Here is a 72,089-nt window from a genome sequence, read left to right as displayed (position 1 = left end):
ATTTAAACACTCACTCTGAAACAATAAATAGTATGTTATTAGTCAAATTAACTGGAACAAATACATAAGCATTCAACTTTACTAAAATTTTAGATCCTTGCTATATTGTTTATTGCTGCATTGTAAAACTTTTTGACTGCTTATACAGTATATAAATATAAATATATATATAAATATATATATATATATATATATATATATATATATATATATATATATATATATATATATATATATATATATATATATATATATATATATATATATATATATATATATATATATATATATTATATACACACACATATATATACAGTAATACCCCGATTTACGATTTGATTTATGATTTACGCGGTCACTTGAACCTGCGGAGTAGCGCGTAAAACGAGAAACGTGTAAATGGAATAACAGAACATATGGGATTAATTGAAATAGAGACTGGGCCGACTTCCAAACTCCACTTTTTTCAACACAATACCTACATTGTAGTAAAAATAACATCTTAATTTTATGGTGGTATGCACATACAATTAATATTTAAGAGAAATACAGTCGCCAGGTTAATGTCCATTCAAATAATGGACTTAACTCCCGCCCCCCCTCTCTTCCCACGCTCGCTGGCTCCTCCTTCTCTGAGAAATGTTTGGGTGAAAATACTAGATTTTAAGGTATATAGTAATAAATAATACCTCAGGCTAAAGTTAGGGTAATATAATTGACATTGCTGGACTCCTTGCAAGACCAGGAATATTTTGAATATAAATGTCATATATTTTGCACAAAAGATAAAATTTTGGCTCTGTAATCAACATTCTTACTTTAGATCTAAAATTTGTACGTCTAATGCAAATTCCACGATGTTTATATTGAAAATAATCACAATCTTACAAGAATTCCAGCAATGTAAATTATATTCTGGCCGGGTAATTTGTATGACTTTTATGAGCTAAAACAAATATCTTCAGTAAATAAACTAATTATACTTGACCCAGACACTATCCATCAATCAAAATACCCCACCTCCGCTCCCCCCCTCTTCCCATGCTCGCTGGGTCCCTCCCTCCCCCACACCTTCCTTTCCTACCAGAGAAATGTTTGGGTGAAATCATTAGGCTTCCATTTTTAGTAATAAATAATACCTCAGACTAAAGTTAGGATAATATAATTGACATTGCTGGATTCCTTGCAAGACCAGGAATATTTTGAATATAAATGTCATATATTTTGCACAAAAGATAAAATTTTGGCTCTGTAATCAAAATTCTTACATTGGATCTAAAATTTGTATGTCTAATGCAAATTCCATGATGTTTATATCCAAAATAATCACAATCCTACAAGAATTCCAGCAATGCAAATTATATTCTGGCAATTTGTATGAATTTTATGAGCTTAAACAAATATCTTCAGTAAATAAACAAATTGTATGAGTATATTCACCGCGTAAATCGGGCATCCCGGTTCTGGCAAGGTACTGCGTAAATGACCAAACGTAAACGAGAACTGAGAACCGCGTAAACCGAGGTATTACTGTGTATATTACATATATATATATATATATATATATATATATATATATATATATATATATATATATATATATATATATATATATATATATATATATATATATATATATATATATATATATATATATATATATATATATATATATATATATATATATATATATATATATATATATATATATATATATATATATATATATATACTGCCCTAGCAAATGAATTCCATGAACTGGTAATACGTACACAAGCTATTTCATCATTAGGTCTCGTAATGATAGAAGAAACAAATAAACAGTTATAGTGGTAAAAGATCACTCAGAAGCTATATAAATAAAAGATGTCATCATTTGTCACATAATGTTACTAGCACTGACTTCAAAATTTTAGAAGCTGGAATGCGGCTGCTATAGAGGTCAACTTGAATTGCTGAATAACTGATGATTTATCAAATAATCTCAAAGATCATAAGGTATATGCCTTAAAATTCCAGTATATACCATTTCTGATGGCTGCATCTGTTTGTGTAGTGTGGTTCTGACCACAGCTTAGTCTGTGTCATTGGGAACTCATCTAGCTCTCTCTCACACTCTTCTGATCTACGCAGCGCTCAAACTTGTCCGATGCGAGATGTGTCTTTTATTGTCAACTTACGTCTTGTCTCCAGGCCGGCAGTTCCATGGCTTCGCCTAGGCCTAATTTATTTGAAATCACAGTTTTCTTCTGCTGCCGCACGCAAGGTGGCCACGGGTAGACCAGCAGTCATCACCACCAATCGCTCTCCATCTCTCCCTTGCTCTTTCTGTCATATGGAGAACACATATTGTTTAGTTGTAATCTTTCGTCCACTATTACATCATTGCCTCATAAAATATATACAGTACAGTAATCTGACTGAGATGATGGTGTGACTCAGAGAGAAGGAGTGAGTAGAACAGTCATCATGGTGTGCGGAGGCTTCTGGTGTGCCCGTGACTTTCGCCTCAACTCTTGCCTGCCTCCTCTACTATATTGCTCCCACATCTTCACTCGGGCTGCTGCATTCTCTGTATTATTACTAGATTGTTATAACTTTTACTTTTGGGGATCTCTCTTGTTGTATTCCAGATATTTTCTTTTTGTATAAATATAATAATTAAACAATAATCACGCTTGAAACGATTTAATGTAATAAAATATGTAGATAAATATGAAGGATGAACATAGCTTGTTGATATTATTGAATTTTTCTGACCATGTACAAATGAGTCTACCATTGGGTTCATCTTCCATCAGGAGGGTTGGAGAATTACTGTTGATCTCCTACCCTTGATGGTCAGGACGCGAAGGTGGGTTGCTAGGAGACCACTACTCTGCTCGTCGCCTCTCCAGTAACGGCCGCATCACCGTTTTCTTTCAGCGGGCGAGAGGGGAGACGGCAGGGGAGCCGACGAGTCCTGTCTCGACTGTGCTCTCTGTACTCACCCTCGCCACCGCCTCTCCTCTATACACGAAACCCGCGAGAATGACTTAGCACGTAATGCGAGGATGGCAGTCTAAATTTTATATTTTCACTGTAACTTACTCAGGGTGTGTAAAAAATTCAATTACATGTATTTGCGTCTTTCTATTAGCCTTGGTGCTATTTTTGTTCTTTTAACTTTATACAGTATATTATTCATTCACCTGCGCTCATTTCAAATTTTTTATGTTTTCTTCTTCATTTTGATAATGTAAAAGCCCTCTGGCTTTTCATGTCAATACAGTTGGTTTTGCTGTCCAAGTAGCTGGGGTGGGTCAGTCGGTAGTGCATGAAAGCCTCCAGAAGTTGCCAGCCGTCCAACCATATGTGCTAAGGCTCATCCTCGTTGTGTGGACTCTGTCCTAGGTTTGGTGCGTAGAGGCTCTCATTTGACACTCATCACACAGTAGTGAGTCACTTTAGAGAGCTTAACCTAGCATGATAGAGAAAAGGATACACACAAGAAAACAGGTCTCTGTACCTGGGGTAACCAGCTGATCCAGCCATGGTGACGCCAGCACCTCTGTCCTCACCAGCTGTAAAATAAACCCTACTAAATTTACCGGACAGGATTTAATGATTATATTATCAGATCATATTACTGTCTTTCAATCTACAACAAACTTTTTTCAAAATTAAATAAACGGAACTCACAATCTGGACTTTAACCACGGGCGTACCCAGATGAGAGCATTGGAAGGTTCGACTGGACAAGAGGTTGGAGCTGTGGCCTGGAATGAACCCCACGAGGAAAACCGGGACCTGCTCACCAGATTATGTGGACTAGCACAGCTGTCTAGCACTCAGAGGGTACTAGATTTTTAGTGAAGTAATGGAGGATGGTCACTTGTGATGCTGAAATCATATACAGTACAGTAAAAAAAAATGGGGAACAAGAAAGACCCCTCGAACCCCTGGCTACGCCTAGAGTGATCCATTGGCTGCAATTCTGTTTTCTTACTTTTGGTGCATGGGACTTTCATGATCATTGTTTTTGCGAGGTAACTCTTAGAATCTCAGTATGCATTATTTTGCAGTGAAATATTGATTTCATTTGCTCAAGGAAATGTAAAGTAGACACCTGTACTATGTACCTAAATTTCTTTTGACCTCGTCCTCCGGTAAATTTATAATCCTTGACCACAATTGATAGTTAGGTCTGCTGTCAGATATGCCAATCAGGTTTGTCATGTGATGTTAACGTTTTTTTTTATCCTACCTTGCAGAGTGCAAAGCTAACCTAGCACTCTAGCCACATTTGCAGGAGCGAGTCAACCAGGAGGCGGAGAGGAGTTGAGCAGTGAGTGTCAGCAGCTGGGTAAGTGGCTCCCTCTTGTGCTGAAGTCTTACAGGCCCTCACCCACCCCAGCTCCCATAACGCTATACCCACCTCACTTTCAGTCACTGTCACACATGCACAACAACCTAGTCTGTTTGTTTGTTTCAGAGATAGTGCCGGTCCCCGGCCAGTGTGGGTGAGTAACTATTGATCGGTCATGTTGGCTAACCCCTGTAATAGCGGCGCCAGCCATGCAGGGCGTATCACTGGGTTGCCGTTACTGGGTGCGGGGTTCGCCCTTCGTTCACACAGCGGAGCCGCGGGGGCGTGTGTCCTTTGGGCATCACTTCCCGTGCGCTCTGACACAACCCAACATCTTGGTGCTGTATTAACACTTCCTCCTTCCACAGGGCGGCTACGCTGCCTATCACCTTCCGCTGCATGAATGACAAGTGTGGCGTCGACCCACGAATCTCCCGCTTTGTGCTTCCCATTGGTGCCACTGTCAATATGGATGGGACGGCCTTGTTTGTATCCGTTGGTACAGTCTTCATTGCTCAGATGAATGAACTGCCCATAAGTGTGGGAGAATATGCTACCATCATGTAAGTTGAGTCTCTTTGTTTTAGACTATATCTTCTATAGATTTACAGCTGCTTGTTCCCTTGCTGAGGCATTTAAAATATGTAAAGATGATAAAACTCAGACCTGGGCACAGTGAGGAAATTTTCCCAAATAATAAAAACAAAGCATTCATCTTTTTAAAAGATGTATTCAGTACTGTTTTTTGTGTTTAATCCATCAAAGTTTTGTAAACATAGTATTAGTGACCATAAAACATTAATGATGATGATGATAAAGATAAATATGATAGATGATAAATACGTGCTTGACTTCTCTGTGTACAGAGTATTAGTATGTGTTGTAGAGTATCCAATGTGTACTATTTTATGCTCAGAGTGACTGCCACGGCTGCCAGTGTTGCTAGTGCCAGTGTACCCAGTGCCGCCCTTGTCCTCATCCTCATTGTGCTCACCTCCGTCAACCTACCAGCAGAGGATGTCTCTCTGCTTTTCGCCATTGACTGGTTGGTGTAAGTATTGCCACCTCTGTAACACTAATGCAGAAATTCTTAAGTACCCAAATTTTTTAACAATAGAAATGTAACTGATTCCATGAGCTGATTAGTAAATACTGTATCGTCAAAATGACAAGGAAGTCAAGCTTTCTGAGTAGCTGGTAAGCCAAGTTTTGGGGGAATGAGATGGGAACTTGCTCACAGGTAAAGTACTGGGTACAAGTGTCCCCAAACTTTTCATGGCAACAATAAAGTTTCCTACAAATTTTAGTAAGGAAATTATCAAATACCTGTATTGTAAAGTACCTTGTTTGTATAAGCCAGTGATAAACATTACTACTCCATCCATTTTCTCTTGTACTGGGTAATTCTTAATACATGTATCTTTTAATGTTAATTTCGACTACTGTATATTATTCCATTTTAAATCTTATCTTGTTCATTTCTCATGCAGTTATTTATTATGTCATAGCAGCATAGAGCACTTTGATTAGTGGTGATATCTACTGCATTCACCGACAATGGTGGAGCCCTTTATTTTAACCTTCAGTCAACTGCCAGAGATAGACTGTTTCCTATGTGGTATGCCCATAAAATATTGTTAATGATGATGATAAGGGAAGTATACTACAGTAATTGGCCAAAAATGTATCTTCCATATTATCTGCTGTTGAACAATGGTATAGTACTACCGTCTTATGATCCTACAGTAGATACGACTACAAAGCAAATTTATTCAGTAGATCTGATTATTCTATCTTTAAGAAAGAACCTTAACTTCTTCATTAGTATACTGTCCATTGAGCATAAGAAGTGTGATTACTATATTTTTATTTGGCAGAGACCGTTTCCGCACTACTAATAACATGCTGGGCGACTGTTACACTGCTGCTATAGTGGAGCATTGGAGCCAGGGAGAGCTTCAGGCTATGGATGCTGAGGCCAATGCAGAGAATTACTCCAACGATGTAGAAAAGGCAGCTGACCTCACCCCTCTGGTAACCCGCCAGCATGACGCTGACCCAGACTCCCTCCTGCATGAACCTCCAACTCTCTTAAAGGGCGCGGTGAGCTACTAACACTACTAATTGTCCTACAGTTTTATTTTAGCACTCCTCTAGTTGGACTTCAAGCATGGTATTTTCGTTTTGGTATAAGTTTTTCAATAGCTATCATAGTGCTGTCACTAATAATAATCCTAACACTTCTCGTACTGTTCACACATATTAGTGTAGTGGTGCAAATTCTTTCTCTTTATATTCTACATAAGCTGCCATCATTTGTAATGGGCCGAGTTTCTTACTTCATATTTTACCCTCCAGATATTCTTTTCTGGTATTATTCTTCAATTCTTTATTTATAAATATACTTTATACTCTTGCTTATATTCTTATATATGCAAGTCTCTTCTCAGTTATGTATGTTTTTTATATTAAACTTTCATGGTGTATTTATTTAATAATTTCTATGCTGTGGCTTTAGTTCCACAATGTACATACATGTCTTATCTTTCTTTTCTTGTACTTTCCAAGTCTTTCATTTCTTTCATATATACTGTATTATGTTTACTCAATTTCACTGTTCTTACCTTTCTGAAGTATACTCCGTTCTACATCTATTCTTATACATGGATTAGTCTGGGAACCATGTTATTCTTAGTACACTTATTATACATGCAAGTAGGCTGTCACCACCAGACTTTTGGGTTAGAATATAACATATCTCATGGAAAGCTTATGGGTAGTGTGGTAGATGTATAGGCACGTGTGTAAGTATTATTTTCTGGGAACTAATGTTTAGAAGGAGTAGAGAGGTGATACTCGTAGATTACTAATTCAATATTTATTAATACAGTGAGTGAATAAGATGTTACTTAAATTCACCCAGACAAAACTGGACTCTCAGGTCTTACTGTACTATTGACAAAACAGATCCGCAATTACTTATCAATTCATCAAACACTTCAAGTACGTATTATATCATAAAACACCTCCAAGTACTTATTACTTCATTAGACAATTGTTGTATTATTCCTCTGACAAATGAGATTCAGTAATTATTATACACGATAAGATAACACTGGACCCTCAGGTCTTACTTTATAAGTAACAATTTACATCTTCAATTCTAGGTTACAACATTTAACAATCATTATATTATTCCATTGTTACTGCAAGTGGATAATATGACATGCTTGACACTATCCCGAATTAAAATAGTCTTTATAACAATATGTTATTTCGGAATGACTAACGTGACACTTTAACGAGTATTCATTGGTTTGGTGGACTCAACTCCGAGAATAACAATAACCCTAGTACCACCAACATTCATGGATTCAATACTTAACCTGGGATGACTATATTTCTGCTAGTCATCCCCAAGCATGGATATTAATACGGCTACATACATATAACCAAGAACAGTAGATGGGCCATGATCACAGGACGGAGTCAGTGGGCCAAAGTTGTTTACAGGCTCGCTTGCTAGCTCAGAGCGCCTGGCCCGGGAAGGGTTGACTCGTGGCGGTGGGCCGTGGCTGGCAAACTCGACACACACTTACTTGACAAGTTTTACTAACAATAAGGACAGTTGAAGCTTTCAACACCACTCACAATGGATCTTGAATGTTCCAACTGTAAACAGACATATCTAGGTTGCCTCACCAATTGCAACCACAGTTGCAATTTCAAATTCTGTCATTACTAAGGAATAATGAAGTCTCAGGTACATTCAAGATTGAGGGAAAACGGCAGACTCAGGTGTCCTGAAGCGCTGAGAAAACGGACTCTTCAGATGGGGACTTCAATAAGAAAGCATAGCTACATAATTTGTGGGCTATTGAGCGTAATATGAATCGTCAGATTTTACGTTAACTGACGTGTATGACCATGGTCATGATATTAGACATGAAGTTTTCTCAAATTTTCTCAAACTACTATAGTTCCAGACAATAATCTACAGCATTTATATATGGTAGTTATATACTGTAGTGACAGGAATACTTTGGAAGTGGAAAGCGGTGCAAATTAGAAATGAGATAAATTATATGTTCAAAAGCAAATAGGTGGCTGAGAATAAGAAATAAATAAGGAGGAATTGTTAGAGAGAGAAGATTAGGATTTGCACTAGTGGTGTTGACATTTGAGAATTGTAATGGGAAGTGCGAGATTGTTTAAAAGAGTATAATTCAGAAGGGATGGAAGGGTGCAGAGGAAAAGACCAATAGAGATGAGTCTAACAGAAGCACTAGCAGGCTCATCATAACAAACGAGGAGGGCATGGTGGCCAAACTGGAACATCTAGCCCCAGTTGGCACCAGCCACCATATAATGTTGTCCTTCAGATTTAACTGTTACTCAGTTCAAGACAAAACCAGGCCAAGGTGCAAATATTGCAAGGAAAATTACGACGGAATGAGGGAGGAGATGAGGGATATCCACTGGCCTGACTCACTGAATATCATAGCCAGTAAAGTGACTCATTTGATCGAAAAATACTGTATATACCCAAGACCAAACCCAGTGCCTTTAGGAATACAAGGAGACCGCTACACATGAGCCATGCGGCGGTCGACAAAGTTAAGAAGAAAACCCAGAAATTCAAGACGTGGGTTAGGTCAAACTATGAGCAGGACAGGAGGATGTATGCAAGAGCCAGGAACCAAGCAAAGTCAGAGTGTAAAAGGGCTGAGAAGGAGTTCCAGAGGCTGGTTGCAAGCGAGGTCAAGTCAAACCCAAAGGCGTTTTACCGCTATGCAAATTCGAAATTAAAAATGCAAGTAGGAGAATTGGACCTGAGGCTTGACTATGGTAGTTACACAGATTCTGACTAGGACAAAGCTGAGGCACTGAACAGCTTTTTTTCCTTGGTGTTCACAAGAGAGGATGCGAACAATCTTCCTGTGTTTGAGGACAGCCGGTACGACACAGCACTGACCAGTGCCGGATTTAGACCTGTGGAGGCCCATGGGCAGCCTCTTTGTGGAGGCCCGCCTCATTATAACTACCCAAGGGGTGGCGAGTGAAGCGAGCCAAAACATCTGGGAGTTCCAGGGGGCGCTGTAAGCCCCCCGGGAAAATTATGAAATTTGAACTTTTCTTTGGAGAATTTTGAGGCCATATGCAGTTATATTGAGGAAATTAGAACATTGAGAAATTTTTAATTAACTGTATATTTATTGATAGTGTACAAATTCCCGACACACACACACACACACAAAAGTGACACATGACTGGAGTCATTCATGTGGTTTCAAGTCGACCAGCCCTGATATAGCTACTACCGCACATGTCAAAAATAAACATGAATTTTAAAGAATGAAAATAAAAATAATCCAAATGAATAAACAAATAAATAAAATATTGTAATATGTGGAGGCCCCCAGATTGTGGAGGCCCCTGGGCAGCTGCCCACTTTGCCCACTCCTGAATCCGGCCCTGGCAATGACCCACATTGTGTTCACAGAAGAGGGTATGAGAAATAAACTGTCAAAGCTAAAGGTTCATAAGAATTCCAGACCTGACATGGTGCATCCCAGAATGCTAAGAGAGTTGTGCAATGAGCTTGCTGAGCCCCTGAAGATCCTGTTCAGTAAATGCATGGATGAGCAAAAGGTCCTTAGTGATTGGAAAATGGCTTATGTGAGTCCTATCTTCAAGAAGGGCGATCGTCATTCCACGAATAACTATAGACCAGTGAGCTTAACCAGCATAGTATGTAAAGTACTTGAGAGCATTATAAGAGATGCCGTGATGGAACATCTACTACGAAACAACCTTGCAAATAATTGTTAACACGGTTTTATGCCAGGACGCTCCTGCTTAGCACAATTACTCAAGGTACTGGATATTTGGACCCAAGTTCTGGAACAGGGTGGTAATATCAACAATATTTACCTAGATTTAGCCAAGGCTTTCGACAGTGTACCACATAAAAGGCTGAAAATTAAACTGGAAGGGTACGGAATTCAAGAAATGTCCTAATGTGGATCGGAGACTTTCTCCATGACCGCAAGCAGTGTGTGACGATTAATGGCACGAAATCGTCATGTGTACCCGTCACAAGCGGGGTACCACAGGGCAGTGTATTGGGCCCACTGTTGTTTGTTTGCTTCATAAATGACATGCCTGAAGCTGTACATTCCTCCATACAAATGTTTGCGGATGACACCAAGTTATTTGGGGAAATTAAGAACCAAGCAGACTCTGAAGAGCTGCAAAAGGATCTCTGTGAGCTTCAAGAAAATGGTCGAAGAAATGGCTGCAATGATTCCATCTCACAAAGTATAAGAGGCTGCACCTGGAACATACCAACGGTAAGTAGGCGTATCATATGTCCCAACGGGACGAATAAACTGCATTAATTGAGACTGAATGTGAAAAGGACCTGGGTGTACGTTGACAATGAGCTGAAGTTCTCGGGCCATTGCGAGAAGAAGGTAAACCAGGCAACTAAATTATTAGGTCTTATAAGAAGGTCGTTCAGATATCTAGATGGTCCGTCCCTCGTAACAATTTCAAGAGTGAAGTGCTTCTGCGTCTGGAGTACTGTCACCCCATCTGGTCCCCAAGATATGCTTAGGACCTGTCAGTTGATGAAAATATCCAAAGGAATGCCACCAGACTGGTGCCATTACTGTTGCACCTCAGCTACTCTGAGAGATTAGAGCGCCTGAAATTGCCTAGCTTATACTACAGACGGGCAAGGGGAGATCTAATTGAGGTGTACAAGCATCTCAAAGGGCACTACTCAGTCAAGTGCCCTTACCTGGAGCTGGCAGACGCTCGCCCCACAAGGGGTCACAGCTCAAGGTTGAAGAAGCTGCAAGCCCAGAAAACTGTGAGGGGTAACATTTTCGGAGTGAGAGTTGTGAACTCTTGGAACAATCTGCTAGAGAGTGTTGTGACGGCTTTTGTGATGCAACAGGTGTAAACCCAATTTGGGGTCTTGTTGTGGAGGGGAGGGGGACACCAGAGTAGAGCACATATTTAGAGCAGTAAGAATGATGGAAAAATGTGTATTGTACATGTATTTGCTGTTGTTGATAATCACTCTTCATTAGTGAAATGAAGTAAAATGATTACAGTATATAAAAATACTGTACAAATAAACAAACCTTAGGTAACTGACATAACCCAACCAAACCAAACCTGTTCTATACTAAACATAACCTTATTTAACCTGAATATTAGTCCTGTATACACATTGATTATACTGTAATATAAAAAGAATACTGTATATACTTTTTTGTGCAGTTCTTTATAGTTTAGCCATGTAGCATTAATGAAAAAAAAAATCTGAAAATATAAATTGTTTTAAATCCATATGTAAATTCTCTCTTCTCTTTGTAATTTTGTTTTCAAAACTTGAACTAAGTAAAGATTTATGACATTATGGGTTGGTAACCTCTAAAAAAGAGTTAGCTTAGACCAAGGCACTGGTATGGTGAGTGGAGGACTCAGAGCACACTTACAGCAGATAAATACTCCACCAACTGTATCTACAACAGAATTGACTCCACATCTCTTGGTTTAATAAACCAGAATGCTACCACCGAGCCAAGGTGCCCTAGCTTCATTTTCAAGACATAATTTCCTTGTTCTTTCTAACCTCCCTCATGGACATTTATATATTTTTTCTCTCTCAGTCAGTTTAAAGCATCTACTTATCCTTGTTTTCTTTACCGGTATGTGACAATTTGAGCACATTCAATTTTGCTTTCCAGGATTCCTCTATGGCCAATGGCAAAATGCTCGGCAGTGGTGAGATTCATGTTGAGGTAGAAGAGGCCCCCAAGGACACAAACACCACTAAGATGTAGAAATTACCTCATTTTCCCATGTTCAGCATTAATCTTCATCATCTGTGCAACAAACAATTCTCAAGCAAGAGAATCTAAGGAACTCAAGAGGAAAAAAACTTTTGAACATTTGAAGTTCTGGTATGAATCATTGTTGAATAAATTCATGAAATGGTGGAAGAGCAGGATTATTGTTACAAATTAAGAGTCGGTTTTTACTGTATAATGTTTGGATTGATCACAGTGAGGCATTATGACCGGGTTATATCCAGAACTGTACTTACTATTAATAGGTGCTATTTTTTGGCACATATCAGAGGGTACCCTGAATTGTTGCTTAATGTTGGTAAATTCATAGCCATAACAGTGAGATATTAATTTACCAAGAAGTGAGTGCAATATAAGAGGGATGCTCAAAAAGTTCAAGGCCTCAAGTCTCTAGGTCATAATTCTCCAAACCTGAAGTCTTTTTGTTAAGAGTCTTTAGGCCCTGAAATATTGTGACTACCTTTTGTATATGCTTGACTGACAAATCCCCTTTCATACCCTTAAACATTTGTCTGTAATCAGATATATTAGTGAGATGATAGGCTTAAGGATTCAGGTTCTAGATCCCTACATGTATTGTTGAATACCTAAGAACAATAAATGCTTTAGATCTTGACGTCAGGACTCAAAAGAAGGTGTCAGACGTTAAACCTGTGAATGTACTCGAAATAGAATGAGTGGACCAGGTGGAGTCACAATTCCTAGAACCTAGATTAGTATTAGAAGACTGGGTGAGAAGTAGGCGGTTGGCAATTACGCTTTTCATTAATAAAGTATTCAAAGCTTCCATAAAATCTGGTTTTATCACAGTTTTCAAGTAAATTATTTTCTTGAACTTTATCTGTGAATTCATGAATGAACTCACACTTGAAGCTGTCAACCTCTTCTTAATGCAAACTTGTAACAGAAAACTATTTTGTTACAAATGACTTTTCCTTGTAATATGGTTGATCTGTCATACTCCAGTATGACATTTATTTAATTAAAACCTAATATTTTGAATGCTGTCAAATCTAAGTATGATACACTAACAGGCATACAAGCATGTGATTCTCACACTTCACAAATTTGAACTTTACCCATATTGGGTAAACCATGAATGAATAGATTTGCTAAGTGAGAGAACTACTGCTAGTGCTGAGAGATACATTTCTCATGCATAACAGCATTTTTCCATTATGAGAAAATAGACAGTTTAGTCTGGCTTATACACCTGCACAAAGGAGATATTCCCTTACCTGTCTAGCTACTGTTTGTGTGGCCACGACTGCTAAAGTTTAGCCAAGCAGGACAGAGTGGCCTCTCCACAGGACTTTTGCCTGTGCTTGTAGGTACAGTAGCTTGCTCGTAGGTGATTGAATTCTCAGTTGTGCAGTGGTCTGTGTGTGGCTCATGCGAGGTACTGTGGACTAAGGACAGTTTAGTTATTTGTAAGTGTTCCTCATTGGTCCACCTAACATATTGTCCTGTTTCTTTTCTCTGATTCAAGAGTATTTTCTTCTGTCCTCTCCACAGTGCTGGCACACATCTGTGCCACTGCAGTCCTGGATACAACTGTTGCCAGTTTACAGGACATGATCCATGGATAGGATTAAATATAACATTTAACATGCCATATACAGTAATCATTATCCACCTTGTGTATTGAAAAACGCCCGGAACCAAAGGCGGGAATGGTGAAATTCTGTTATTTGTAAACTGTGCGCATTTGAGTTGTGAACAATTTTTGAATTTTTAGTACAAAAGAGAATGAAAGAACTGATACTGCCAAAATATAACTTGTTGATGCACCTACCCATTACATCCTCAATACTGTACACATCTTTGATAAGTTTAATTTATGAAGATAGTGTAAACTACTGTACCACTGTCTGTAAATGATTGTATTAATATCCAGTGTGTCTGCTGTCTGTTTTAATGCAAGAACTATTTAAACTTTATCAAAGATGTATATTAGTTGTTCTAATGACTAGTATAGTTAATTGGCAGCCCTTAGTAACTGTGATCACTAACCTGTGATCAAACGGCACTTGAAATGAAGTGTTTGTAGTCCCGTGATATTTCTGTTTTTCTCTCAAGAAGGCTAAAGGCATGAATAAAACTTATCAGGTTCTATCATTTATGCTCTAGCTTTAAAAAATTAAAACTAATGCCTTACCTTTCACTGTAGATATTTCAATGTATTTCTTTCTGGTGAACTGAGCATTCCCTGAAGGTCTTCCATTTTTCATAGCCTCACAAGTATGTACACACACACTAGAAATAAGAGGTTGCATTGTTTTTTGGTTAGACTTTGACACAACCGGGCATAGCATTCTTTGATGGAAGGTTCATCCTTCTTACATAAAGTGCTCTTGGGTGTGTGTTGATATTTGTGAGAAATTTATTCCACCCTGTTCCTTCACTAGTTTGGGAACATTGGCCTCTCAATTAATTTTTGTGACCTTTTGGGCATCTTCAGTATCTCAAATGTGATATATTTTTAAAAGATACAGAACCAGTTGTTATGAGAAGGTATGACTATTGGTATCAGTCGATGCACTACAACTTACATTGTTATTGCTAATTCAATGTGTCACTGGCTGGTCAAGAGTGAACCGCTGGTAGGGTTGTGGTAGAGAACAGTTCCAAAACTTATACCTGATAATGAACTTTCTACCTACCAACCAATGGTCCAGAATTATTTAATTGTATATTTGCTTTGAAGGAAAATAAAATAAAATGGGCAAATCCAGAAGTATGCTCCTGCATACTTTCAAAGCATATATTATTAGTATCAATTCAGAGCTGATTACTAGGTACCCACATTTCATTACATACTTAATGTGATAATTTGGGGCTTGAATTTGTTGATATCTAAAATAAGTTATTAACTAAAACAAATGTTCACAACTTGCAATAAGTATCTGCAGTCGCATGATTCCTTCCATTTAAAGTATTAAATCCTGGATCTGTTCCTCAATACCTCATTACTGCTGACTGTCACTGAAGGTGTTTACTACTACTACTACTACTACAGTATTGTGCCATATTGTGGTTGTCATTGTTAGCAACATTGTTTTAGCAGAAACTGTCACACATTATTCCTCACATTAGTATTATTAGTGTTGATAAATACATTATCGGCATTTTGATTGAAAAGACCTGTTCTAGTCTTTTTAAAACAAACTGAATGGTAATAAAATTCCTTTTTCTCTACAACTGTGCCACATACAGTATAGATGTAATGCAGTGGTCACAAATCAGGGATCATTAGTATGTACTGTAATGTGTAAGCAGCAGCAATACAGGGTATGTATATGCTGTACGAACATACATTCATAATGCAGATTTACTGCTAGATTCTTATTCATTACTCATTAACATATGGAGCATTTTTGTCAAATACTTATGGCTTTGTTTACTAATAAAACAACCATTTAACTATTAAGTTTGAACAATTTGGCTTATTATTTTTATTCTTTTACTGAAATCAGATATCGATCACCAAAAAACTAGGTTGTCTGCCAATTTTTGTGCAAATATGTGAAAAGTACTTTTAGAATAAAAAAAATGTGTTTCCACCACTATAGAAGCTTGGTTGTCTACCAATGTTTATGTCACCATGCAGACATGTGTTTCCCTTGTACAGTACTGTACATGTACAGTATTTGGGTAATACAACTAAGATTTTTGTAGTCTCTGGTTAATACTGTGGAAGAACTGATAAGAAAATTTTATTTTGAAAATGTCCATTCAGTGTACGTATTTTATTCTAGGTCAATTCTCTTATTTAACTTTCAACTCACTTATATTTCCATTTTGAAGGAATGAGTGTGCAGGATTATCGTATATATAAAACTTCTAAATTAGGGAATCTGGTCCATTTTTATTGTTAAGAATTGAGAACTATTAGTGTAAAGAGAACAAGAACATAATCTTTATGTGTTTACAGTACTGTCATGCAGAAAAAGTTTGTGAAGATCAAAACATTATCTTTAGCAGAGGTGGAGTAGCAGGTCTGGGCTCTTACATGTACTGTAGTGCTAATGTTGTTAGCCACTCTGTCTATAAAAATATTGGAAAGAATTTATCCATCATGAATTTATGACTAATGGGAACAAGAGCTGTTGACTCTTATAATTTGTGTTTTTCTTTCTGGAAGAAAGGTATTCCAGATTATTTTGCATTTATATAGTTTGGACTTTCTAAGTCAAAATATGTAATCCCACTTACAGTTTAGTGTCTATAATACTACTTAACTGAACAAGTTTTAATGTGTTTAATTTATTCCCTTATACAGTACTGTATATGACCATCGCTAGATATACAGTATGTGGTGACCCAAAAGTCTGGCCCCATAGTTTTCAACAGTACTGTACTTGTATGTCATATAACTGATGACAAATTGATTCTGCCATATAATACAGTGTAACTCAGGTAAGCTTTTCCTTGGTTATTCTGACAATGATAAACAGATGCTACATGTCATTATCATCCAAAAATCTCCTGAAGGACATGCTCATATTTTTATACCTTATTACATGACAGAGTTAACACATACACTGTTGCCAGTGGTCTGGATATAGATTAACCTGGACTAGCCGGTTGGCCTAAGGACCTTAAAAGTATCAGTTGGTGTTTACATGCCACAAGTGAGGAGCTCTGAGAAAGTGTCCATAAATCATTCACCACCTTCTCCGGGTCATCACACAATACCCACCACCCAGATAGCTTAGAAAGTATCCTCTCCCAGCAAGTGCGGACCCCAGTTCAGGGGGCGCGCCACTCCGAAACTGACCACGTCCAAGAGTGGGGGTTGGTGGTAAGCGTCCACTGATCGGGGGTCCGCTCACACCTGCAATATCCTTTCATATCCGCAGGTAGGACAACCTCCAACCCCAAATCCGGTCTGGCTGCTCCAGGAGCTCCAGCCAGAACCACCAAACGGGCCGCCTATAAGCAAAGGCCCGTGTCGGACTACGGTCCGATAATCTCAACAACAACATAACAACCGTGAACATCATTCTACTCAACGCTCTCAAACCAACAAGACCTCTCAACAAGCTCCTCACCACACAGCAATTCCCTAGCACTGCACTGTATGTACATACAATATATATACTGTATACAGAAAATGCCATTGTGAGTTTCCCTTCTTACCTCCATCCTTAGTGCGAGATTTCCTACATGTACGTATGTATGTGAGCCCTACAAAGAGAAAATGGACAAACATATAGAAGTTTGACAACTGGCCACATACAGTACGCTACAACTTTCTTCATGACCGCAAACAGTGTGTGGTGATTAATGGCACAAATCACAGGTACAGAAAATTATCATGGCAAACTTTTTGGGAGTGAGCTAATTTAGACCAGACTTCACCAACACTGGCCCGGCTACAGGACTGTACAGTGCATGTACAATACTTGTCAACAGTGGGTAAAGGAGACGCGACCGATCGCCCAAGCGGCCAACTGGTGGTGAAGAGGATAAAGTTTAAAGTAAAGAAATCGTCATGTCTACCCAAACAAGCGGGGTACTGTGGGGTATGAGATGTTTGTTCACACTCAGGATGGGATGGAGAAAGGAAACTCACAATGTGCTCTCTGTATACATATTGTATTGGGGGGGAGCTGGTGGTGGAACGGTACCTTGCCTCGCAAGCAAGATGTCACGGGTTCGATTCCCGGGCCGGCGGAAGTTGTTTGGACACTCTTCCTAGTCCCCTTCATTCCTGTTCACCTAGCAGCAAAGTAGGTACCTGCTGTAAGTCGAAAGTTGCGAATTCGTATTCAGGGACAAGTTGTTGGAACTTCCAATAACTTGCTTAGACATAAACCATTGACTCTTCAGGCTTCTACGCCCTCGACTCTTTAGGCTTCTACGCCCTTAACTCATGAGACATAAGGCAAGCATGAATTTAGCATGCTTCCCTGTTGGGCGCTGTAAACGCTTCTGCGCTTCACCTTACACAAGGATGTAGGGGAGTGCCCAATAAAATGAAAAAAAATATATATATTGTATTGGATGTACAGTGCAGCTTGGCAGCTTGGTGCTGGGAAGTGGCAGCGTGGTTACAAGCATGATGTAGAGAGAGCTGATTGGTGAGGATGCTCAGAGGAGGACCAGCTTGTGGGTCGCTATGCTCGCCGGCGGGAGCGAGGGCCGCCAGGCAGGAGGAGGAGGAGGAGGTGTTGCTTGCTGGTTGGTGTAGGTAGAAAAGAGATAGGTCACCACGAGGTCAGGTCTTATATAGCGGAGGTAGGGGTGGCTTAATAGTTGACCTCCGTCATGTAAGGCAGCGCTGGTTGACCTAGACCACGAGGCATACACTGGGGAATTCGCGGGGTCGGCTACTCAGCGACAAACAGCGTTTGTCGGGGAGGAATCCACTGCAGTACCACAGGGCAGTGTGCTGGTCCCGTTGTTGTTTGTTTCATAAATGATATGTTTGCGGACGATGCCAAGCTATTCCGGGAAACTAAGAACCAACGGACTGTGAAGAGCTACAGAAAGATTTCTACCAGTGTTAAGAGTTGTCGAATAAAGGGCTGTTAAGACTATGTCACGAAGTGTAAGAGTATGCACCTATTCATACCAACAGTAAGGAGGTGTATCATATGCTTTTACTTTTATACTTTTATCATCTTCACCACTGATTGGCTCGTTAGCCGCTAGGGCGATTGGTCACGTCTTTGATTACTTTTCCTTTTCATTTATCCTCTTTACCAAAAGATCGGCTCGCTAGCCGCCCAGGCGATCAGTCACGTCTGTCACGCACTGTTGGTAAATACTGGGCATGCACCGGCTCCTGAATGTACCTGAATCCGCTCCAGCATTGGTCAAGTCTTGTCTTGAAAGAGCTCACACTCGGTGCCGTCACAACACTTTCTGGTAGATTGTTCCAAGAGTTTACAACCCTCACTCTGAAAAACAGCGTTAACAGACCGAATGTGAAAAAGACCTGGGTGTGAATGTTGACAATAAACTGAAATTCTCGGACCATTGTGTGAAGAAATTAAATATAACAAATAAGCTAGTAGAAAAAAAAGAAAAAAGTAGGTCTTACAAGAAGGTCGTTCAGATATCTAGACAGGCCATCTTTCATAACACTCTTCAAGAGTGAGGCGCTCCCCTGTCTGGAATTTGTCTCTTAAGATATCAAAATTATAATTAAGCTAGACACCAGACTCCGAAGCAGTGATCCCCAATGCCATCAGGGAGGGGACTACTTATCGTCGGGTGTATCTACAGATCCCCAAACTGTGGCCCACTAAATTAAAGGAACTTAAGAACATTAATAAACAATGCTGCGATGCTCAACCCTAGCCACCTCCTTACCATGGGGGACTTTAACTATGGCGACATCGACTGGAGAAACGAGTCCACCCCGAATGACTTGAATAACCCAGCTACTCTTTTTGTAGAAACTCTGAGAGATAATTTTCTGTTCCAACATGTTAGAGACCCGACACATTACAGAGGGGAGCAAACACCCAAGCCACTTGACCTCATCATAACAAACGAGGAGGGTATGGTGGCCAAACTGGAACACCTTGCCCCAGTTGGTACCAGTCACCATATAGTGTTGTCATTCAGATTTAACTGTCACCTAATTCAGGATAAGGCCAGGCCAAGGTGCAAATATTACAAGGGAAATTACAATGGGATGAGGGGTATCAACTGGCCTGACTCATTAAGGTACAAGAACGCAGACACTACGCTGAATATCATAACTAGTAAAGTGACCCATTTGATCAATAAATATATACCCAAGACCAAACCCAGTGCTTCTAGGAATACGAGGGGATCCCTACACATGAACCATGCGGCGGTTGACAAAATTAAGACGAAAACCCAGAAATTCAAGACGTGGGTTGGGTCAAACGATGAGCAAGACAGGAGGATGTATGCAAGAGCCAGAAACCAAGCAAAGATAGAGTGTAGGAGGGCTGAAAAGGAGTTCCAGAGGCTGGTTGCAAGCGAGGTCAAGTCAAACCCAAAGGTGTTTTACCGCTATGCAAAGTCGAAATTGAAAACGCGAGTAGGAGTATCAGACCTGAGGCTGGTGGATGGGAGTTACGCAGATTCTGACCAGGATAAAGCTGAGGCATTGAACAGCTTCTTTTCTTCGGTGTTCACAAGAGAGGATGCAACTAACCTTCCTGCGTTTGGGGACAGACGGTTCGACACAGCACTGACCCACATTGTGTTCACAGAAGAGGGTATTAGAAATAAACTGTCCAGGCTAAAGGTCCATAAGAGTCCCGGACCTGACATGGTGCATCCTAGAGTGCTAAAAGAGTTGTGCAACAAGCTTGCAGAGCCCCTGAAGATCCTGTTTTGTAAACGCCTGGATGAACAAATGGTTCCCAGTGAATGGAAAGTGGCTTATGTGAGTCCTATCTTCAAGAAGGGTGATCGTCACTCCACGAACAACTAGAAACCGGTGAGCCTGACCAGCATAATATGTAAAGTACTTGAGAGCATTATCAGAGATGCCGCAATGGAACATCTAATACGAAACAATCTTGTAAAGGATTGCCAACACGGTTTTATGCCGGGGCGATCCTGCTTAACACAATTGCTCAAGGTATTGGATATCTGGGCCCATATTCTGGAACGGGGTGGTAATATCGACAATATTTACCTAGATTTTGCCAAGGCTTTCGACAGTGTATCCCACGAAAGACTGAAAATCAAACTGGAAGGGTACGGAATTCGGGGAAATGTCCTAGCGTGGATAGAAGACTTTCTACATGACCGCAAGCAGTGTGTGGTGATTAATGGCACGAAATCGTCATCTGTACCTGTCACAAGTGGGGTACCACAGGGCAGTGTATTGGGCCCGCTGTTGTTTGTTTGTTTCATGAATGACATGCCTGATGTTGTACACTCCTCCATACAAATGTTTGCCGATGACGCCAAGTTATTTCGGGAAATTAAGAACCAAGCGGACTGTGAAGAGCTGCAGAAGGACCTCTGTGGGCTCCAGGAATGGTCGAGGAAATGGCTGCTGAGATTCAATGTCACGAAGTGTAAGAGGATGCACCTGGGGCGTACCAACGGTAAGGAGGCGTATCATATGTCCCAACGGGATGAAGAAACTGCACTAGTTGAGACTGTATGTGAGAAGGACCTAGGTGTGTATGTTGACAATGAGCTGAAGTTCTCGGGCCATTGCGAGAAGAAGGTAAATCAGTCAAATAAATTATTGGGTCTTATAAGAAGGTCGTTCAGATATCTAGACAGTCCATCCCTCGTAACGATCTTCAGGAGTGAAGTGCTTCCCCATCTGGAGTACTGTCACCCCGTCTGGTCCCCGAGATATGCTAGGGACTGTCAGTTGGTTGAAAATGTTCAAAGGAGGGCCACCAGACTGGTGCCTGCACTTCGGCACCTCAGCTACCCTGAGAGACTGGAGCGCCTGAACTTGCCTAGCTTATACTACAGACGGGCAAGGGGCGACCTAGTTGAGGTGTATAAGCATCTCAGGGGGCACTAGTCAGTTGAGTGTCCTTACTTGGAGCTGGCGGACGCTCGCCCCACAAGGGGTCACAGCTCAAGATTTGAAGAAGCCGCAAGTCTAGAAAACTGTGAGGGCAAACTTTTTCGGAGTGAGGGTTGCAAGCTCTTGGAACCATCTACCAGAGTGTGTTGTGACGGCACCGAGTGTGAGCTCTTTCAAGAGAAGACTTGACCAACACTGGAGCGGGTTCAGGTACATTCAGGAGCCGGTGCATGCCCAGTATTTGCCAACAGTGCGTGACAGACGTGACCGATCGCCCAAGCGGCTAACGAGCCAATCAGTGGCGAAGAGGATAAAAGTAAAAATATATTATATATATTAGCCTTGTCAAGTATTTCTCGTTAGTCTGTACTCACCCCTGAAGATGTGAATTACACGAAAACGCTTGGGAACTTCGTGTTTTCTCGTTTTCTTGTGGTTATCAGCATATATATATATATATATATATATATATATATATATATATATATATATATATATATATATATATATATATATATATATATATATATATATATATATATATATATAACACAGGTGGGCTGGGCAATAGATACTCGCTCAACAGGAGATTTTTCGTCTGGGAACAATAATTATTGGTAAATGTTAAACTCACATAAATTCAGATTTGGAAAATAGTCTAAATCCAGTCGTGCTGACCTCATATTCTGGATTTCTTTCTGCACATAAAAGTTTCTCTATGGGTCGCCAATAGGAGAATACTTTTTTCCAAAGAAAACATATTGTTAAATGCTATTTTGTTTTTTATGAGTGCTGGGTATACTGTGTGTGTGAGCTTCACTTTGTCTATGGACTTATCTTGTAATATGATTTATTACTTTTTATATACAATTACTGTTCGTGTTGTAATTTCTGGAAACATTTAAATATTTTTGCAACAAATTAAATTTTATGTTTTAGTGTAAGACGACGAGAATGTGTTTATTAAAGTCTCTCATGTGATTGTTGTGTGGAGAGGCTCGTATGGTGTAGGGCATCAGCTGTTGTGATGGTGTAAAGATGTCCAACGTTGCTGAACAGATTCACCTTTATCAGCGGAAATTAGAAAAATATGCCAAAGGCAAGGAGACTGATAAGGTGAGGAGAAGAGGAATATAAGGAAGTATTGTAGTGGGGAGTTGTTTGTTGGCGAGGAATAAAGGTAGTGGAACATGTGGGGAACCTACTGTCTCAGGCGAGGAAAGTTTGCTATATCGGACTGGTTATTAGTTAGTAAATATTTTATGGATTGGGGAATCATCGGTGCTCGTCTTAGCTTATCACGCAACAGAGGATAAACCCTAGATTTTGCTACAATTTATTTAATTCACTTGGACTTAGAAAACTACTGAAATCCACTTTTTCTAATTTAACTTTTAAGGTGCAGGAAGTACCTTCCAGCTATTGAAAATTAGCCATTTATTCATAAAGTCCGGTCTGTAAAATGAATGCTGGTGTTATTTAAAAAAAAATAAGGTAAAACTACTTTTCATGAACCTGCATAATATTCAAATGATATTTGTCAAGATTTTTATATAATGATAACAGTGTTTCTTATGGAAAGGAAGAAATGCAGGATGGTAGAAAAACAACTCAATACTTACTAGAGTTCAGTGGTTGGTTTCCACAGGAGGATCAGTGGCACATGTATTGTTGACATATGGCAGCTATGAGCAAGGTAGAGAACCACATAGCTATAAAAGCAGTTGGCACACACCAACTTGATCCTACCTAATCTTGGGATATTATTTGGTTAAGATAAGTTCGATGAGTTAATATAATCTTTCATAAATGGATTAACATTATATACTCGTAGACAATATGTGTTACCTATGCTCCCATTGCTGGTCTGGTGATGTTATATTTTAGGTGTACAACCTCAGTGCTTGGGTTTTATATATCTTTTTCAATGGAATTGTATTTTTACTATAAGTATATAAATCTAGACCCAGATAATGATGGTTTTCCTTTTGTTCTGTTACCTTATTTCCAGTGCGTAGGCCAAAGTGCCTTTTTGGAATTTGAAAATCAAAGTGGGTAATTGCTCCCAATGGTACAGATACTGTGTCCATTATTTTTACCCTACTGTGAATGTACTGATTGCTGAGTGAGATATTAAGTGCTACATAACACCGAGTGAGATCCTTAGGTGCTACATAACAAGTGAAGTTGGATACAGATGAAGTCGGCCCTTGGTGACTTCGGCCCAGTTACAGTGGTGATCTCGGCCCATTTCAGTAATATCGGCTCACATAGGATGTGGGGCCAAGGTCAACAATGACATTAACAGTCAGGATTTAAATATGAGGCTTTTTTCCAGTAATAAGGAAAGATAATTAATTTTTTTTTGTAGAAGTTCCTTATTATACCATTGTTGCATTTTCTGTGCTGCCATTCATTGAATTGAAACAGTTTATTTAGCCAGAAAAACACAGATACAGAGTGGATAATAATAACACTATTAACATGGCTGAGCCAGTTGAAAAACTGAGCTCTCTTTTATAACAGAAATCACACTTTAGGTAGCACTTTTTGTCGGTTTTGAACTTCCAGTTCACAAAATTTGAAGTTTACTGCTTTTAATATTTCCTGAAGATCCACAATGGAAACGTGGGCAGGATAAATCTCGATAAAATCACACAGGAAACGGGAAACAATGGAGCACCTTAGCTTTTGCATTTATTCAAGACATGTTCAGAGGCAAGTGAATTTACAGGGACTGAGAGAGGCTTATATACACAGGGTGACCTTATGAAACATCAGGTCAGGTCAATAACATTAGATCCACTAATCCACACACCACCACCACCGCAAACTTAAGAGGAGCTTATAAAAATGGGTGACGTAACTAGTCTTGTCAAGCCAGGTCAAAAATATGAGACCCACTAATCATCTATCCTACATTGTACCTCAAATGCTTTCAAAGCATTTTTAACCTTGGGCCCTTGACAAATAAATTTATGTAACATATCAGTTTTGTACTGACCATCACAAAGGTTTATGGAATTCATTTCCCTAATGAAACTTGCTTCAACCAGAAGTCTTTCTGTGACACATGATGATTTATACTTTTCTAAACTGTTTTCCCTATCACCGAGTGAGGTCATTAGATGCTACCTATCACCGAGTGAGGTCATTAGGTGTTACCTATGACCGAGTGAAATCATTAGGTGTTACCCATACTGAGGTGTTTGTAACCTGCAGTTTGGTACTGAATTCAAACAGGTTCAGTAAGGTAGTGCAAATGGATGGAAACTAATGATTAGAATACAGTAGGTTTATATGGTGTCTGTCATGGTGTTTCAATTGAATCTGATCTTCATTTCTTACAATTTGGAGTCTTCAGAAGTGGACAGGGCTTTGAAGTACATTATAGGAAATTTGTGGGGTAAAAGCACACAAAAAATAATCTAACATAACCAATCCTAACCTGAATGGCTTGCCATTCTGATTGGGAACACCCATGACACACAGAAGATATCATACAACTGACAAATTCAAAAGCTTGGGCATGCTCAAGTGTATCACATGAAGTGTGACTTATGCTGATTGGCAGAACATAATCACATGTGTAAGAAGTCAACACTATATCCCGTGAACTTGTTACAGTGAACTTAAATCCCTCCAAATTTTCATTTCATAAGGAAATTTGAAAAAGCAAAATAACTCAAAAAATATAAATTTGCGAGGAAAATACTATACAGTACAGTAAAAAAAAAAAAATTGGTGTGTATGTGTTCTATCTCCCTTTAGTAAAAATCAATATAGAGTTCCATCCATGTCCACAACTGAATCTTAACCCAAACAGAAAATTCACAATGTTTATTGTGTTTTGTCATCATATAGTGTTGAGGCAGATACAAACACGAACAGACATCACACCTGTGGGAGAATCCACTGCAAGAAAAAAATTTTGATTCACAAACAGAATGGATAGACTGTAACAAAATCATTGTGGGGCACATATACAAAGATGTGACTCATAAATGTTTCTAGGATTTTAATGGGTATCATGCCATGCACATAAATGTATACTTTTTTTATGTACTATACAATAGTGCACTTTATAATCTTGGTGATACAAACTAAGTGGGTTACCTGTGTTGTTTTATTCTTATTTATGTAATTATTTCTGGACACAGAAATAAAGGCTATGAGTTACTGTGTATGCTTTGCACAACAATAATTGCCTTATCCATCTGTTTAATGAGCTGTGAAAAGAAAACAATTCAGACCATTTGAAGTTTAGTATCATGATACATTTACGGTTGGATGCTAATACATGCTGTATCTGTACCTTGCATGGTTTTAGATATCTGATTTTAGTTGAAAGGAACTGATGAACCCTATACAGGGGTATACAGTACAATTTAGTATTTTTTTTTCCAAATTTCCAAACTTGAATAGAAATGGTGTTTGGGGAAAAGTCGTAAGTCATATTGAGGGGGTTTCAAAATTGTATACTGTACTGTATAACAAATACTATATACTGTACTGTATAACAAATATTGTATACTGTACTGTATAGCTCTAGTAAAAGAAATAAGGTTCTAAATTTAATTATGAGGATGGAGCCTTAAAACAAAACATTACTGTTCTGCTGATTTCCTTTAAAACAGACCTGATGCTTTATTATAAGTTTGAGTTATTTTTTGCTGATGTCTTGCACTAAGTGACTCCACAAAGAAATTGTGAGAGAAAAATTCAGTGCCCCAGTATTCAATGATTTAAATTCACCCAAGAATGAAAATGTCCCTTCTTCATTTTTTTGCAGACCACCTACTACTGTATACCATAATCAGTTACTGAATTGAAAACACATATTCTTAGCTTACTGCTTGATCAACAATCAAAATTTTTATATCAACCTTACAGTACTGTGAAATATGAAACAATATTCAGTCATCCATTGTGGTTGCTTTATCAACCACAATGGTAGTACAGTACAGTTCTGGGAAAAGTTTCTCAGAATTTTTCAGAAATTGCATGTTACTGTATTTCATCCTTTGAATTTGCTCCTAGACCTACCCGGAAAAAAGTTGGAGAGTTTCCAGAAATCTTCTATGAATTTTTTTATCCAATTTCAATAAATTTTGTCTCATTTAAATAGCCTGGTAATTTGTCAGAATTCAGCTAGGGAATTTATTTTTTTAAATATCTGTAGGTTATGTGACATATTGCAATAATTAACTTACAAATTGGTATTGAAATAGTTTATTAAATACAGGTACTCCCGACTTATGACCTACTCGACTTACGTCCACCCACACTTACGACCTGCCTCAGTCGTACCAAAATTTGGTCAAATTATGTATTTTTAAATCCCAAATTCAGTACACAGACAAAATTTTCATCTGTAATTCACTTTAAAATGGCTGGCAAGCTTAAAAGTGAGTGTTTTGTGGTGCTGAGAAGAAAAAGAGATACCCATTTTTTATTTTCTGTGTTATTTAAGCATTTCCGACATGACCATTTCGACTTACGACCTGGATGTCGTTCCCTAACCCCGTCGTAAGTCGGGGAGTACCTGTATGTGTTGGTTTTTTGGGGGTAGAAAAAGTTAAAATCGCCCAGTACTTGAGGGATATAAGTGAGAACAGTGCGGTACTTTTGACACAGGTAGTAGGCAGCTACCAAACAGGGAGGTACTACTGCCTGGGAAGATATTGGAAGCATAATGTATTGTCTATGGTAGACCCTGCTGCCATATGGCATCACAAAAATTGTGACCAAGTCCCAGGTTGCTGATCTGACTTTCTGCCTCATTTACACACAATTGCAGGGTCTCAATTGTTTCTCTTACTATTGACAACACAACATACATATATTGTTTCTCACTTTTGATTTTTTTCATTTTGTATTTCTTTATGGTTCGTCATTATTATTTTTACTATTATTTTTATTATTATTATTATTATTTTTATTATTATTATGATCATTATTACATTTTTGCCCCCTAGGCCCCGATGTGGGTCAGTGACCTGTGCCTGGGTGGGCTAATCCCCGTAAAAAAAAAACATTTATTTTATTGCATGATTCTAACACCTTTCAAAATTGGTCTGGCATTCAAGGATAGAAAAAGTAAGGATTTACATAAAAGAAAATTAGTAAAGGCCTTAATTAACCATAGCAGACTTTGTTTGGCAGTGTGCTGTTTTCCTAATATTGTACAGTTCTGTATAACCCTATTGAAAGAAGAACTAGTAAGGGAGGAGAGTGAGACTGATAGTTAGTAAGCTCAAGAGTGGTAAGACCAGGAAAGGATGAAATCACCATGGAAAGGTTAAAGATGGGAGGTGGAATTGTGATAGAATGGATGATGAGTCTACAGGATGGTTGGTGAGTGTCTCTGCATTTAGCAGGAAATGTGGTAAATAAAAGGAAATCCTGCATTCATTCCCAGTTTTGAAAACCCTGTCTACTTCTTTTGGATATGTTAAGAGTGTAAGATCTCACAATCAATATAAACGTTGCCTCTCCTACCATAGTCTTGTTGAAAGTATTATTAACTTGGTACTGGTATGATACATACCTTAATACTACTGTATAGTACAGTACACTCTTTATGATATTTATTGATATCGGTTATTGTACCCTTAGCAGAATACAGAATGGATTGTTTTGTTCATTAAGTGTGTTGGAATATGTTCTAATTTAATGCTTTAAAAAATTGTTTCATGAGAGAATATTGTCTTTCAGTTACTCTACTACATTCACAAACTGAAATATTTAGATGTGACTGTCAGCCACTTAGAAGTTACTGGTGTTGGCCGCTCAGTTAATTCCCTCCGTCACCATGAAGGATTGGTGGGGGAGAAGGCACGAGCCCTTGTCAATAAATGGAAGGTGATGGTGAAAGCTGAAGAAGATGAAGGTGAAGATGAGGAATTTGAGGAAGAGGAAACAGAGGAAGAGGAGGAGGAAGAGAAAGAGAGAGCAAAGCCTGTTGCACCACAGAGGGTAAGTTGTTTTCAGTATTTCCCTGGAGGCGCTATTGATTTGATTGAGTCTTGCATATACCGTACTGTATTATGTGCATTTATTTGTAAATTTGTATCAGTTTAGGCACATTTGACAATTTGGTTTTCTACAGAATAAGAGTTGTATCTGAAAAGCAAAATTATTTTCTCAGAATAAGGAAAGGCATGAGGCAGAGGACCGGGACAGTGAAGGAGGTGAAGAAGACGACGAGGAAGATGACCGATTACAGATAGAAGAAGATGCAAATGAAACGGTGGAATATGAGGATGAGGGCGATGGTTACAAATATATTCCAGAGCCTCTTATGGGGAGCAAAATCGGGAGTGGGTATGGAGACCATTCACTGGACTCGGATGATGAAAATATGGACTCTTACAATCCAGTCACATCACAGAGAGATTATCAGATGAATTCAGGCAGTCCAGCCATTGCAGTAGAGTATCATCCCTCTGGTTCTAGGATGGATAGCCCTGCGGCCATCTCAAGTCCAAGCTGGAAGGATGGATCACCAAGTGGGTCCTTTGACAGAAAGAATGGAAGCAGTAGTAAATCTTCTCCCAAAAAGAGTATTAAAGAAGACAAAGAGAGATACAGAGAAAAGGAGAGACACAAAGACAGAGAGAAGAACAAGCATAAAGAATCCTCTGGCAGTCATAAAGAACATAAACATAAAGAAAAGCATAAACATAGAGACCGAGAGGAGAGAAAAGCAGAGAAAGAAAAAATAAAGTCTCACAAGGATAAACACAGAGATAAAGACAGACACAATAGTGACAAGACACCAGACAATAAACATAACCAGGAAGAATACAGTGAGAAGTCAAGATCAGAGAAGGATTTAGAGGGTGGTATTGTTAATGGCTTCAGTACTCCAGAGGTAGAAAGATCTGTTGAAGGAAGGCAAGAATCTAGGGACAGTGATAAAAGGGATGATGAAAAACGAAAAGACAAAAGTCACAGGAAGGAAAATAGTTCAGGTAGAGATAGTTTACTTAAAGAAAACAGAATAAAGGAAAGTAGTAGAGAGAGAGAAAGCAGTAGAGAAAATGAAAACAAAGTGAGAGAAAAAGAAAAGAGGAAGGAGGAAAAACACAGGGATAAGAACAAAGACAGTAGTGCATGTGGTAGTAGTAAAAAAGACAAACATAAGAAAGATCTAGATCCAAGGAAGAATCAAAGAGAACTAGAGGATTCAGAGAGTGATAAAAAGAAAAAGAAGAAAAGTGATGGAGATGAAGGAGCAGCCTTTGGTGCAGCATTGATGGGTAAGTATCTTTAATGTAAAGTTCTCTCTCTTTCTCTTCTCTCTCAACAAAAATTTCCAATTTATGTTGCTTCTAAAAAAAATACATTTGTTTAAAAAAAAATTATTTCATCTTTAATTTTCTAGAAGTTCATGAGGCCATGTATAGTATATGGTATGTTTGTTTGTTTGTCTTTACTAGAGGCTTTGTTATTTGGGGAGATCAGTGCTGAAAGTATTAAAGCTGACCTTTATGTTCAAGGATGAGTTCAAGAGCTTTTGGGATATACAGTACTGTAATGGGTAGTAATGCAGTACTGTACTGTATATATAAACTGTGTTGATAAATTTTGGAGGGTTGGAATCAAGAGAAAACTGTACAGTATCTTCCTTTGCTGCCATTTATTCTTTAACTTCTATAACAGATGTGTTGTACCCTCTTTTGTAATTAATGTTGTCATTTAAAATACTGAAACAAGAATACTTGTATGTACAGTATTTGAATATTTGAGATATTAGAGGAGGGGTTTGGTATACATATAGCGAATTTGTTTGGATTAGAAAGGTAATACCGTACAGGTGTACTGGAACTCGAGGCGTGGTTCGGTATATAGAAGTTCATTATAGAGGTAATTCTTTATTCAGAATAGTTGGGGATTTATTATGTTGTGACTTCTGCTTTATGTATGGGAGAAATTACTTCAGGGGCATAATCTCAGTTCATGTTCTAATTTTCATAGTACTGTACAGGTAGTGTATATATATACTGTACTGTATTATTTTACCGCAGGTCTTGACTCTCCTGTGAAGAGGAAAAAAAAGAAAAAGAAAAAGAGTCTAGAGAAAGAACGGGATAGTTCAGATGATGAACAACCATCAACCAGTCACTCATCCAACAAGAGGATACATTCAGATGGAGGAGGACTACCGGATCCTAAAAAGGTGGGAGTAGGTTATCTATGTATTTACCTGAATATTACTGAAACATAACTAATTGATTATTTTCTGTGAAAATTCACCTACCTAAAGAATGTCAGTGAAGGACAAGTTGATAATATTTTTTGTGAATTATTGACTCTAAGGTTAAGAGCATACTTGAAAATCATATTGGTTAATAGTTGTGAACTGTCACTGATGTTATCACATGCACATTGACATTACCCTAGATGAGTTAATGTTTAGCTACTGTATTGTGTAGTATATATATTGTAGTATGGAATTCCTTTGCCCTGCAGCCGAGGCTACTAATACAGTCACCACAGAAGATACCAACCTTACCCTCCTTAGGACCTTTAATACCAGATGAAGCTCCTCTTCTTCCTGAAATAAACCCCAACTACAAACCCTTACCTCGAGTCCCAATACGGGATGAACCATCTGACTGTATCACTTCTAAGATGACAGAAGAAGAGGCTTTGAATATTATGCTTCAGTCAAAAAGTAACAGGTAATTTGCATATTTTTGGGTTCAAAACATTGCTGATGATAATTTTGTAGGCTTAAAAATTATCTTGGATTGGGAAGAGTAGAGGGACATTTCTTTCTTGAATAGATTGTTAACTCTTTTCATTTCTAAGATTTCAAGCTCACTCAGCAGAGTAAGATTATGTGACCTATGCCATCAATTTTAAACCCACCCAGTGACATATATGTGATTCCTTTTTACTGACACTTGAACTATAACCATATTTTTATTTTTATTCTGTATCTCCATCTACTCTTTCATCTTGAGTCCATTCTTCCACTGTATTTGGTCCTATTAGTTTCTTTGAACATATATTATTGCATTTTCATCCTCATTATTTCATATTGCATAACCTTATTGACCACTCAGTTTACAGTGAGGGTAACCCCTCTGATTTTGTTCTTACCTTCTTTCCTTATAATTACTCTTACTTTCTTGAAACATATCATCCTCATTACTCTCTAGCACCTAATAGCCATTCTACCATTGGATCCACATTTAGTTTTCATAAGTCAATCCATATTTTATTACGTATTGTATACGTACAGTACAGTACTGTACAGTACAGTAGTCTGAAATGATAGATTCCATATGTTTGTTCCACATGGTTGTCAGTATTGTTTCATTGCTTCTCAGATTTGTGTTTCCTTGTTCTCTCTCCCCACTATCTCTTTCATCTCTCTTCAGATATCTGTTTCATATTTGTCTCCAGTTACCTTTTACCTTTCTTCTTAGTCATTGGCTTTAATCTCTCTACACTAATATTTGTTTGTGACACTCCCTAAACAAAGCCCTGACGTCCTTGCTGATAGTGTTTGCATAAATATATCTTGTTGAGAACTAACTTAACATTAATCCCTTTCAGACGTAGCAAAGTGTACTCAGGCAAGGTGTCTGGCTTATCTTATGTGCCGACACTATATGAGGTGTGCATTAGAGTTCTGCAAGAAAATATTGATGGTGAGTTTTGTTGTTGACCAAAAATTTTCCAATTTTATAGTTTTCTTTTAACATAAATGATCCTTATCACCACAGATAAGTGCCTTCCCTTCATATTGCCCATCATCAATACTTTAGATGAATACACTCCAGATGGGTGATCGTGGATTTTGTGAAGCAACAGGATAAACCAGATGGGTATTCTGGGTCCATGCTATGGAAGGGCATCACCATAATAGAGCACATATGTTATGGCAGTTAGAGAGAATGAAGTGAGAGTCATTGTTTGTTCTTGACCCCAGCCAGCCTGTATCAAAGTAGGAGTACAGTATCCTTGCAAGAGTTCATAAAATTTTGATCTTGAATATACTAAATTCATCATTGATTATCTAAAGAGTTGTCAACCAGTATTACTCCATTGACTTGACTATGTGATTACAGCATTGGAGTTCACTGGAGGAATTCCCTTTGAAATCCTTCGGCCTGTCCTAGAACGAGCATCACCACAGCAGTTACTTAACCTAGAAGATTACAACCACTATCTTCTGCAAGACACTAATGTACTATGGGAGATACACTGCAGGAGGGACTTCAGAAACAAGGCAAGTCAATGGGATATTGATAACAGAGAGGAGATTGAAAATGAAATAGGAGCTGCCAGGAAAAACAAAAAGTGACACACCTTTGGCTTAGATTTTATCTCTGCCGATTTAGAAACAGACATGACAGAGAGCCATCTACACCAAGCATACTATGCACATTATACTATCTAAATTCACATGACTCATACCACAGGCTGTCACATCATTCATATACACATTTACTTTCATTTAAGCCACTTTCGCCTATTGTAAATTTAATTTTCTTCAAGAGATAATAATGAGGATGGTGAGAACAGTGTGTGAGAAATGACTATGGAAGTGTGGTGGTTCATAATGAGAGGGAATTGAGGGTGCTTGGAGAAAATATTAGATATTCTGCTTAATGAGGAATTTGATTAGGATGGGCAGCTTAGAAACAGCAGAGCCAATACACAAGTGGCTGGAAGAAATTTAGGGAATTGTTGTGTTTATTGATGGTGACAAAATTTTTATTATTGCATGAGAGTTGAATATAGCTGGCATAATGAATGTGTTGTTGTATGGCAGCAAAACATAAGTAGTTAAGTAGTAAAATTGGATAACAAACTTGAGTGAACTGAAATGAGTATGGTGAGATGAATGTGTAATGTGACATTGAGAGATAGGAAACCTGGCATAAAGCTGAGAGGGCAGTTGGGTATTGAGGGTATTGGCAAGATTTTGTGAAAAGGTAGGCTGAGATGGTTCAGGCATGTGGAGAGTATGGAGGAGACCAAATAGGTCAAGAGATGTAATAAATGTGGAGGGGAGAAGAGCAAGGGGCAGGTTGAGAATGACGGGAGAGGTTGTGAAAAATGACGTAAGGGAAAGCACCTGATGAGAGGTTTCAAGAGACTGTAATGCCTGGAGAGTTGCCATCAGGTATTCACGGTTGTCTCTCACAACCATGAAAAAATATAACTGTAAAATGGTGATGATGATGTTGATGCCAGATTTAATCATTCAAATTTGGTTTGGAAAAAGTCAATAACTTTTATTGTCTTTGTTTTGTTAATTTTCTGGACCGTCAACATCAGTGGTCATTGCAGCCACCGTCTTGTTAATTGTTCCTATTCCTTTGTTCTTATTCTTTTTCTTCTTCTGGTTCTTGTTCTTGTCTTTCTGGTTCTAGTTCTTTTTCTTGGGCTTCTTTCTCGTTGGTTCTCCTCACTTGGAGGAGTACATCCCTGTAGTTGAGGTTCTTTGTGTGTTTCACCTTGGTGATCCTACTCTCCTCCCTCCATTTAGGACACTCCCGGTCGGAGGATGAGTGCGGACTGCCACATGCCACGCATTTCTTTTCTTCAATCTTGCAGTCTTTGCTCTGGTACCCAGAAGACGTGCACCTGTGGCTTTTCACTTCTTTGCTGGGTCTCCATACCTCTGACACTTGTAGCATCTTGGTACATGTATGCAGAGTTTCACTGGGACAGTGTCCCATCCCGGTGTAATCTTCTCGGGTAGCTTGTGGAAAATTCTGACCACGGCGGAGTTAGATTCCTGGTAGGATCTTGAGTTTACGTTCGAAAGCGAGTTCTTCTACTAGTAGTTCTTGCAGTTCTTTCTTGTCTGTATGCTGTATCTCAGCATGGGAGATAACTCTCCACACCATGCTGTCATCAAATTTGAGGTCCACCTCATTGGGGATGTCATTGATGACTTTTGCATCCTTTAGTTGCTCTGCCTGTCCTAGTCACCGAAGGTAACCATGAGGCCACCACTCGGCAAGAGGTTTAGCTTCTCAGTAGGTGTAGATGCTAGAGGATAAACCCTCACAACCTTTACAGTACAGTACTTACTTCCAATTCGATTGCATGTCTGTCCTATGTATGTGTGTGGTATTGTCAACCAGCCATAGTGCTCTAATAAGGCCTAAAAATTTGGCAAAAATGCTGCCTGCACATAGCACCATAGCACATAGTTGTACAGGTTGTACCTCTCTAGTCCGGCATTCTGTGGTCCGGAAACTCCCGTGGTCTGGAACGATTTTAGTTTGTCCAATAGGTAGATAGGCAGTTTTTTTTTTTTTTTTACTTATCTGAATTATTATTATTATTACAGGAGTATTAAATTTTGCCCCTCAGGCCCCAATGTGGGTCAGTGACCTATGCCCGGGTGGGCTAATCCCCTTAAAAAAAAGCCGCGGGAAATTAAGGTTTGTTTACATCCGGCAGTTCGGCTGCTCTCTCTCTCTCTCTGCTTGTCTATACAGAGTACAACATTTAACCCTTCAATATATATGAGCAGTAAATAAGTGTTGCTTTCATATTCTTATGTAGAGTAATGACGATATATTTTCACATGTGCGCACTTACATACGAGCAGTCTCACTTTTTTTTTTACCATTAATGGTTAGCTACTTATATTGTTCCATTTATTAACATTAAATAACATTACAGGTACTTCAAGCAACCATATTCATTTTTTACATTAATTTTACTACAGCTAAACTCAGGGTCTTATTTTCTTCAGTTTTATATGTAGAACCAATCAGTCATTGGTTTCGTAAGCTTTAACATAAACAATGCCGGCAGCCGTCTCGTCTCCTCTAATATTCCACGTATTATTAATAAATTGTATTGTTAATTTTGCACACACGTACATTAATTCAATAAAAACAAATTCAGAAACATTAATTAAAATATATATGAACAGTAAATAAATGTTGCTTTCATATTCTTATGTAAAGTAATGACGATATGTTTTCACGTGTGCGCATGCGCACTTACATATGCGATCTCTCTTTTTCTTTACGATTATCGTTAGCTACTTCTATTGTTCCATTTATTAACATTAAATAACATTACTTAAAACAACCATATTAATTTTACTACAGTTACAACCAAGGTCTTATTTTCTTCAGTTTTATATGTAGAACCAGCCAGTCACTGGTTTTGTAATCAACGAAAACAATGCTGTGTCATTTCCTCGTGTGTTTTAATATTCTACGTATTATTAATGAATTGTATTGCTCATTGTGCACGCATAAACATTAATTCAATAAAAAAGACATTCAGTAATAAACAATAATGAATCTTTTGTACATAAGAGAAATGATGCTCTTTACACGATTATGCACGTCGTCTGCACGTTGGCGGGCCGTTCAAACCCGTCGAAATTCAAGTTTCCGCCGTCAAAATTTTTATTTATTTATTTTTTTGTGTGTTCCAATAAAATACGTAAGAATTAAAAACTCGCGAAATTTGAGAAGCTACTATACGACATTTAACCCTTCAATATGTCTTCAAAGAGACCATGACGAAGAGAAAGTGGTGCTAGTGCTTCCAGGCATAAGCACAAGTCACTATCTATCCAGGAAAAGGGTGAATTTCCATGGTCCGGCACCGGTCAGGTCCCGAGGTTGCCGGACTAGAGAGGTACAACCTGTATTTTTTTTTTTTTTTATACAAGTTTTGAGTTTACTATACATATTTTTTTTAATTATGCACCAATATTTCTTTTTAATTTTGTCTTTTACTTTGCAGAAATTAGAGGAGATGGAAACATGGCGAGAAATGTGGATACGCTGCTTTGAAGAAAGGGAACGAAAGCTGAAGAGTCTGACTCAAAATCTGCAGCAGAGGATTTCAACAGCTGTACCAAAGCGAACAACTAAGTTAGCCTTTGTTGATACAGCCGCCAAAGTACCAAAAAGTGTTGCCCGTGCTCAGGTAAGCATAAATTTATTGTTGTTTATACACTTGTAAATAGTCTTGGGCTTCATAATCAGGGGATCTGGAAACCAACTTTTGTTTCTTGGAATCATTGGTTTTGTATGTTCACACACACACACACACACACACACACACACACACACACACACACACACACACACACACACACACACACACAGTTTTTAATCCATTGTCATTATGGGTCCTCTTATGACCTGACCGCATAAGAATTCAAATCTTAGATTTTGCCTGGCTCCTAACTTTCATATTTATTTTCATATTTACCTGTATGTATCATCATGCAAACCAAGTTTTTGAGCCTAGGGGTGGACAGAGCCATCTGTGTAAGAGAAGTTGGGTCTTTGATGAGAATCTATCCACATTGTGCAGATAATGTAAGTTGGGCAGTTAGTCCTTTGGTTCTGAAAAGCTGTTGATAGTATCCATGTAGGTCAGTGGTTCTCAACGTGGTCCACTTGGACCCCTGGGGGAGGAATTTTAAGTCCAAGGGAGGAATTTTGGCCATGGAATAAATTAGGGAGGATTATGTGTAGTTCTCCGTACAATGGCTCTCGAAAGGCAACTGTCTGGAAAGGTTCATTGCTCTCTACGGCACCTTGTTGGACTTTGGTGGGGACCGTGATGACTATCAGTTCTTGAAATCCAGTGAACCCAAGGCCTTGATTTCATATCTTGCAGATATTTTGGTAAACTGAACACTTTAAATAACGAACTGCAGGTTGAACAAAAAACTCTCATGGACTGCAAAACCAAAATCTGTGGTTTTATAAACAAACTGAACTTTTGGGGGGGGGCCAGATCTTGAAAAATAATCTGTCCCAATTCACGCATCTCAGCAAATGTGAACCATCTCTGAACATCTTTCCAACCTGCATGTTGAATGATTAATTCTTGTTTAGCATTAAACTTGACTAACAAAACTTTATCTGACAATGGCCCAATACTACATCTCTTTACTGTTCAAGTTCTGGTTAATAAGAAAACCAACACCTTTCTCATATGTTTCACCACTAATGCTATTTGAACATGTCCATCTTACTTCATTCAATCCCAAAATGCCCAATTACAATCTTTTCATTTCCCTAAAAACCTTTGCAGACTTTCCACTTTCATGTAATATCCTCACATTCCTTGTTTATTCTTAAAATTTCTGTCGTTGTGTTTAATGTCCAAGGCTTTGTTTTTCTCGGATAGTACTTGCTAGCTCTTGGTGACTCACTGCCTGCAAGCACGAAAAGCAATGTGGTTGGACCTTTAGGTGACGATGTTCCAACAGGAATACCTAAAAATTCTGTATTGTGTCTGTCCATGGTTCTTCAAGGGCAAAGGATGAAATTAATGAGAGTGGATGCCCCAAAACTTTCCACTTCAGAAGACTAATTAAAGGGAGTAGAAAAGGTTGGGAATGAAATATGGGGTGTAGAGGTTGCTCATACTTCACTCTGGTAAGAAACCAGCCCATCACCTGTGCAGACAGTAAACTTGCATGTTTAGTGACTATTTACTTCCAACTTTATACCCATCCCAGATATTTTGAAGTGGTTCACTCAAGCCCCCACACCACAACAAGGTAACACAAATCCAGGCACTAGATGAAGTTGGACTTGATGAGGGGCATACCTGTATATTTAAATATTCACATAAGAATATCAGAAGTGGTTAATTACATTAAATCTAGCAATTTTCTTAAGTAAGTAACAAAAATTCCTTGACAATTAACCAAGTGAGAGTATAGTACTTAATATTACAGTAGTCATGCTTTAACTGATTGTCCTGAGAACTTTCACAAAAGACATCAGCTATGGTTGGCTAAAGCTATGTGTCATTGGGCTTTATGTGAAATGACCTAGGGTAAAATGGGTGTGGTCTTGGCAAACACACATCTTATCACTATAGTATATCTAGTCTACCTATATACAGTATAAGTATATTAGCTTTAATATTAAACAAACTAATAAATTTATAATATATCCCTAAAGAAAACTATTCAAGAACATTACAGATGTTGTTTGACAATATATATTATTCTCTGAACATCCATTCTAGACCAGCCTCCTAGCTCCACACAACAGACGTAATCCGTGACCTACTAACTAACACACGAAACTATACCTTAAGGAAATACCGATACTCATAGCAGACACGATATTTATTGTAAGTTAGAGGCATAAGTTATGCAGTATTCCAGCATAACTACTTAATTGTACAGGATATGCAGAAAATGGCATAATAAGTAAAGTTAGATAAATTCTCTACCATAAGATATAATAATAATATTTATAGAAGTAAGTTGTAAAAATGAATTTGTTAAACTTTTACTGTTATAACAGGCAAAGTATGGAACAGCAGCTCCCTCTGCAACTGCAGCGAAACCAGGGAAGGCTAATGAAGTTGCAGCACGAAAGACAGCTATGCAAAATGTCCAGCGTGCAGAGAGAGTGGCTGGTAATCCTCGACCAGTCTCAGGTCAGTCTCATAAAATTCTTATTGTTTACCTAGTACTGTATGTAAAACTTCAAGCATGATATGCAAACATGCCCTTGTACCTACTAAGCATTGTTAATTTGTGAATGGTGAAGATGAATGATTGGTGATAATATTAAGCAATTCAGGTAGAGAGGAAGACCAACAAGAGGGAAAGATGGTTTGAAGGATGTATGAGAAATGAAGGGAAAGGATATCCAGGAAAATAACAGTCCACATGTGTGATAGGAGAGTGGTGTTACAATAGTTACCATGAATGGTTAATGGTGAGTGAAGGGAAAGTCTGTATTTGGCCTTGATTCAAACCTCCTCGCAGCATAACATAACAAAGTTTTCAAGGTTGGAAGAAAAAATAAGAGGGAAAGCATATGTTGTAAACAGTATCATTTTAATTTAAATATTTGTTATTTTGTCAGCCAAGAACAAGAAAGTGGCACCACTGATGGCCAAGACCCGACAATTCTTCAAGAAAGCTTTCCGCCGTTGAGATTCCATCTGAACTATTAGTGAGCGTCTTCAGCTTTCTTGATTCAGTCTGAAGACTTGTCAGGTAGTATTGTTAAATTTGGTTGTAGAGTTCAAACCCAAGTTACACCTGTGGTCACCTCTAGTATTATATATTTGACAAAAGGAAAAATAAGACCTAGTAATAGATAGATTTCCTCTGTGAAGGTGAATGAAGGACAACTAGAAGCCTTTGTTTTAAAGAATTAATAATATAATTTTGTATCCAAACACCCCAAAAATAGTGACATAATTGTTTAAATGTATAGACATTTGTTTGTTATTGATACTTACCTTTGACATTAAATTAAAGTTGAACATTTATATATATGTAGACTATACATAGCAAAATACAGTACACAAGTACATCATGCTTAATGGTGCATGTATAGACAGACATATTCAGTTATATACCAGGTATACATGCATACATGTAAAAATTTTATACAGATAGCCAAACATGGATAGTTATGTACATATACAAAACTATATAAATAAATGCATGCAAAGATTTTTATACACAGGCGACAAATCTTCCTTGTGAATAAATAAAACATATACATTGATATATAAGTACATGAGTACAGTATATGGATTTGCATCCAGCAATTCCTATTTTTTCTTACCAAACAAGATAAATATGTGCATTTGCTGAATTTTATACATGCACAGCTGCTGCATACACCTTGGGGGGGAGGGGGGGTTGTTTACAGCTACATGGATGGTGTGAGGTTTTGCTTGAATATTCCCATCAGAAGTTGACTTTCTCTGCTGAAATATCATACTCGGGGAATCTTTTTAAAAGCTTTAGCAGTTTCTTATTTTGCTACATTAGACTTTGTGAACCATGTTAATAAAATAGTGAAGTTTTATACATAAAAAGAGATGCTAATTTTGACAAGTCATAGATAGAAAAATTTTGCTGTACCAGTAAATTAGGAGGATCAGTGTGTTCAAGAAGGGGATTGATGTGTTTATTATTAATTATTGGGCCTCACCAGGGTTAAGAAAGCTTGGTTTACACTTACTGATTTTTTAATTTGCATTATAGATGTATGTCAGTGTCTGTTGTCTGTTATTTGTTTGTTCACTTGGTTTTTGTGCATTACAATGAACTTTATTTTTTGTGTGACAAATTCTTCTCAAGTTTTTGCAGAATAATGGTCCTAGGAAAATGCAGGCCGGGTTTCATATTGATAGTAATTCAAATTTTCATGACTTGGGTTACAAAAAAATCATGACTGCGTGTACAGTATAGATAATGATCCAGTAGGCACAGCAAATTTGTCAAAACGTGTGATCATCGCGCCCATTCACTCCTTGTGTTTTACAAATATTTAGGTCATGGGATCGGATGCTTCTATTGAATGGGCAGCCTTCATGAAGCTTTGTAAGATCTGAAGCCATTTGTGAGATAGGAGACTTTATAGGATATGAGGCCTTTGTGGTGCAGTACTGAGAACCTTTAAGGAATAAAAGACCGTACGTATTAGAATAGGAAACCTTCTTGCACAGGATGCTCTTGTGAGGTCGGAGACTTGTGAAATAAAGACCTTTGTGGGAGAAAAGATTTTTGTAGGATATGTGGCCTTTGTGGGATTGGAGGCCTTTGTGCAAATCAAATAATTTGTGGTTCGGGACTTCGACTTGCAATCAATGTGACTTAGGAATCAACCAACCACAGCACTTTTTTAAATTTAAATTTCCTTGCTTTCATTTATTTTGTCCAAATTTCTTTTGAGAAGATTCCATTAGAACTAACATGACTTCTACCTATTTTTAAATTTTTTTCTTTGGTTGATATTATTTTCTAGTTTAACACACTCCAACTAGGTGGCCTTTGTTTCTGTGCTAGCCAGTTTTTGGGTGCTTGACCATCACGCTCAGAGCCGTAAATAGAGAGAATTCGGTCAACTCTGTGACATGTGGGTGCCTTGTTACTCGGCTGTTGAAGAAGTTTGCACTTGTACTGAAGAGGAGGATGATGATGTTTTTTCAGTAAAATTTTCATACTTGTTTACAATTGGATAAGCATGCTTTTAAACTTTGTGGGAGACAGCCCGAGAAGACTTCCCACCCACTGAGTAACAACATGGCGCCTGGTTGGCTGAACTCTATCTACGGTTCTGATCATGCTGTTTCTCCAATGACATCTTCTAATCTCAATTCTTCCTCATCACAACTGTCACCTCAACAAAGTGAGATTAAAAGCAAAGGATAACCTCTAGAGGTAGGAGGTCTAGTTAGAGACAAGCTATTTAGTCACTACCACTTGTGCCATTGCTGTGGGCAATGGCCAATCCACCAACTTGGTTTTTGTTGGTGGAGATTAGTATGGATGGTCTCTACTGAATACCTTTAGTGTTTATATTATTCTTTGCATCATTAGTAGCATAATATTTAATCTTATGTTGTATAAAGATATTCCTTTGTACCAAGTGGCATCATTTTGGGTCCCTCATTTTCTTTGTTGAGGAAACATGTTGATTCTTAGTGGTGTTGGATTATAATATCTGTACTGAGCTGAAAACTTTTTACTGTACACCACGATTTTATTTGGTGACAAATCCCAACTTAGGTAGAGTCCCTCACCTTCACAAGGCAGTAATCAAGCCTGTGCAGGCTATAAAGAATATCACCCCACCAACCCTGCTTGGTTATGAGCTTCAACCTTCATTTTGTGGGCTGTGGAATCCAGAGCACTAAAAGAAGAGCTTATGGCGTTCCCATCACTGAGGTAATACAGGGGCACAGTGTCACCATTTAATTTTAATACTGCATAATAACAGTAAAGTTGTGTTGTGTTTAGTAATATCAAGGTAAATCAAAATAAGGTTCAATGTAATCACTGAATACTACTGGTGCCTAGTGGTATCAGTGATGCAATGACATCACTATGAGTTGTACATTATTGTACATCACTGGTTCATAATATTTTGTGATATCACCTTAAATCACTTCTTTAGTCGAGATATTATATTGATTCAGTAAATGGAAGTACAATGCTCTGATGCATTCTAATATGACACTTATCAGAATCATATTTAATCAAAATGATGAACAGTGACATGCTTTTTTATGCCCTGCCATTTTCAATGAATGACTTCTAGTGTTACAGTACTCCGGTCTGTCAGTCCGTCCGTATGGATGCTTCCATTCAGTAGTTGGAAAAAAACTTGAGTGATCAGTATAAAATTTGGTATACAGCTTTGTTTTTAATATCATATGAGAGTTTGATTGCCATCTTTTCTCATAAATAATTGTGACTTGTGGTCCTTGTTCAAATTAGAAATATTAGTAAGAGCATACATTACCTTCAGTGTTGTCCATTTTATTGTATTTATCTATAATTTCAAGGGCAATGCTGAATATTGATTTTTCATCTTAACGCATTAGTCATTATGTCAATGCAAATTGACATAATGAAGTCATGATAGTACATAAAATAAGTATTGTTGAATAATATTTGAGTCATTAGCTGGGTAATTTAGCCATTTGGGCACTCTATCTAGTGTTAGTACAGGAGGAAACCGGATACCGAAAAACCTGTTATGTTTGATAGTGTCACACTGTATAACACACTTCTCACGTGTGTCCGGGACCAGGCTCTAACCCTTAACATGTTGTTGAGAGTTGCACGCGTTCCTGCTGTACCACCAACACCAATACTGACATCACTTGGATTGTGACTAATAGAAACTTGCATGAAATTTATCTTAACTCTGAGAACATTATTGAATATTAGAAGCATTACTGAATGTGCTTCCTATTACAGTAGTGAAGAAGATCTGAGACAGAACAAACCATCATTATTGATACAGTACTGTACATAACTTTCTTGGTTTTCCTGCTTTGGATGGAATGAAAAATGCTTATTTGGCAATATTATATCAGCGAAGGAGAGGGGACAACTGAGAAGGAGGTACAAGATTGATTGATTGATTAATTGGGTAAAATATCTAGCGTTGCAGCTTGTGGCTATTTGATGCCGAAAATGAAACTCATAATTTAAAGGAGGCACAAGAAGTGAGTGAGTGAAGTGTGTGAATTAAAGAAACATAAAGTCAAGTAGTTTAAGGGTATGGTACAGTAGTTAGTGAATAAACAAAGGTGTGTAAAAGGGGTCTGGTTTTCTTTTGATTCCAGCCACCCTGCAGCATAGAGGGAAAAGGCTTACAACAATTTTTAAAAAGATGTCAAAACTAGAGGTGACATGCAGAATGCAAGGAGACCTTTTTATTATTTTTACCTGTACTGTATTACTATTATTATTATTAAGACTTTGTGCTTTACTGATGACCTAAAGGCCCCTTGATTATGAGAAGATGGCCAGTGGCAGAAATGTTGCCAGCTGTAGAGGGGGTCAAGGTGGTATACTGTAGTGTAGCTATTGATGATAATAATGAGACACTCAAATTGCCACTGCCATCTCAAACCTAGTCATGGCATAGGAGTGAACTCTAATTGCTTTGATTAAAAAAGAAAGTTGTCTTGGTGTTCTGATATACAGTAATAGTGTGGGTAGTTTTCAATTAATGACAACTCATAACTGCAGGGTAGTTTGCAGTCCAGAGGTCTTGTTTATTTAATTTTTTTGTGTAAGGCATGTGCTGATTATTATTATTTATTTTTTTGCCATTTTACAGTATATAAAAGATGTTTATTTTTAATATTGAAATTAATTAAAATTATAGATTACAGGAATTCAATATCTGAAGTGTGATGATAATTTATTTGAATATAGTGAAGATTTTTATAAGTATCAGCCAAAGATTCTAGGGCTTCTATGTTTTTTTTTTTTTATGAATAAAACTTAAACCTGAACTGTATGTTTCAGGAGTGCTCACGTGGCCAGCACACTGATGCTATGTATATGAGGTTCATGGTTCCAACCCCTTCTAATATTTGTATATAGAATGATAAGTTATGATAATTCAAAAGTGGTTGGTAACTCCCCCAATCTTCCTAGTTTGTATTTACACCATCCTTCTTGTCTAAAGGGTCTATGTGTATGTGACATTCAGTGCACTGGGATTTTTTTTTTTCTGTTCATTTAAAATATTTCTCCTCGTTATATTCATCCCTGTTCATTTTCATATAGGACCTTGTTAACATTTATCTTTACATTAAAAAGCATGTTTTAATATATTTGATAAATATTTCCTTAAGAGTACAAAAAGAATGTTCCAGATTTTGTTTTGGGTTGTGTCAGAATTTGCTATAAGAGTCATGGTTATAATTTTATTTAAAGTTTTATGTTTATTATCACTTTTTTTTTGACTGGAAGGACAAGACTAACAAAATCACTTCGTCAGTCTGGATATTTGTGTTTTATTTTTGTTGTTTAATATATTTTTGCAAGCATGAGAAATCTATTTTTTTAATTTCAGGTTAATAGAAAGTTGGCAAAAATGTACTAGATAAGAACTCAGGTAGGAATGTATCTGTATGATCATTGAACTGGTGTGGGCCTTTTGGAGTGACCACAACAATGAATAACTGACTTTTTATATTCAGATTTGAGGGGCATATTGAAACATGAAAATAATTTTTATCATTAGTTATTATTATTATTATCAATATTATTATTATTATTATTATTATTATTATTATTATTATTATTATTATAATAGTTTTAACATCACCATCACCATTATCATTTTCATATCTATTATTAACTTGCATGCAATTATTGATATCCTCATTTTCATCATTCACCTGCTTCTCCACTGATGGCGCTGTATTCCTTACTTCCTATTACAAGATAAGCCCAGCTCCTCTTGCTGTAACATGATGCACTGTTATCATGGCTGCAGTCACTCTTACATCCTGATAGGATCTTAATTTATAACTAATGTAGTTTTAAAGTTTGTAGGAGGAGCAGTGAGTAATGTGAGCAGTGCTGAAATCTGTGATTAGTCTTTTGCTGGTCCAAGAGGATGGTGTAAGGTACCCATCAGAGGTTTTTAGAAATACGTACTGTAATATGAAAATGGGGTTCTTGTATATATATTGTACTTAGGTCAGGTGTTGTCCAAATGCTGGCGGGGATAGTTTAAAAATTTTGCCCAAGTATTTGTTTCAACAGTTGTTGATCCCAACTTTGTCTGTCCATAAGATCTCTGGGTCATCCCATTTTTGTTGGTTTGTGAGATCTTAGGATCGTTCCAGTATTGTTATTCTGCAAGATCTTGAGATCATCTCATCTTTGTCAGTCCACAGTCCATAAGATCTCAAGATCATCCCATATTTGTTGGTTTGTAAAATCATGGGATCATCCCAACTTTGTCAGTATGTAAGATCTCTAGACATCCAGGACTATATGTAAAAGTTTGTTCTGTTCTTCTGGTTGTATATCAAAAGTTACCAAAATTTAACTTTTTCAGCTCATGAATTGACAATATTCTATGTGAAAGAAAACTATTTCTAGAGTGTTTGGATGGAATAAAGAATTCTGCTATGTACTGTTTTTACTCTCAACATTTTATATATTGCTCTCATTAATCAACATGTGCATTTAATGTGTCAGCCTTAGTTTTGCTTAACCAGCACTGTTTAGAAAATAAGGCTAAGTTGAGCACAGGTTATTGGATTAGTATTACATTCATTTGTTTGCATTGATATTATTCTGGTGTTTAGTAAATTTAGTTTGCATCATGACTGGTTTCAATTTAGTTTGCACATACACTTTATAAAATGGGAAGAGTAGCCACATTCAGAGAAGATCTTGATGTGTTCAGAGTGATTTAACTGTGTGCCCTCCATACAAATTAGTTCTCTACTAACCTGCCTGGCTGAGCCTTGACACCAATCATGGCTGTAGTTTTATACCCTTGGTTATGTTCCTAGAAAAGTTTGGTTTGAATAAAAATGGTTTAAGTGAAGATAAATTTCCATGATAAAAGAGGAGTCACAGTCGAGGCCCCTCATTTTGGTAACATTTCTTTTATGTATCAACTTTTCCTTTGTACACATACAAGGGGTCCTTATTGTTCACCGGGGATGCGTTCATGATGACCACGACTGACAATGAAAGGACAAATAACTGGGCTGACTAACTCATTGACTTACATGTTATACATGGAAGATATATTGTGAACGACATAATATTACTCATTATTTTTATGATAATATCTTACAAAATGTCAGTATAACTGTCACCGTTTCCCACCTGGGAGCTATATTTTATGTTATGGTTATTTTTGAACTCGTAATTTTCGTCTTTTTTTTTATGCTCATTTACATGTACACCCACTAAAGTATCATATTGTATCACGCCGTAAGGGTGCCGAATAATTTTTGAGTGGGTGTACATGTATGTATTGTGCATGTATACATGTGTGTGTGTGTGTACAAGTATCATGTACACTCACTAAAAAATTATTCGGCACCCTTACGGTGTGATACAATATGACATGGGTGCCGAATAATTTTTTAGTGGGTGTACACGCCATCCTACACACCCAAAAAAATTAAAGAAATAATTATCATGAGATATAAAGTTTAAAGTATCTACAGGTTTCCATTGTGAAGCCTTGTGGCTAGTGTGTGTGGAGAGGTCGGAGGGTTCACCATTGCTAGGGGAGGAGACGAGGGAGTGTCCCAGCTGGGCTGCGTTGCTAAGGCGAGCATCCCTTAAACTGTTAGGCAGTGTGTTCACTAACTTTTAATAATAAATTAATTTAAAAAATATGGATGTTAGAAATAATTCATAGGCTTTGGTAACACCTACCTGTGATGGTATTGGAACTGATGCGTATGTGTTGCTGTCACCGTCTGACTGCTCCGACGTTATCAGCGGTGGCAGAGAAGGTTACTGGGGAGAGGAGGGAGCAGGATAATCCGATCACATTACTCTTTGTCTTTGTAACTTTAGTTTTCCCACGAAAGTAAAATTTTTTATGGCACTTTTAAACACTTCTTCCTCTTTCACCATAGATCTTACTGTGGTAGATGGGTTAGAGAAATTACTTGCAATATCCACCTCACTTGCACCAGCCTCAAACTCTGTTATGATTTTCATCCTTTGCTCCAGTGTCATGTTACAATTCTTAGCAACTTTCCATCATGGTGTAGCACTCACACTTTCTGTGTGTTTAAAGGCTATAATAAACATACAGTATGGGAGGCGCTTTATCACAAATGGAACGGCTGGCCAACACAAAGCAAACCAAGCGGGGAAAAAGCCTGGTGCCACTGTGTTTGAGTTTGTCAACAAGAAAATGTCTGATTTAGCTAAAGTGTGTGAAAAAATTTGCTAAAATGTATTGTGATGATTCGCTTTACTTTTTTAAGTGAAAATATATGTAAATATTTTATAAATAATTGTAATATAAAATGCAGTACAGTATTACCCCGGGTTTCACTTTCCGCGATTTCTCATTTACGAGGTACCTTGCCAGGACTTTCACTTTCCGCGGTGCATCTACTCATATACGCGGTGAAGTATAATTTTTTATTTTTTTTTTATTTAGCTCATAAAATTCATACAAATTACCCTGCCAGAATATAATTTATATTGCTGGAATTCTTACAATATGATCATCATTTTGAATATAAACATCATGGATTTTGCATTAGACATACAAATTTTAGATCTAATGTAATAATTTGGTTTACACAAAGCAAATATTTTATTGTTTGTGCAAAATATATGAAGCTTACATTCAAAATATTCCCTGACCTGCAAGGAATCCAGAAATGTCAATTATATTATCCTAACTTTAGTCTGAGGTATTATTTATTACTAAACGTTAAAATCTAGTGGTTTCACCTAAACATTTCTCAGAGAGGTAGGAGCTAGTGAGCTGGGAAGAGGGGGTGGGGGGATTTGAGTCCATTATTTGAATGGACATTAACCTGACGACTGTATTTCTCTTCAATATTAATTGTGTGAGCATACCATCATAAAATTTAGATGTTATTTTTACTACAATGTAGGTATTGTGTCGGAAAAAGTGGAGTTTGGGGGTCGGGCCAGTCTCTATTGGAATTAATCCCATATGTTCTGTTGTTCACTTTACGCGGTTTTCACTTTCCGCGGTACCCTGTGGGTTCAATTGACCGCGTAAATCGGGGTACTACTGTACAGTAATGATATTTAGTAGAATTTTATTTATCGGTAAAATTTAATGACCAGTCAATGAATCAGATATTGCCCCAAAGAACTATCGTACACTGGGCAGAACTTATGTATGGTATGCTGGACAGATGGAAATAATGTACAGTTATCATAGTCGACAAACTGTACACATTTTAATTATTTCCTTATTAATTTAATTACCTGTACAATTTCAAATGAATAAAGGAGCAAAAAACAATGACGACTCCCTCTATAACACTTTAATAACTGTGTTAAAATTTTCATTGAATGCATATTATAAATGAGTATATTCTACTCATCAATAATTTAGCTGTTTTCTCCATGAGAAGAGGCTGACATGGAGGATATATATTGTACTGGTTCCAGGCCTCTTCAAGTGATGTTGCTGCCATTCCTTGATCAAGTGGATGAATTGAAGCAGTGTTACGAGTTCAGATCTGGGGGTAAGATTTTTCTTCTGTGATAATTGTATACAGTTGTACCCCGATTTACGCGGTCAATTGAACCCACAGGGTACCGCGTTAAGTGAAATCCGCGTAAATGGAACAACAGAACATATGGGATTAATTCCAATAGAGACTGGCCCGACCCCCAAACTCCACTTTTTGACGACACACAGCTATGTTGCAGTAAAAATTTTATCTTAACTTTATGATGGTATGCACAAACAAGTATATTGAAGAGAATACGTTAGGAAAAATAAAGGTTAAGATAGGAAAAATAAAGGTTAGGTTAGGAAAACTAAAAGTTAGGTGTAACACTTACATTAGAAGAAGAGATGGGTCTGCATACGGGGATGGAGGCTGGTTCCGAGGCAGAGGGCAGATTACTGGCCCTCGGGTGAATCACCATTACTAGGTGCATCACCATCACTATCAGTTACAGTTGTCAGGGCTTCCCTGACAAATCCCTCAAAGTCACCTTCATTGTCACTATCACTGGCTCTGGCTGGCTGTGGTGGGTTGCGGGCGAAGAACTCGGTAATGCTTTTTTGACGGCTAGTGTTGATGTTGTCTTGATACACCTTGATGTACGGCTCCATAGCCTGCACCAGCCGGGTATGGAAGACTTCATTGCGGTCATCGCCATTGTCGTTGGAAAGGAAGAGCTTCAATTTTTCTGCACACTCGATGGCACCCTTAATATGACTATGCGTTAACTTGTGTTCTTCGGAGATTGAACCACCATCTTCTTCTTCACTGACGTGATCATCTTCCAACATCTCGTCGGCAGTCATTTCAGGATCTCTGATCACCTCCAGGATGTCTTCGTTGGTGGTCTCGGAGAAGCCTTCAGCTGTAATACTGTGCGCAGCTTCTCTGGCAAGGTCCACTGCTACTGCAACAGTCTGAACCTCACCAGTCACAGGTTGACTCCTCCTCTCACCTGGTATGCCATGCAACACATGCCTCCATGCGTGACGAATCATAGCAATAGACAGCTGATCCCATGCCTCCACCAAGAAATCTACAGCTTGTTTGACGTTAAATTTCTTCCAAAACTGTTTGACGAGAACTTCTTGAGTCACCACCTCTTGTTCCTTGTCTTCGTCACTTTTACTCTCGCTGTCGGTGTCACCCAGCTTACGCAACTCATCCTTGGTGTTGGTAGAGTCGTTCAGGAACTTGAATTTCTTTGCCGAGTATGCAGCTTTAACATTGCAGATTAACTCCTGGTCCATGGGCTGGATTAATGACGTAGTGTTGGGAGGAAGGAAGACCACTTTTACGTTGGGGTGACGATCCATAAGTAGGGGCGAGTGTCCTGGTGCGTTGTTAAGGAGCAACAAAATGTTGAATGGAACATTCTGTTGCTCGCAGAATTTCTTGACGTCTGGAACGAAACAGTCGTCAAACCAGGAGAGGGACAGAGCAGAGAACATCCACGCCTTACGTGCGGTTAGCTTGTTCATGTCCATATTCTTGTAGGCGTGCGGGCTGTGTGAATCACCGATAACTTTGGTTTACAGGTACCGGAGGCATTGGTGGTAAAGACGGTGATGCGCTCCTTCTGCAACTTCCGACCCCGAACCTTGCTGGCAGACTGGACAACGAAGGTCTTGGTAGGCAGCTTTTTCCAAAAAAGGCCGGATTCGTCCATGTTGAACACCTGGTTGTCATTGAACTGCCCTTCCTCCATAACCTCACGTAAGAACGGAGGAAAATCTCTAGCCGCCACACGGTCAGCACTCGCTTCTTCACCACCAATGTTGATGTTGGTGATTTTGTTCCTCTTCTTAAACCTATGCAGCCAACCAGAGGAAGCATTGAAGGGTTTGGGCTCTGCACTCTCAATAGGCCTTCCTGCTCTAAAGCCAAACTGAGAACCTGTAAGGATATTATTGTCACTACAGAAGGAGTTTAGTCTACTACACGCCAGCTTCTTGAGTAGCACTGATATAGGGCATTAATTCTTGAAAAGATCTTTATCACCAGATTTTTTATATGTTGGGTGAATTTTAGTAACTTTCAGTTTATCAGAAAAATCACCACTAGAAAAGGAGTTGCAAATGTATACTTTATTGTCATTGCATGCTGTTGCATCTTTGGACATTTTTATGATGTTCAATAATTCATTTGCCGTGACAAGAGGACAAGAACAATTCATTTTGTTGTCTGTTTTCCAGGTAAGCTTTAAATTCCTCATGAAGATCAGGAATGTTCTCAGCAAGATTCTTGCCAATATGATAAATTAATCCATGAAGTGGTTGGTAATGACGGATGGTTCCATTACAGTTGTATCATTTACCATAAAAGCTGAGTTAAGAGCCATAGGTTGAGAGTTCCTGTTCTGAATAGAATTTATGATACTCCAGGTTTTCCTACTATCATCTGATGCTGACTGTAGTTAATTTGTATAATAGTTACGTCTGGCATTCCTTAATGCTTGTGTTACTCTATTTCGAATACTTTGGAAAGCGGCACCAAATGTTTTGGGCCTTTTTTGCAAATTTTCTCTGAAGTTTGTGTTTTTCTTTTATCATTGCCTAAATTTCAGTTGTAATACATGTACTGGACTTGGAGATACATAGATGTAATTTTTAGTAACTTAGTCTTGAGGGTAAAATATTTATCAAAGAAGACATTGAAGATGCAGGAGAAGTTACAGCAAATCACATCAGGGTTGTCGGAGGCATAGACAAATTCCCACTTAGCACTCATTAAGTTGTTTTCCAAGAGCATACTGTTGTCACAGTGGACTCTCTATTTTATTGTGATTTTACTAGTCCTTTAAAACTTTGTGGCTATTTTATACATGGCAAAAACTGGGCAGTGATCTGAGATATTGCTATAAATAATTCCATTTGCAAGATTGTTAGAAGTGTTATTAGACCAGATATGATTCATCACAGTGACAGAGGTGGCAGCTACTCTAGTGGGTTTGGTTATTGTATTGAAGAGTTTAGAATGACAGGTAGCAAGAAGGTCATCACTGAGCTGTGTCTTTGATTTTAGTAGATCAAGATTAAAATCTCCTGTAACGTAGGTAGCCAAGTTTCCTCTCGGAACTTATGATAGAGATTAGCTTTGATAATTTATCAAGAAAGTTCCTTACATTGGTATGGGGCCTTCTGTAAAATATTCCTACCAGACAGAGGCAGACTGGGCACTGTTTATGGACCATGTCATTTAATTATGAATTGGGGCAATGATAGTTTGGTCCATTCCACCCCACTTGTACTGATAGTTGGGGCCCATTCCACCCCACTAGCAGTGATAGTTGAAGCCCATTCCACCCCACTGGTACTGATAGTTGGGGCCCATTCCACCTCACTATCACTAATAGTTGGGGCCCATTCCACCCCACTAGCAGTGATAGTTGAGGCCCATTCCACCCCACTAGCACTTATAGTTGAGGCCCATTCCACCCCACTAGCACAGATAGTTGGGGCCCATAAGATTCTTAACTTCGGTTAATGAGCAATCCCTTGATTAACGAATTCTTACGAGCACCCCTCAACATGTTTTCGCTTGCATTTGGCGGTCCACCAGCTGTAGTATTAGTCCGCCGATACAGTAATCGGTTCTAGGGCTTAAATTCCTTACTATTTTAGTAAATATCAAGAAGTTTGTACTCTTCAATAATTTTACAAATTTTATATTAAATTGTTTAGTCATTTTAACAATTATTGAACATAATTGAAGTATAGGAAGCTAGTTTTTTGCGTGCCAAACAGCCTGTCAACACACCATACAGGCGTCAGTCTCTGTTTCTTATCAGTGGAGGTAACATCTTGCTTCAGACTCAACATAAACGCTTTTTTTCTGTGTTTCCAAGCAAATTATTGGTCATTTTGAAATTTATTTTACATATTGACAATATATAATGCAGTGCAGTGTTGATTTAAAGAAAATAATCTTGAATGACACCAAGTGAACTAAAATTTTATGGGTGAAATGGCACCATGGGGCGACTTCCCTTCCACCCCAATGCCTTCTCTTCTCCCTTCTCCTCCACCCCCATTCTAATTCCCATCATCATCATCATCATCATCCAGGAGCCTTCTTCATACACACCTCAAAGAAAGTGTACTTTGCTACCTTTTTTGTTGAATTTAGGCAATTTTCGGTGAGCTGGAACCAATTACCCAAAAACCCATTGAAACAATGGTTTCGGTTAACGAGCAACCTTCTGGAAAGAATTTTGCTCGTTAACCGAGGGACCACTATATATACAGTATATATATATATATATATATATATATATATATATATATATATATATATATATATATATATATATATATATATATATATATATATATATATATATATATATATGTATATATATATATATATATATATATATATATATATATATATATATATATATATATATATATATATATATATATATATATATATATATATATATATATATATATATATATATATATATATATATATATATATATATATATATATATATATATATGCAAGTAAATCACTGTAGGTGCGATTTAGGAACCGTGTTTTCTTCTTTCCTTGTGGTTATCAGCATATACCTAGATCACGCACACCTACAGTGATTTACTTGCATATATATATATATATATATATATATATATATATATATATATATATATATATATATATATATATATATATATATATATATATATATATAAGAATAGTGGAAGACGAGCATAAGCTTCGCGTGGACTAGATACTGCCATAACTAATGTGTAGTGGTTGTGTAGTTACATCGTTTGACCACATTCCATTATATAATACCCGCTATTGACTGGTAACACCTTAAACACATTACAATGGTTCATCATGAGTCTGTGATGGTGTCTTGTGTTGGTTAGAATTTTTTTGCACTAGGGCCAGGCATGGACTGCATGCGGCCTGCAGAGTGATTGAGAAATTCTATTTAATGCGTCCCGCGGTTCAGGTAGATGCAGCCCCTTTTTTTTTTAACTTGGATTAGCGCACCCGGGCACAGGTCACTGATCCACATCAGGGCCTGGAGACGAAAATATAATAATAACAATAATAATAATAATAATAATAATAATAATAATAATAATAATTATTATTAATAACAATTAATAGAAATAAATAAAAATTATAATTAATAACAATTAATAACATTATATAATAATAACCATAAAAAAGTAAATAGTGAGACGATATACAGTACGTACATTTATTGTCAGTAGTAAGAGAAAACAACTGCGACCCTGCAATTGTGTATAAATGAGGCAAAGGTCAGCAACCAGAGACTTGCTGACAATTTTTGTGATGCCATATGGCAACAGTTTATGGTGAGTAAAGCAATATTTGTTGAGAGAATAATCTTCACACAATTCATTATTGTTTCATCACCTAAGAGTAAGTAACTACGAAAACGTAGCAATGAAATAAGCATACATAGTCAACAATATAAACACTTCAACTTGTGTTAGTTTAGCTGCCGAGTTCGGCGCGGTCTGTTTGATGAATTAGCTGCTATGTGGCAGTGGGTCACTTGGGAATAAACTAACGTTGGTAAGTCTAAGTGGGGTCACAGGCGGTGGGCAGACTGCCTCTCTTTATAGTACCTCATCCTTCATGCCTGGCTGTTATATACACTAACTGGAGGAAAAATCAATGATTCACTCATCTTCTGTTAAATACCAAGAAAATTAAAATTTTACTTTAAAAAATATCATGATGAATTTGTTTCATAAATGGGAAAAAGACTGAGTGTAAAATAAAAATATTGTAAGGTGGGGGTGACGATAAACTGCTTCACTGTCCGTGCTAATACAATATTAACATTACTTTTGGGTTAGATAGGATAGAAATTTTGGCGAGTTGGCCCGCAGAAAAATACCTAAATCGCAATTCGGCCCATGACTTAAGAAAGGTTGCCCATGCCTGCACTTGGCGAAAGAAGAGGTCACAGCCCCGTATGGCATAACCAGACAAGAGTACGTGGGTCAATTGGATCAAAGTAGGCCTGTAAATCTCTTTTAACTCGTGTAAAAGCGAACGGGGCCCAGTTAAAGTTTACTCTTTATAATTTATCACTGTGAGTATAACTCGAATACGGTGCAGTACAACGCGTAAAAAAAAAATCGCAAGCATTGAGTCCAGGTTACCTCGTCTAAACATCATTACACAAAACTCCCTTAATTCACTTTTAGTAAACATCAAGATGCTGCATAAAGGTAGCAATTTGCTCCTCACCGACTTTATAGTTACATGCAAATGCAATACAGTACTTTTCAATATATGCCTATCATCCACTTCCACGTCTTGTTGGTTGTGCAGGACGACATACATGATAAAAATTTTCACAGGGTCGTCACGGGACCCCCGACCAAAGATAAACGATGACAGGAAAGCCCCAAATTCAGCACTTTTAGCCAACATCTGGACGTCAGAGAGTTAGAGAATAGTTTGTGAAGAATTTCCCGTATACATATTACGCAATGGGGCGTACGTGGGGCCATCCTTAACCATAATCACTAAGGAAACTTAGATGAAACGTGGCGCCGCAGTTGTCCAAGAACCCTGTGTTAGCGTCGGGCAGCGCAGGTCGCTACTCGCCAGTCAGCCCTCGACAGTCGTGCGGGAAGGATCACCCGGAACCCGCCATCCCTGGTATATTTCTCCCCACTAGGCGCCTCGCTTGCGGGATTGTGTGTAACTGGGACGAAAATTTAGCTCGCTACCAGAGTGATATGTTTTTGACCCACAGATTGCCGTGGAAAAAGTTGTGGATGTGTGTTTTATAAGGATAGTAATGGAGAGAAATTATTTGTTAAAGAGTAATATCTGCGTCGCTAAATAAATGAGGAAACTTATTCAAGATTCACGGTGATTCACAAGTTTTGAAGTGAATTACACTTGACTGCTTTGCCTTTCGTTTTGTTAGATCTGTAAATCTTATGCTAATCCTTCGTTTTATTTGCATATCTCGTTATGTTAATTATGTTATTGTTTCCAAGCATGTGTTATTTCTTGTGTGCCTTATATTGACTGAGTGAGGATTATAAAAAATGAGTAAGGAAGTTGATAATGAGGTGCGGGTGGTAGCGGTAGGGGAAGAGAGAAAGTGTAGGTGATAATGAGGGGAAAGCGATACCGAGAGGAGAAGAAAGTGTAGGTGATAATGAGAAGGCGACAGCGATAGGGGAAGAGAGATAATGAAGGTGTGATTAGTGTTATTGTGAACATCATTGTGATTCGTAGGATAATTGTGATTACAGGTACGTTGTTGATAGCGATTAGAGAGAAAAATTATCTCAGTCAGTCATTTGGGCAGTAGGGTGGATGGACGGATGAAAGGGATGAAGGAAGGACGAATTATATAATTATAGAGGAACCATTATTATCACAAGTACTGTACGTAATCCAACCATTCACAACTCTCAACTCTATTACCCATCAAGCCGCTTGATACAAGAGTCGTGAAACATCCGTTAGTACTGAAGTGACTAGTTGATTCTACCAACGTTTGATTGCGGATAAACAGATAGACAGAAAGAAAGATAAATAGATAGACAGAAAGATTGACAAACAGACGGACAGGTAAACAGGTGGATAGACAGATAGCCAGATACGTTTTGGCTACAGAGGAAGGTTTGTTTTCATTCGTTGGCGCCAAAACATAAACCACCAGAAAATGCTCGTTAGTTCCCTCCCGGTGAAAGCAACTGTAGCTCAGTGATATTTTGTCTTTTTATTTGAATTCGTTAAAATCATGGGGGCGAGGAAGCATTGTACATACATACATACATACATACATCCATACATACATACATATACATACATACACCCATACATATACATACATACATACATACAGTAATCGGCCAAATATACATACGATCCTATATACGCATACCTTAGCGGCTAAGGGTTAATTTCAACATATACTTAATATAGATGTCTGAAGCAGCCCGAGAATAATGAAAACAAAAAAAATGCCTCAGATGAAAATAAAAATAGAAATGAAGTTTATGTTCTTGTGAGAATAGTGGATGATTTTATGTATCGTTTGATGTATAATCTTATGTATCCCTGTGTTTACTATTTTATATATTATTTTAAGTATAATTGTATGTAGTTTTGTTTCACTTACGTATGTACTGTTGCGTGTATCATTTTACATATCACTTCATTCACCACGCTGTACATCATTTTCCGATTTATTACACGACCTGTATCTCTCTCGATTCACATTTATGTATCAATCACAACAAAACATTACCGTTTTTATTTCCGTGCATATAGCGAACAAATCAATTTCATATATAATATCATATCCACGCTACAGAAACAAAAGAACAACACAAACGTAAAGAATTACATTTACGTCAGGGCGGAATAGATATATGGCGCTGACAGATAGTAACGCGCCCACCTAAACATTATGTTGTGTGAGCGTGTATGAGTTGACGTCTGTGTCGTAACTGGTTGGGGGAAATGGAGGTGTTGGTGAATGACTGTTTATCTGTGTAAGTCATCGGGTTAAAAAAACGATAGATAGATGGAGATAGATACAGTTATACGTGGTAATAGATAGATAGGTAGAGTGAATAGTCCGCAATGCTCTTTAAGTAGAGTAGATACGAAATGTCCACACACACACACACACATATACACTCATATACCTCCTACACACATACATCCCTTATACACATATACACACCCATCAAATACATACATACTCCCCCATCTCCTTCATACACACACACATACATTCAAAACTGAAGAGAAAAAAAACCACCACAGTCCATTACATGTATTACTCAGGCGGACTGTATCGAAAAGAGACTTTTAAAACATACTGCCAAAAGTCCTGAAGGTTCGTAGGTCAAATTTTCCCCCCAACTGGAGATGTGAGAACTCAACTAACTGGCTCATTGAAGCTATGCCTTGAAATCAGTGGTCAATTGGTGATCAAAATTGCATTGAGATTCTCTACGGAAACTGGATGTGTCCTGCTAGTCGAGGAAGAGGGGCTGGTCAACAGGAGATGGTTTCTGTTTGAGGTAGTTTACTTTCCAGGGTTGGTTTGGTTTGGTTAGGTCTGGTTTGGTTAGGTTAGGTTTGGTGTGGTCTGGTTCAATTAGATTTGGTCCTGATTTGGATTGGCTAGGTTAGGTTTGGCCTGGTTAAGTTGAATTGAATTTGGTTGGGTTAGATTTGATTTGGTTTGGGGTTTACGCTTGATCTTGTTCGTTCACTAGATCCGGACGTACGAAATGACTTTGAGTAGCTTTCAGTTTATTCTACACTTTTTAGATATATTAAAAATTATATAGACTATAAAACAACTTTATATGTACAAATAACTAAGGTAACAGTGGTATTCGTCTTGTCACACAGTTCGAGGTCAATGCATGTCTTCGAGTACTCTGGCCTAAATTTAAAGATAAACATTAATGGTCGGTTACAATCCGTTTCACGTATCAGTAAGTGATGGTCTAGGAACAGTGTAGTAAATACGTTATCTATCAAAAAGCGTTAATTATCGTTGCTTGTGGCTGACCTGTGGGGCTCATTAGTCATTATCAGCAGGAAGGGAGAAACCTATTTTTAGAATTCCAATTACTCGATCCAACGCATCTTGGATCCACTAATCTAATATTCCCTGTGAGTATTTTTGAGGTAGGTATCAGTCTGCGATATGTAATTTGTTTTTAAGAGAAATTTATTTTACGTATTATCGTAAAAAATATCTGACCAAGTGAGCATCTCTCATACCCATATATTTTTATACAGATGAAATTTTTAGTAGTCTTCTTTACATTTAACTCTTTAACCTCACAATACAGACTCCATGATTATTTCTAAGCACGCCAAATATATCCTCCCCCCTCTTGATATTGGTGTAAAAGCTGACAGGGAAGCAGTTTAAGACAAAACCTTAAAAGTCCCATCAACTGCTGTTTGGTAACACTAACACTCCGGAGTATATACGGTCTTATAGAGAGGCTCCCTCACGAGGGGGCAGTGTTACATGAAGGTGGAGTCACCGCTATGAAGATTCTCACAGGTTCGTAAGATTATTTTTTCTTTCTAACTACTAGAGATTTAAAACTAACATATCTAGCTTGGCCCATGGCAAAAGAAACAGAATAATAGTGAAACTCCCCCAAAGTAAGAGGCTGTGCGAAATCAGACCTAATGTAGAGTATGGAAATATAAGGCTCTGTGTCATATTTCTCAATCTTTATTATATTGATTATTTTTTCCCTAGTTGGGGATAAAGAAGAAAAGCGCATCTACAGTAAGTACGATACTTTTTCCCTCCAACTGTAGCTGTTAAGAACGTATCAATGTGTCATTTTAAGAAATTTAATCCTAGTACAAAATTAAAGTCTAAATACCTGTAGCACCGAGTTCTCATAGCAACTCAATACCGTTTCTTATCCCCAGTCAGAGGAAAGGGAGCGAATTTACCAATGAATCTCTGAAAATCTGGATCCACACCTTTTGATTATAACTGGTAGAATCTATTTGTAGAATATTCGCTAATGAGTCTGAGATGTTCATAACAGACATCTCTAAGCTGCGGCTCACGACACCTTGAGCCACAAGGAGTGATCAGCTGTGTTGTGGGAGCGCATCTGTCAAGGGGCAATGACATACTGCCTGGCGTTGCTCCTCTGGGTGGCATTTATAACAGTAAATTATAATCGTTAAATCACTATGTTTATACTGCTAATTTTACATTATATTAACTTGTATTACAATTTTACTGAACATCTATGTATCTATCAGTCGCAATTTTTTTAACTCATCAAAACCAACGATCAGACACCTGCCATCGTCAAATATATTCACCGAGGCGGCGTCGTTCCCTCACAAGAGCACTGAACATATTTGACTTAGGATGCCTTAAACTGATGGAAGTTACATGATATAGGAAAAAACACTGAGGCAACTTACAGACTTAACTGGGAACAATACACAGCCTGGCCTCTTTGACCTGTGATGACACTGAACCTTCTGTCCACATTTAGGCAAAACATCATTACTATTGGTTCATTGATTTGTCTGAGACTTTGGTGAGTACAGGCATTGTATAATGTATAATGAATGCAGATCCATATGCATACGTACATATACATACATGCAAACATACATACGAACACACTTTTGAATAGATACATACACGTATACATATATACATTCGTACATCAATGCATGCAGTATATATCTCTGCTACTATACTGCTGTTTGTTTTGTGTGTGTGTGTGTGTGTGTGTGTGTGTGTGTCTGTGTGTGTGTGATCTTTTTCCTGTCTCTCTTTACCTTTAACTTTTATTTCGCCTTTCTTTGTCTTATTTTTATTCTCGTTTTATCTTTCCTCATTTTTCTCTTTATATTTTGCTCTTATTATTGTACGTTCTTTCTCTCTCTATCTCAATCACGTCTCCCTCTCTCTCTCTCCTTCCCTCTTAATCTTTTCCATTCTTTCTCTTCCTCTGTCTTACATTTCTTCTGTGTCTCTTTCATGCACCCTCTCTCTCTCTTCCCCTTTCTCTTTTCCATTCTTCGTCTCCCTCTCTCCCACCCTTCTATTTTTGTTTTTTCTCTCTCCCTCTCGCTATTTATTTTCTCCCTCTCTCTCTACCAAAATCTCTACCCCTGTCTCCTTCTTTCTTTCCCTCCCCTTCTATCTCATCCTCCTCTCTCTGTCTATCACCCCTCTACCCTCCATTTCCTCTCCCTCCTTCCCTCTCTATCTACCTCCGTCTATCCCTCCACCTTTCCTTACCTCTATCCTTCCCCACACCCTTTCCCTCCCTCCCTCCCTCCCTCCATCCTTCTACCCTTCACTCCTTCCTTTCTTCCCTCCTCCATCTATCCTCCCCCTCCACCATCTCCAACCATCCTTCCCTTCTTCCTATATATAACCCCCATAACCGCCACGCTGACCCTCACAAATCATCTCGCTCAGCTAATAACTTAACTAAAGCGAATACGACAAAACAACTCCTCAGGTATTGACGAATGACCTCCATCAGGTTGCTCTTCCTCCATTAGGCTGGTCTTCCTCCATCAGACTAGTCTTCCTCCATCAGACTAGTCTTCCTCTGTTAGGCTGGTCTTCCTCCATCAGACCGTCCCCCTCCACCAGACCGTCCCCTCCACCAGACCGTCCCCTCCACCAGACCAGACCCCCCTCCACCAGACCGTCCCCCCACCAGACCGTCCCCTCCACCAGACCGTCCCCTCCACCAGACCGTCCCTCCACCAGACCGTCCACCAGACCCCCCTCCACCAGACCGTCCCCTCCACCAGACCGTCCCCTCCACCAGACCCCCTCCACCAGACCGTCCCCTCCACCAGACCCCCCCTCCACCAGACCGTCCCCCTCCACCAGACCGTCCCCCTCCACCAGACCACCCCTCCACCAGACCGTCCCCTCCACCAGACCGTCCCCCTCCACCAGACCGTCCTCCTCCACCAGACCCCCCCTCCACCCCCGAAACCAATTAAGAATATGACGATTAAAGGAATTAACTGGTCTGTTTTTGCGACTTGCTGATGGAGGGTTTCAATCCCGAGGGACGTTGGGATTTTTTTTTTATTAATTCTAGATTTAGAATTTGTATTGTACTTTAAATTAATGTAAGTTGGTGGTTTATCTCAGATTTGTATCGGTGCGAATGTTTTTATTAATTTATTTTGGTGCCAACAATTAATGAGTTTTATCATCACGATCTCTCGTGTCACTCGTGTAATTATACTGTATATACTAACAGTGTTACCAATAGCCTAAACAACAGTAAAAGTGTATAGAATAAACAAAAAATTCATATAAACACTGAATAACTAAGAAGGCTAACACGCATAACTCTCACCTATGTGTCAAGGGTTCAAGCCTCTGCCCGGACACACGTGAGAAGGATGTTATCCAGTGTGACCCTCACTACCAAACACCACAGGTTTCCCGGTCCCCGGTTTCCTCCTGTACTATTACTGGATAGAGTGCCCAAACGGCAATAAGCTGTTAAGTGGCGAAAAAAAAAATAATACTGCATAATGCATATACTCGTACGTAAATTCACAAAATATACGTACACTCAGCCAAAGATGCATTGACCCCACCCTGGGTCTCATGCTCGCAATTTTACCTGGCAATACTTGGTAAAGGAAGGCTATATGTAAAGGTGATTGTGATTGGTGGATCTGTTTTCGACTGTATCACCGTCAGGATAAATATTAAGCAAACCAAAGGTAGAATTTTTATAATAATAAACTATTCATTGTTATTTAAGGTTATGAGAAGTTTAAAAATTTTCTTATATTTGCTTAAATAATGAAGAAAACTTTATTAATGAATCGGCAACTCAACTACAACCACAGCTGCCACAACATTCTCACATAAAATTTTCTTCATTATTTAAACAAATATACGAGCATTTGGAACTTATGATCTAAAATAATGATGAACAGTTTATTATTTAAAAAATCTACCTTTGGTTTGTTTAGTATTCATCCTGACAGTGAAACAGCCGAAAACAGATCCACCAATGACAATCACTTTTACATACAGCCTTCCTTTACCAAGTATTGCCAGGTAAAATTGCAAGCACTAGACCCAGGGTGGGGTCAGTGCATCTTTGGTTGACTGTACATTTACAGTACAGTAATACGAATTTGTTCATCAATAAAAAAAGCGAAATATTTACTTCATGGCGCTATGAAACCAATCAAATAATCATAGTACCGTCCTCATATCTGAGGGGTGGCGACTACAGTCCTCTCCACTCTACGCTTTCGGGCTGTCTTTAGCAATCCTTAACTTTGCCCATTAATATTTCTCTTATTGTCCCCTCATACCAGTGTCCGCAAAAAAAAAAAAAATACAACAAGACCATGTTTTTGCGCTCAATGACGTGTTGCAAAAATATTTGCATAAATTAGCCTATATGTATCACAAATTAGATTGATCGTACGTCTGGCGACGCGGAGGAAGCAGCAGCTGGCTTTCTCTGTGTACCTTGAACAAGTGGGAGTGTATTACATTGTGTCACTCTACGTCTCTGCCCCTCCCCCCTTCCTGATTTTGTGTGTATTTCTTACATGCCCTGTATTTCTGTGTGTGTAGTGCTACTGACGAAGGAGGAAAAGGCTCGAATTCTAGCTTGGAAGACGGAAAATGCTGGTATAAGTCAGATAGAGCGAGACGAACAGAAAGGACTCGTGATCAAAGTACTGTATTTTTTCTTTTTCTGTACATTTTATGTAATTCTCGTGATTTTTTTACTAAACATCGTACTTCTTCATTTGTTTTCCAATCAGTGAAAATTATTCTTAATATTCGCTTATAGCGCCACATTTCAAAGGTCTCTAACCTTTTTCTGTTGTGTGCTGAACAACTGATGACAAAATATAATTACAAACTTTTAATTAGTAAATGTATATAGTAAATAAAACTCGACCATGAGTTAGATGTAATGAAGAAAAGAAAATAGTTCTCAGAAGTGTAGAGGACTCGTCACAAAACGACAGAAATACAGTATCTCAGAAGAGATTTTGCTACGGGCAACTGACCAAAATGGACAACAGAGGAGGAGGAGGAAGTCACATGGGTCACAAAAGCGTTGTAAATTATCAAAATGGAAAAGACACTTAAGGACTAACATCTTGTAATATTTTTAATAATCATCTCGTACGAATCACCTAACGACCAAACAGCCCTCTTTAGTCAACAAGAACTCCACGTGGGTGTTGCTGTCACTGTTCGCTTGATTTTTAGTCAGTAGACTCAGAACTCAGTTGGTCCTCAGACACGGAGGCGTGGTAGACTGGTAGTACAATGCTGTACCTCACTACAGCGATACATCAAACACCTGCACTAACAAGGTCACTACCGGACATGTGTTTTAATAAGTATGTGTTAGTTCTCGTACACCTTTATGAATTTTGTTGAGCATTAGTTCATTTAGAATTTCGTGATACGGTTGTTTCAGTTTCATAATTGCTGTAGTGCTTTATACACTTTTCTAGATATTGTTACATCCTTGCTTGTTATTTTTTATTTCGATATTGACGTGTACAGCATTGTATAGAAGTCTGTGTCCCTACAGTACTTATTTATATATATATATATATATATATATATATATATATATATATATATATATATATATAAATTTTATTTTATTTTTTACGGGATTAGCCCACCCGGGTACAGGTCACTGACCCCACATCGGGGCCTGGGGGGGGGGGGAAATGCAATAACAATAATAAAATAATTAGTTCATAGTAAATAAAATTTATAATAAAAAATAAAAAATAAAATAACGATAATAATAATACCACTAAAAATAATAATAATAATAATAATAATAATAATAATAATAATAATAATAATAAACCATAAAGAAAAAAAAGATCAATAGTGAGATATGATATATGTATGTTGTGTTGTCAATAGTAAGAGAAACAATTGAGACCCTGCAATTGTGTGTAAATGAGGCAGAAAGTCAGATCAGCTACTGGGACTTGGTCACAATTTTTGTGATGCCATATGGCAGCAGGGTCTACCATTAGACAACACATTTTGCTTTCAATATCTTGCCAGGCGTTAGTACTTGCCTGTTTGATAGCTGCCTACTACCTACTACCGTATCTGTTAAAACATTGTCTTATAATTGTATCGAAATATTGTGTCTCCCTCGTGAAGTGTTTAATTTCGATTAGATTTCACTTCAGCCTTCACTGTTGTATCAAATTATTGTGAATTTTCTCATTTTGTTGTAGATTGTGATGATGGCACCGAAATGATGTTTAATAGCCCCGATGAAGACAATGAATATTCATATGAACACCAGCGAGTCTCCCTCTCCACTTGGCTTCCCACCCTAACACGCCTGATGCTCGTGTCCGCAAAACATAAAAAAGCCTCGTTTATATCCTTCATTGCATCAACATATCTCGTGTTTGCGAAGCTCTCCAAAGAAATCTGATTTATCTGTCTACAAGTGAAAGTGATAATTATTTACGTTATAATGTGATTAATTAATTTGCAAAGAGTTTTATTGACATAATTACTCGCGTGAGAACCAGAGAATCACCAAGATCATCGTGTAAAGTGTATAGTGTTTCGCTCGAGGATCCCGTGTCTCTGAAGTGTTAACTAAGGACCCAGTGACTGAAGTGTTAACTAAGGACCCAGTGACTGAAGTGTTAACTAAGGACCCAGTGACTGAAGTGTTAACTAAGGATCTAGTGTTTCTGAAGTGTTAACTAAGTATTCAGTGTCTGAAGTGTTAAATAAGGATCCAGTGTCTGAAGTGATAACTAAGGATCCAGTGACTCTGAAGTGTTAACTAAGGATCCCGTGTCTCTGAAGTGTTAACTAAGGATCCAGTGACTGAAGTGTTAACTAAGGACCCAGTGACTGAAGTGTTAACTAAGGATCTAGTGTTTCTGAAGTGTTAACTAAGTATTCAGTGTCTGAAGTGTTAAATAAGGATCCAGTGTCTGAAGTGATAACTAAGGATCCAGTGACTCTGAAGTGTTAACTAAGGATCTAGTGTTTCTGAAGTGTTAACTAAGGATCCAGTGTCTGAAGTGTTAACTAAGGATCCAGTGTATGTGTGAGGTGTCCTTTAGTGTTCTCCAACAAAGCCTCACGACACGTTGAATGTGACCCTCGGGGGAGACCAAGTGCCTTACTCCTACTGCAGAGGTGAGTGTTAAGAATTCCAAGTACAATTCACTTCCTTCATTTTTTTTTTCTCAAATTCAGCTCTCTATTAAGTAAATAATACAGTGTGATGCACAGATAAAAATACCATGTAGAATTTAGTTATAGTTGAGAAACCCACAAGTGTCTTAATTTTTTTTATCTGCTGTGTAATTATTGCATTATTTGTTTGTGTATGATGTAAGAGTAATTTCAAGGTTTTTGGAAACAATAATAATTAATGGATTATAACTATTCGTACTGTACATGCGAAAAAAACCCTGAAATAATTAGGGATTTGAAGTTTAAATTCGTCTTCGGGGTAAGAATTGTAAATTCTTGGAATAATCTGCCAAAGAGCTTTGCGATGGCACTGCATAGGATCTCATTCAAGCCACTGACGCAGGTACAGACACATTCTGTAGCCAGTACATGCCCAATAGTACTTGCCAACAGTGCGTAACAGACGTGACCGACCGCCCAAGCGGCCGATCAGTATACCTCCTCCTGTCTACTTCGGTCTGGCCTGTCTAATGGGATTTTGTTCTGTTTGTCGGGTTGTGGTTTTGGTCGAGAAGTTTTTTTTTTGTGCACACAGAGACAAGTTTTGTTTCTGCGTCAGTTTTTGTTTCCTGTCGTGGTACACATTGGCCAATTTATTTCCGATAGTATACACCTATATTATATGCGTGTATCACTCTCTCCATTTTCTCTCCTTTTATTAGTCATTTGGTCGCATATTCTCTTACCAGCTGCCTTCCTCCTCGCCCTCGTTGTCAATAATTCAGCTTCTATTGTTTACTTAAGTCAGGGTCAATTAAAGTCGTATCGCTGGGTCAGGTTACTGTATTAAAGCCCCCAATTTATCATAAGGAAAACACATTTAAAACTCTATAAAGGGAAATGCAACACGTAAATTTATGCAACACGTAAATTTGGACGACCTGATGACCTCCTCGTGACCTCCTTCGGACCTTCCGTTGTGACCTTAACCTTCACTGAATTGCAACTCGGTTTTAATAGCCTCGTGCCAGCGAAGCCACCGGAGAGCAGAACCGACAGGAAGGATTGGCAGCAGAAAGGAGAACCATTTGAGAGCACTGGTAGCAGAAAGTGGACCCAGCAGAAAGTGGACACAGCAGAAAGTGGACCCAGCAGAAAGTGGACACAGCAGAAAGTGGACCTAGCAGAAAGTGGACCCAGCAGAAAGTGGACCCAGTAGAAAGTGGACACAGCATAAAGTGGACCCAGTAGAAAGTGGACACAGTAGAAAGTGGACCCAGCAGAAAGTGGACCCAGTAGAAAGTGGACCCAACAGAAAGTGGACCCATCAGACCGTGGACCCAGTAGAGCGTGGGCTCAGCAAAAAATGGACCCAGCAGAAAGTGGACCCATGACAAAGTGGACCCAGCAGAAAGTGGGCCCAGCAGAAAATGGACCCAGCAGAAAGTGGACCCAGTAAAACGTGCATGGAGTCAATTCGACCAGGGTGCGTTAGAGTACCGTTGAGGATGGGGTTAACGCACTCACCTCCCGCCTCTCCATGTTGATTACTGTATAGAGACACCTGCCCGGGCGTCCGTGTGTATTTCGCGTAAAAGAGGATGATTTTTTACGATTTACAATAGATGAAATGGGTTTGTTGAGGCCCTCAATGTTTCAGTAAACGTAGTATGAAAAACAGTATATTTTTTTTTACAATTTACAGAAAAGTAAAAACGCTTTTTGTTTGTTCAGCGAGGAGCATGTATTTTTTTTATTTATTTTTTTTCGAAATGTCATCTGAATACGTCAGTTACCGCTCACCCTGACATGACTGGTGTTGTTAATGGCGAGTGAGGAACCAGTTTTCGGTCACTCGTGTTGACGTAGTAACTTACTCTTTTATATTTCTTTCACTAGATTACGTCTCCAGCTGTCCATCATCCACACAGTTAAAACTTCTATCACTTAAAGACTACCAATAAAACTATTTTCAGTTACGATTTCGGGATAGCCTTTAATTTCCTTCACAGAAAGGCGTCCTTAAACTTACATAATTCACAGACAAACGTCCTAAAACATCTTTGGTCAGGTTGTGAGGCTTCCAGTCATTCACTGGGTCACGGACCACTCCTGGCTAAACCCACCCTCCACCACCCCCAACTTCCCTACTCGACCTACCTCCCTTCCTCCAACTACCTCGCTCCTTCCTCCACCTCCCTCCACTTTTCACCTCCCTCCACTTTTCACCTCCATCCAACCCTCTCCGCCTTCTCCCTCCCTCCTCGACCGCCCTCCGCATCCCCATCCTGCCCCCCCCCCACACCCTGGCAAGGAGGCTCACGAAGCAGAATGAGCTTTTGAAAGAATAAAGAGTGAAGAGAGGAGAGGACTTAGGTCTGGTGACAGGTCGTTCTGAGGACTATTGGGGAAATGAAGGGTTGGCAAGACGGTGTAAACCTAAGTAAGTTAAGAAATGTTAAGAAATGTGTATAATAATAATAATAATAATAATAATAATAATAATAATAATAATAATAATAATAATAATAATAATAATAATAATAAACGGTTTATTAATAGAGTTGCAGCCGGTGGCTGAAAATATACAGACTTACATTTGATTTAGGCATAATGATATAATATGCATTGAATACATTTACAGGGCTGTACAGTACATAAATCAGGAGTTGTTTATTATTTTAACAATAGATGGGATGGTGCTGTTCTTATATCTATCGGTGCGGGCTCTTATGGGCTGAATTTTGTTGTAGTGGCGGACTGCGCGAGGTGGTTGGGGAGCTGCAGGTGGCAGGAGGTGGCGATGACGAGGGTGGTGCAGTAGTCCACTGCCAAACCTTTCCAGTGCTTGGTGGTGGAGGTCACTGAGGGATGGCATTTCCAGGGTGGAGAGAGCGTTGGTGTAGCCCGAGTATTCTGCGCCGAGCATGATTCTGCAGGCCCTTTTCTGTACCTTCTCTAGCTGACGTTGTTGGGTGGAGTTGAGAGAAGACGACCAGGCTGGTGACGCATACGTTAGTTTGGGGAGGATAAAGGCGTTGTAGATGGTCCTCAGCTCTGGCGTGGGTGTCCCAAGTGACCCAAGTCTTCGTAGCATGTAGAGACGACACGAGGCTGCCTTGACTGTGTTATTTACATGGGCTTTCCAGTCAAGTTTGTTGTCTATGGTTACACCCAGGAGTTTGGCAGACTGCACCAGCTGGAGAGGATGGGCACCCACTGTGATTGCTGGGGCTTGCACTGGAGTGGTGGCGGTATTGATGTGCATGACTACGGTTTTGGTGTGGTTGATGGTGACCTTGTTCTCCGTGGTCCATGCCTGTAGCCTGTCCAGGGTGCCTTGTAGCGATGAGTAGTCTGGTGCGGTGTTGTCCACTGAAACTCCCACAGTGCAGTCATCCACGTACTTCCACCTGTGAGGTGTGTCCGATAGAGCGTCGTTGATCAGGATGAGGAAGCACAGTGGTCCCATCTTGGTCCCCTGGGGAACACTGCAGGTGAGGTGTTGGAATGTGGAGACCAAGCCCTGATACCTCACTGCCTGGCGACGTCCACTCAAGAAATCAATGAGCCATGAAACCAGGTTGGTGGGCAGCCCTAGTGCAATAGCCTTGTTGATAACAGTGCAGTGATCAACAAGGTCAAAGGCCTTCTTGAAGTCCACAAGGGCAACGGCCAGTGATGTCTTACGTTTCTGCAAGTTTCTGTGCAGAAAATCCAGAAAGCTCACCAAGCAGTGTGATGTAGAGGAGGTCCTCATATTGCCAAATTGCTGTGGATCAATTGACTGATAGATACTGGCAAATGCCCATTCAAAAACAAAGTCCTCACAAAGTAGACTGGGTATGGGGGTAATGGCAACTGGCCTGAGGTCGTTAGGGGACTGTGGGGTGGTGACCTTGGGGATGGGGGTGACAAATGCGGTTTTCCTTTCATTAGGGCATTTGCTTTGTCTGAGGGATGCATTAATAATAGAACAGAGGGGGGTGGCAAGTTCGACTGCAAACTCCTTGTATATTTTGATTGGGAGGTCAATTGGGGTCGTGGAGCGTTTGGATTTAAATTTCAGGAGTTTGTTGGCGATTTCATATGGTTGGACACTGGGAGGGGGGAAGGGTGAGGTCAAGACTGGGTAAGGTATGACATATGGTAGCAAAATGGTTATTAATTATCTCAGCTGCCTCCTCACTAGGTAAATGTGAGATGAAAGGAAGTGTGGGAGACTGACGGTTGAGACCACAGAGATCTTTTACCTTGGAGTACCACTGACCGATGCCGACTTCCTTGAGGCCGTGCACTTTCCTGGGATAGTAAGTCTTCTTGGCAGACTTGATTTCCCTGATGACCTGGTTACGTAGACTTTTGTACAGGCGGTTGTTGGTGTAGTATGCCTAGTTGCGCTGCTCAATAAGTCTTTTTATGCGGGGCGTAATCCACGGGACATCATCGGGGTGGATCCTCAGTGTTTTGGCTGGAAAGAAGTGGTGGTAGGCTTTGGTGATAGTGTCCAGGTAATTATCCCACTTGTTCTGCACATCGTCTACCGTGACCACTTCAGTCCAGGGATACCGGGTTATCCATTGGCAACTGGCGGTGGTGAGAAGGTGTGTGTGTGTGTGAGACTGAAGGGTCAAGACGTACCTGGCGCTCTTCTTGGAGCAGCCAGGTCAACTGTTAAGTTGACCCATACCAACCCCCTCCCCTGAACCCTCCTCCCCACCGGAATATCAACAAGTTCTCGCCAGAAGTTACAATTTCATTTAGGAAAGGAACGGAAACAGTGTTAAACAGAGGTGAACAGTGGTGAACAGTGTTTAAGTCAGTGAGAACAACTCAACAGTAACAGTCGTACCCAAGTTAACCTTCACACAGTGAGGTTCCAGGTACCAAGTGATAACGGCCCGTGAGACCCAACAACAACCAGCGATGTGTTAAACCGTCTACGATAGGAAGGCCTGGGACCAAACCTCACTCATATAACACCATCTGTGAGGGAATTACTACACCACGTCATGTCCCTCATAACGCCATATGTGAGGGAATTACTACACCACGTCAAGTCCCTCATAACACCATCTGTGAGGGAATTACTACACTACGTGAGGCCCCTCAAAACACCATCTGTGAGGGAATTACTACACTGCGTGAGGTCCCTCATAACACCATCTGTGAGGGAGTTACTACACCACGTGAGGCCCCTCATAACACCATCTGTGTGGTAATTACTACACCACGTGAGGTTCCTCATAACACCATCTGTGAGGTAATTACTACACCACGTGAGGTCCCTCATAACACCATCTGTGAGGGAATTACTACACCACGTGAGGCCCCTCATAACACCATCTGTGAGGGAATTACTACACCACGCCAGGGTCCCTCATAACACCATCTGAGGGAACTACTACACCACGTCAGGTCCCTCCCAACACCATCTGGGAGGGAGTTACTACACTACGTGTTTGCTGTTCAACACCTACATTAATCTGTATGTTCACTGTATGTTCCTTTACCTTTCTCTAATGAAGGCTTTTGTTAAACCACTAATGTATGTAATAAGTCATTTATGTCCAATGTATATTTTCAGCCTTCGGGCTGCAGTACTTTTTCAGTAAACCGTTAATTATTATTATTATTATTATTAGTAGTAGTAGTAGTAGTAGTATCATCCATACGGAGAAACACTCTTGGAACTAACAATATTCTAAATCTATCTCTTCGTCTGTCTGTCTGTCTGTCAAACTATGCCAGTCTCTTCAACACTAACTTCATTCCTGCTCTCTCTCTCTCTCTCTCTCTCTCTCTCTACGTATATGTATATATTAAACAAGACAGGTATTTCAGAAATGATAGTTTTGTTTCTCTAATTGAAAATGAGTTTTTATCGTGAGTTCTTAGTTCGTAAATTGCGTAGAAATTAATACATCCTCAAGTTTTATTCTTTTCCATAGTTTCTCCTTCTTCTTACCCCCATTTTCGTCGCTCCCTTCCCTTCTACCTCTTCGTTTTCTTTTCCCTCTCCTTTCCACCTTTCTTTACTCTGTCTCCCCATCCCTTCCCTCACCCTTCCCGCTCTCTCTCTTACTCTCCCTCTTCTTCTCTCCTTCCTTATCTCTCTCTTCTTCCTCCTTTTCGTCTTTCCTCTCCTCTATTCCC

At 38.7% G+C, this 72,089-nt stretch overlaps 2 protein-coding genes across 7 annotated transcripts in view; both read left to right on the top strand.

Moving 5' to 3' along the window:
- Positions 1 to 16,485, top strand: part of LOC121880409 (excitatory amino acid transporter-like) — a 119,701-nt gene extending 103,216 nt beyond the window's left edge. For 4 of the 5 annotated variants that reach the window (XM_042387598.1, XM_042387601.1, XM_042387599.1 and 1 more), the window contains 4 exons: positions 4,717 to 4,911; positions 5,265 to 5,399; positions 6,226 to 6,451; positions 12,112 to 16,485. In XM_042387598.1, coding sequence (XP_042243532.1) covers positions 4,717 to 4,911; positions 5,265 to 5,399; positions 6,226 to 6,451; positions 12,112 to 12,207 — 652 coding nt within the window. In that variant the 3' untranslated portion in view covers positions 12,208 to 16,485. The remainder of the gene's footprint in view (positions 1 to 4,716; positions 4,912 to 5,264; positions 5,400 to 6,225; positions 6,452 to 12,111) is intronic. The other variant, XM_042387602.1, reaches the window with a different exon arrangement.
- Positions 16,486 to 22,329: 5,844 nt separating this feature from the next.
- Positions 22,330 to 65,928, top strand: LOC121880415 (transcription elongation factor B polypeptide 3-like). Of its 2 annotated transcripts, XR_006091530.1 has the most exons (11): positions 22,330 to 22,843; positions 28,445 to 28,705; positions 28,878 to 29,991; positions 30,760 to 30,911; positions 31,205 to 31,416; positions 32,300 to 32,394; positions 32,815 to 32,975; positions 36,479 to 36,664; positions 39,019 to 39,154; positions 39,589 to 39,722; positions 65,003 to 65,928. XR_006091530.1 is itself a non-coding variant. In XM_042387608.1 (10 exons), the coding sequence occupies exons 1-10, from the start codon at positions 22,766 to 22,768 to the stop codon at positions 39,657 to 39,659; spliced, it is 2,466 nt and encodes an 821-aa protein (XP_042243542.1). In that variant the 5' UTR covers positions 22,330 to 22,765; the 3' UTR covers positions 39,660 to 46,136. The 2 variants fall into 2 exon arrangements, 1 of the variants encoding a protein (XP_042243542.1); XM_042387608.1 differs by lacking the exon at positions 65,003 to 65,928 and having other exon boundaries at positions 39,589 to 46,136.
- Positions 65,929 to 72,089: the final 6,161 nt, after the last annotated feature.

Source organism: Homarus americanus, unplaced genomic scaffold (genome assembly GCF_018991925.1).
Source record: "Homarus americanus isolate GMGI-L3 unplaced genomic scaffold, GMGI_Hamer_2.0 scaffold50165, whole genome shotgun sequence".
NCBI lineage: Eukaryota > Metazoa > Arthropoda > Malacostraca > Decapoda > Nephropidae > Homarus > Homarus americanus.
This window is presented reverse-complemented; position numbering and strand designations above follow the sequence as displayed.

Coding starts and splice junctions, on each gene's coding strand:
- LOC121880415 (XM_042387608.1), top strand. CDS start 22,766: ATGTCCAACGTTGCTGAACAGATTCACCTTTATCAGCGGAAATTAGAA. Junction 22,844..28,444: donor AAGGCAAGGAGACTGATAAG/GTGAGGAGAAGA, acceptor ATTGTCTTTCAG/TTACTCTACTACATTCACAA. Junction 31,417..32,299: donor CTTCAGTCAAAAAGTAACAG/GTAATTTGCATA, acceptor AATCCCTTTCAG/ACGTAGCAAAGTGTACTCAG.